The sequence below is a fragment of the Tachysurus fulvidraco genome, chromosome 26 (assembly GCF_022655615.1).
Source record: "Tachysurus fulvidraco isolate hzauxx_2018 chromosome 26, HZAU_PFXX_2.0, whole genome shotgun sequence".
Taxonomy (NCBI): domain Eukaryota; kingdom Metazoa; phylum Chordata; class Actinopteri; order Siluriformes; family Bagridae; genus Tachysurus; species Tachysurus fulvidraco.
Window position 1 is genome coordinate 4,344,440 of NC_062543.1, and position 71,575 is coordinate 4,416,014.

General features: G+C 39.4%; 6 protein-coding genes across 10 annotated transcripts in view; 4 read left to right on the forward strand and 2 right to left on the reverse strand.

The window, feature by feature from the left end:
• The first annotated feature begins 367 nt into the window (after positions 1–367).
• On the forward strand, positions 368–3,601 carry tmem141 (transmembrane protein 141). Its single transcript, XM_027143865.2, has 5 exons — positions 368–528; positions 634–700; positions 2,272–2,355; positions 2,907–3,014; positions 3,331–3,601. Exons 1-5 carry the CDS (start codon positions 475–477, stop codon positions 3,390–3,392), a joined length of 375 nt encoding a protein of 124 aa, XP_026999666.1. The 5' UTR covers positions 368–474; the 3' UTR covers positions 3,393–3,601.
• Positions 3,602–6,603: 3,002 nt separating this feature from the next.
• Positions 6,604–18,593, forward strand: sapcd2 (suppressor APC domain containing 2). Its single transcript, XM_027144627.2, has 6 exons — positions 6,604–7,504; positions 10,879–11,024; positions 14,005–14,151; positions 15,129–15,230; positions 15,967–16,080; positions 16,579–18,593. The coding sequence occupies exons 1-6, from the start codon at positions 6,820–6,822 to the stop codon at positions 16,705–16,707; spliced, it is 1,323 nt and encodes a 440-aa protein (XP_027000428.1). The 5' UTR covers positions 6,604–6,819; the 3' UTR covers positions 16,708–18,593.
• Positions 18,594–28,146: 9,553 nt separating this feature from the next.
• Positions 28,147–29,738, forward strand: LOC113641763 (proteinase-activated receptor 3). Its single transcript, XM_027144733.2, has one exon. It carries the CDS (start codon positions 28,325–28,327, stop codon positions 29,252–29,254), a length of 930 nt encoding a protein of 309 aa, XP_027000534.1. The 5' UTR covers positions 28,147–28,324; the 3' UTR covers positions 29,255–29,738.
• Positions 29,739–30,708: 970 nt separating this feature from the next.
• On the reverse strand, positions 30,709–35,817 carry LOC113641691 (zinc finger protein 436). Its single transcript, XM_027144604.2, has 2 exons — positions 35,234–35,817; positions 30,709–34,684 (listed from the first exon to the last, which is right to left on the reverse strand). Exons 1-2 carry the CDS (start codon positions 35,430–35,432, stop codon positions 33,204–33,206), a joined length of 1,680 nt encoding a protein of 559 aa, XP_027000405.1. The 5' UTR covers positions 35,433–35,817; the 3' UTR covers positions 30,709–33,203.
• Positions 35,818–37,200: 1,383 nt separating this feature from the next.
• Positions 37,201–52,842, forward strand: LOC113641587 (PH and SEC7 domain-containing protein 1). The gene is made up of 17 exons (XM_027144389.2): positions 37,201–37,331; positions 37,500–37,522; positions 38,951–39,016; positions 39,231–39,384; positions 41,263–41,792; positions 42,821–42,893; positions 45,336–46,428; positions 46,848–46,928; positions 47,028–47,199; positions 47,331–47,420; positions 47,666–47,709; positions 47,809–47,981; positions 48,070–48,140; positions 49,186–49,331; positions 49,748–49,892; positions 51,231–51,377; positions 51,916–52,842. The coding sequence occupies exons 5-17, from the start codon at positions 41,313–41,315 to the stop codon at positions 52,207–52,209; spliced, it is 3,009 nt and encodes a 1,002-aa protein (XP_027000190.1). The 5' UTR covers positions 37,201–37,331; positions 37,500–37,522; positions 38,951–39,016; positions 39,231–39,384; positions 41,263–41,312; the 3' UTR covers positions 52,210–52,842.
• An 18,107-nt stretch (positions 52,843–70,949) lies between these two features.
• pax8 (paired box 8) overlaps positions 70,950–71,575 on the reverse strand; it is a 12,673-nt gene continuing 12,047 nt past the window's right edge. For all 5 annotated transcript variants that reach the window (XM_047809689.1, XM_027143853.2, XM_047809691.1 and 2 more), the window contains one exon: positions 70,950–71,214. In XM_047809689.1, coding sequence (XP_047665645.1) covers positions 71,144–71,214 — 71 coding nt within the window. In that variant the 3' untranslated portion in view covers positions 70,950–71,143. The remainder of the gene's footprint in view (positions 71,215–71,575) is intronic.

Below are 71,575 nucleotides of genomic sequence, written 5' to 3' on the forward strand. Positions count from 1 at the left end.
AATATCAATCTTGTATTTTGTATTCTATTAATCTTTGTATTATTCTTTATATTAACCTTTTGTTTTATGCTTATTATCTGTAAAGCTGCTCTGAGACAATGTCAATTTTTAAAAGCTCCATACAAATAAACCTGAATTGAATTGAAGTGGTGTATTAGAGCTTAGGGGAGGAGCTAATGCTTAGTGGGAGGGGCTATTTCATTTCATTTTATTCCATAACAAGGTATTTAAAACTAAAGCTATATACTGTATGTATGTTGGCACATTGTATAGAAATATTAAATTATATACTATCATTTCATTTTGCTCCGATATGAACGCAGTAACGACTCCATGTCACTAGAAGACGCTGATGACATGTTAAAGGCTTCCTTTCAGTTTCCTTCGCTGTTTACACGGAAATAAACTATAACAAAGTCAGATCAGGTTCAGGTAGAAAGTTATAAAGTGTTTTTAGTACAAGAATAAAACGAGATGGTTAACCTTGGGCTCAGGAAGGTGGATGACGCGCTCGTGGAGAAACATCCGGTGCGCTGGTTTCTTTTTATTCTGTAATATATCAATTAAAGCACAATGATGACCTATTAATGCATAATTTATTATAAAATGTATTGAAATATCTCTTTGGCTCAGGGGTTGCAACAATACGCTGCCTGTCAGTCCCGTGCTTTTATGAAAGGAACAGGAAGCTTCATGATTGGTTGGTATCTGAGCAATTCTAGTGAAATTCTTAAAATTCATTTATTCATTCATTCATTCAAATCAAATCAAATTTTATTTGTCACATACACATACATACAGGGTACGATATGCAGTGAAATGCTTTATGCGACTGTCCTTTATATAAGGATAAAAAAAGATATATAAAAAGTATATTTAAAAAAAAGCAAGAAATAAAATAAGAATAAAATAATAACAAGTATAAACTGTAAAAGAAAACTATATAAAAATATGAAAATATAGATGAAGAAATAATGTATATACATATGCATAAATATACATATACATAAATGAGTATGGTATTTAAAGATTGTCCTTAAAGTGTCCAGGTGCAGTTTGGTGTGTAAATAGTATATAAAGTGGCACTGTGCTGTGCAAGTCCAGAGTTAAAGTGTCCTTAGAATGTCCAGGTGCAGTATGGTGTGTAAATAGTATGTGGAGTGACAGTGACAGTCCAGAATTAAAGTGTCACTGCAAAAGAAGGGGGGTGCATAGAACAGTGGGGATGGAGAGAGACGTCTAGTGCTAGATCCTGGGTGTCTCCTGGTTTAAACTTCGAATGGCCTGTGGGAAGAAGCTTCTCCTCATCCTCTCTGTGTTTGCTTTCAGGGAGCGGAAACGTTTCCCTGAACGCAACAAAGAAAAGAGTCCATTGTACATTCATTCATTTATTCATTCATTTTTTTAATTCTTTTTTTCTTTTAACCATATTTCACATGCCTGATTAAAACAAGATTATATGCCACATCATTTTCTCACAGAAAACAACTTGAATTCTCGATTCGGATTGGTCTAGAACTTTATTATAGAGCTTAGCTTTATTAATGAACTTCTGTAGTTCAACGGTATAATGTGGAATGACACAGACATTACTTATGAGTGTGGTGTTATTCATGAAATGTGTAGAAATATGAAAATACATAGACCTAATATGGATTCTCCCATAAGATCAACGTTTGTCGAAAATATTCCAGCATTTTACATGGAAAAAATCGATTTCCACATTTAAATATATTTAATATTAATCTTGAATTTTTGTATTATATTAATCTTTATATTATTCTTTATAATAACCTTTTGTTCTATGTTTATGTTTTGTAAAGCTGCTTTGAGACAATGTCAAATGTAAAAAAAGTGCCATACAAATAAATTTAAATTTAATTGAATTGAATTTCCTACGTACCCTCTTACTGAAGTGTTATATAGCAGGGATCACAAACTTTTAGCACGCTGAGCCTTTAACTACATTACTGATAAATCAGCGTCATTATTTTAATGTCTGATATTTTAAATTTAGAGTATTGTTGAATTACACACATTATACAAACAAACAAACAAATAAATAAATAAGTGAATGAATGATGGAATAAGTACCAATGTCAATTGACCCCAGATTTTTGTATTAATAGTGTGATTTTGTAAAATCCTAATTCTCCCCTAATCACCACTCACTTTACAATTACAGTAATAAGGCTCAACATGTGAAAGACACAGCAGTTTGGAGAGTGTTGCTGTATTCCCTTTCTCATGTTGCTTCTGTCTGATAACTAGGTACAATAAGCTTGTTTTTAGCACAGCAGGCACTACAGAAAAGGTTGAAGTATCCGCTCCAGTGGAACCTTTTAGTATCTATTGGTAAGTTATGGTTCCATGTTAATGCCTTGTTCCAATATTTATGCTAAGTCACGTTTTGTGCAAATTTCATATTTATTTGAACTATAAGCTTTTTGAGTATAACGTGTAGTATAAAGGAAATCAACGTGTATTAATCTGTTCTCATTAATGATATTGCTGAGGGACTGATTGCAGCAGCATGTGTATAAAACTAAGTCCAAAAAAAAGTCTGGCTTTAATTACAAATTATATTATTATCTGTAATTTGAATAAAAAGTAGAATCATATATATATTTATGAATTTCTCGAATCTTAGTATTTGCCATACAGCTTTATATAAAACCAGAGGATCCGTTTTAGATCAAATCCACCAGTGTGTCATCTGAACACAAGGTATAAGAATAACAGAAAGTCCGCAGGCGATAACATGATCCATATCCACAAATTTGCTTCAGTTCAAATAGTGACCTAGAAACAGTGCAACATCTTCAATATTAAATAGTTAATAGTTTCAGTGTGTCTCAGACTCTTGGACCTCACTGTGTCCTTTTTCTGGCACTTCTTTTTGCCAGTGGCTTCCTCAGTGTTCAGCTACACGGTAACACGTTGGGAGACAACAAAGTGCACAGAGCTGTGGGTTTTATTGGAAAAAGGAGAAGTAACTGATTCCAGTCCACCTGGTAAATCTTCATCTTTTCCCTTCATCTGTTCCTTTAAATAAACCAGGCTCTGAAACTCTGAACAAGATGCTATTTTAAAAGTTGTATTTCATAATAACTTCATATGCCATAGCATTTTAATCCATAATTGGTTCGACAGCACGATGAAATCATGTCTCTACACATCCTTTGTTAAACTATCTAGTATCAGGAATACACAAATAACTTGTATGTTTTTAATGAGTTTCTATTCCTGTTTTCTTCAAAGTCTTTGCTGTTTTGCTAGTAATCATTTTTCATTAATCCTAACTAGGTCAATTTCTCTTTCTTTTTCCAGAGGATAAGCCTCTAACACCTGCAGCTCCCAGAGTCACAAAATACGGAGATTCGATGGAATAAATTTTAATGAAAATCTGCAGCAATATCAGTAAACAGAGAGTGTGTGTGTGTGCGTGTGTGCGTATGTGTGTGTGTGTGTGTGTGTGTGTGCGCGCGTGTGTGTGTTATAGGAATTTTGAATTAAGCCTATATAGGATGTGGGTTTGAAATCAGTATGTCGCTGATTTTCCAAATTTTCAAAAAATGTTAATAAATGTATAAATCCTGGACTTGTGCAGTTTTTAATTTGTTCTTTGGGTAATATATCAATTTATTCACCTTTTCTATGATTAAGTATAGAGCAGAATTTTGAATTGTAGAATTATTGTGTTACATTGGGCAGGACCCAAACTTTATCGTTTTTAACGCAGATTATTACAGGAAAAAGTCTGACTTACAGAATTGTACTTGTATGTTTTTAAACACTTTATCAAATACAAAATGCCTTATTACAACAATAGTGTATAATTAACAGAGAGGTTTCAATTGATCCTCTGGAGTTTTTCTTTCGCACAGAGAGTAAACCAACATACACATGAGAAATTTTTCTATATATAAATTATTATTATTATTATTATTATTATTATTATTATTTTTGCAGATGTATACTCACTGCTTGGCAATCGGTCACACTGTATTTTAAAACTGAATATTGATGAATGCAGCATGCAAAGATACAGCATTACATTAGCTTATTACACAGTAGTTAGTACCATTGACTCAATTACTACATACTAGACTACCAGAGTTATTCAGTAATTAGAATTGGATTAAAGGTTTGTGTTAGAAAAGTGAGAAATTTGATTATGAACGTTAGATACTGATTTTAGGTGTTTAAAATAGGATTTTCTTTTAATAGTTGGAAATAAGAGTCATGTGGAGAACCTTCTCATTTCTAATGGAATACGCACTTTAATCTTGCCTCAAGTAATTCAGATGAATCCTGACTGTCGGTACAGAGGAGAAAAAAACGATGAAAAATCGGTTTCTACAGTATCTTTACCGAATTGCAGTGACTGTCTGATATCTGTGAGCTCAGTGTTCAGGTGAAATGAAATGATTTGGTAAAACAAAGGCTGTATTTTTGTCTGGTTATGCAGATGGACCAAAGTTCAGCCCGTAACAGTGATTAGAAACCTTTTACAATGTTTAGCCTCAGATTAAGCACTTAACACTGCTAGGAGCTTTTCCTATTTCGGTGGAGTTAAAGAATCATTCAGCGTAAAACAAGTAACTAAATATTAATGTAGGAGTTTGAGGGGTTGATGCTATGATCAGTGCATTAGGATTTTAAGCATGAGGACAAAATTTGTAAAATAATTTCAGACACGGCATGTAACCTTTGTTGGTCTAATGTTTGAACTAATTCAGAGCAATTCATATTATATAAAAGCTTCAAGATTTTAACTTTAAGAAACATTTTTTGTTAAGGAAAGGGAAAGGCAAATAAGGATAGAATATGAATTCTTACACATGGTTTAGGTTTGTATGAAGTGAAGAACTGCAATAAAAAAACTGTGTTTGCTTGCAGTTGGGAAACATCAGAGAGGACCTGCAGGAGACCTTGCAGAAGACCGAATAAAGGCTATTTAAGAGTCAGCATTGTTCCTGCTTAATGAACTTAAGATTATAGTTTTAAACCCTTAAAATAAAACACTAGATCTACATTTCCCGGTCTCTGTCTCATGCGCCTTTGTTCATTCATTCATGGTTTTTTTTAGAAGCTGCTTTATCCTTGTCAGGGTCATGATGGATCCACAGCTCAGGATCGAACTCCAGACCCTGGAGCGATGTGGTGGAATCATTACCCTTACATGTTTGTTGCTAACATCAAATCTGTAATCATGATAATGAATTGTGATGGTTTGAAAGTCAAATTTCATTTGTTATATGCAGTATTGTATTAGTGAAGTTTACCCTTCTGTTCTTTCCACATTAAAAAATAAATAAATAAATGCAAAACCTCCTCTGTGTGATTTTTTCTATTCCGTCATGTCTTTATATCTTAAATTATAATAAATTATACAGAATAAATAATAAATAAATGTATAATATGAGTTTATAAATGTATTAATATGTTTATGTAAATTATTTGTTCTGTGTTTATTTATACATTTAAAACATTTTTTTTGTTTCTTCATTTTTGTTTTATTTAAAGAAATATTAACAACAAACAAAAAAATATTTAGTGTATTAATTCTGATTTCAGTATTGTGACTTTTTATTAAGTAAACAGCATGATGTGCAGAGGGTATCAGTCATGCCTCACAGCTTCAAGGCCTGTAGTTCGATCCTGAGCTCAGGTTGATGTTTGTGTGGAGGTTCTTTGAATGTTGCATAGTGAAGAGCTGGCACACAGTAACATGGTACACAAATGCAACCTTGTGTACGATTCTATATTGGAAATACAAATTCTGTAATGTATTCTTCTTCCAGTCCTCCTCTGATGATTGTGCGGAGGTCGTCCAGAAGAATGATAGGAAAAAATTGAATGGTGTCACCAAATGTGACAAGACATTTACCAGTACACACTTACCACTCATTTGGAGGCAGTGCCAGGCTGTAATTAAGTCACGTTGTAATTACAATATTTAGAACATGACATGAAGGCAGCATTAAAAAAACCATTGAGTAATTAAATTTAATTCAATTTATTTGTATAGCACTTTTAACAATTTCCCATTGTCTCAAAGAGAGAGAAAATAAATAAATATATAATACACAAAATTAATCAAACAAATAATTAATACATTTGATTCATTCAATCAAACAAAAAACTTAATAAACAATTGTCACTGTAGAATCATTACAGTAGTCGTCCTGTAGTTAAATGAATGAATGAATGAAAGAATGAATGAATGAATGAATGAATTCACTGTAAGTGATTTAATGGTCAGTTGATGTAGACTAAAATATGTTTCTTTGACAGAATGAGAGAACTATTATGTTTCATAGCCATCTGGAGACTAAACTAGTTCATGTGAAAATAAACCTTCCTGGCCAACTGCTATTCAAATCTACAGAGAACAAAACTTAAACCCTGTTGCTTTTGTAGTAGCCAATCAGCATGGAGCAGTTCATCGAGCTACCAATCAGAACGTCGATAAGGTGAGCAACCGTTCAGAGGGCGGATCTATTGAAAAAAATGTGGTGAAGAAAGTTGTGTTGGTTTAGAGAGAGAGAGAGAGAGAGAGAGAGAGAGAGAGAGAGAGAGAGGAAAAGGAGAGAGAGGAAGAAAGAGTGTGTGTGTGAGAGAGAAGAGAGGGAGGGAGAGAAGGAAAGAGAAAGGGGGGGAGAGAGAAAGAGAGAGAGGGAGAGAAGGAGAGAGAGAGAGAGAAAGAGAGAGCAAACTGGGTGGGAAGAAAAGTATCCGAATGATGCGTTTGAATGAGTTACACTTGTGGTGATTAGTAAACATTAGTAGCCTGTAGTCTGTTTTTAGAGCTTCATGGCTTTGATCCCAACAGATCCGAGCTTCACTCATCCCGGACTGATCACTTTAAAAAACCCCAGCATGCAGGACGCAGAGTTTAACACCGACGGCTTACCGAAAGCCTTTCTGCACAGCCTGCGCACTTTGTTCGATATTTTAGACGACGGGAAGCGCGGCTATGTGCACATCTCTGAGATCGAGAGCCGGTGGCACGGGGCAGAGACCCAGGACCTACCGGGCGGTGTGGTGCAGAGTCTCAGGCGGATCACACCACCGCACGGATGTCTCACTTTCGAGCGCTTCGTGGCGGGGCTTCGATACTCGATTTTCAATCCTGACCGCGCTCAAACTAAGCAACACGTCCATCCAAACGGTTTCAAACCGCAGCCACACAATAAAGTGCGACCTCTCGGACCGAGCAACGGGATTAATGTTCATCACAGCCGCGCGAGCGCGCCACAAAACCGCACGCGGCAGCAGTACGACAACAGAAGCAAACTGTGCGCGAGCGATTCCTCTTCGTACGTTAACCCCGGTGTTCAGCCATGTACAAGGAGCGGCAGGAGCCTGGAGCGCGTTCCCGTGGCACCGGAGCGCGCGCCTAACCGGTCCGATTCGGTTCGCGTGGGGAAAAAGGTACAGCAGCCCACGCGTGTGCAGTCAGTCGAATCAATCCCGATTGAATCCTTTCCCAAGACAAGTAAGTCTGTTCGCACGTAAAAAAAAACTACTATTTATTTAACGCATTAACCAGTTAATTAATTAATTGGTCCCGGGACCTTCAAGGGTAGATGAATTTATTTTAAGCTGAAAAATCAACAGATGCCTCGTTATCATTGGGCTACCAATCAGAAGGTCAAGGGTTCGAATCCCAGGTCCACCAATCTGACACTGCTGGGCCCCGGAACAAGGCCCTTTAACTCTCAATTGCTCAGTTGTATAATAATGAGTTAATGTAAGTCGCTCTGGATAAAGGTGTGTCTGCTAAATGCAGTAAATGTTATCAGAGTCCTGAACATGATGTTGCATGTTGTGAACACTGAGCATGAAGGTGAATGGGATGTGGTAGTCTAGCGGTAAAGGAGGTGATAGGAAGGTCATGAGTTTGAATCACAGGTCCACCAAGCTGCCACTGCTGGGCCCCTGAGCAAGGCCCTTAAACCTCAATTGCTCAGCTGTATGAACTGAAATAAAAATGTAAGTCACTCTGGAAAAAGGTGTCTGCTAAATACCGTAAATGTAAATGTAAATAGATGTCAGTTCACCTCAAGGCATCATACATGCACTAAAAAACATGGAAGCAGGGAAAACATCTTTAAAATGAAGTTCTGCTATATCTAATATACATAGTATAATGTTCATTGAGCTCCTTTACAACTGATGTACGATATCCTACGCTGAAGTTAAACGCATTGTTCGAGGATCCAGACATGAAAAGTTTGGTAATGTTGGGACTGGATTACATAACCTTCTGATGTATAACCTAAAGCTTTAACCACTGAGCCACCACAACTAGCTGAGCTTGATTTAAACACCTCCACCATTGAATAATCTCATGCTAAAAGAATCAAAGCAAGATAGCTGTGGTGATTCACTGGAGAAAGACTAACAAAATTCAAAGCCAATTCTAGTGCACACACTTTCACATCTATGGGCAGTTTAGCCTGTTTTGGGGCGGTTGGAGTAAAGGCTTTTGTGCCAGGCGAATAAAACTCCACAATGAGCTATAACGTTTGGGATAAAATAAGCCTGGAGGAAAATCCAGGTCATCGAAGAGGAAAGAATGTGTGGTGTGAAAGATTGTTTCCTGTAGCTAGTTGCTACCAAAAGTTGAGCTGAAGTTCAAAACACGACTGTCATTCTTGTGAACCAACAGGACCAAGAAGATAGGACTGCTGTCTCATCGTATGTGGGAAAAAGTCGACCATATCCAATGAATATCATGTAATATCATGTGAACATTTAGTCTTCGTGCTATTAAAAATATCTGAATGGATTTGATTTGAATGTTCGTTCCAGCTCGCTGCATGAGCGTTGCCCATGTTCACTCAAGTGATTCGTGTTGTGGCCACAGACCGCATTTTTTTTCTCTTCCTGTGAATTTTCTCTCCTCAAATATCTTGAGCTATGAGCATGACATTGCCCAGGGCGTTGTACAGTAATACCAGGCCTGGGCTCTTACATCACAAGCAGCGAGGCTGCAGATCAGGTCTGGGGTGATGTAAACCTTTCTTGCTTGAACTGGTGGTAAACACCCAGCACTTGAAACCTGTCCAGCACATGGCTGACTAGGGGTCATTTATAATACCTTACAAGACAGGAGAAATGACAGCAGAAAGGAATTCTATGAATGTGGAGAAAAAAGAACACGTATAAAAACATGTATTAAAAGAAGTGTTATTTGGCAAATCGGCAAATACGCGTTCAGGTACAACAAACAAACCAGAAGCACCCAAGAATGTTTTTCTCTCAACACTTCCTCAGTACAGTTTATCTCTATTTTGATTTATTTTGAACACACAAGGGGCTGGGCAGTGGAGCTTGTTGGTGCTTGTCTTGTACAAATGATAACTTCTACCGAGAGCCTTAGAGCCTGGTTCCGAGTACCCTGTAAAATCTTAGAAGTCTTTATAATTCAAGTTGAGGATTATCCAAAGTTGTTTTTAGTGAAGAGTCACACCCTGAACTCCCCCTGTTTGAGCCATTTGTCAATCGAGATTAACATTTGCACTGTGTTTGGTATGTGTAATTGTCATAGTAAGAAACTTCCCAGGCCTGAGGTGTTATCTGTTCAGAGGAGTGATGAGGAAAGGTGGTGCTTAAGCTTCAAATCCATGTGGAAGAAATCGATCTTCTAAAGACATTAATTAAAATGTATTAATGACAATAAGATGCAGCTAAATTCCACAAACACGTCTGTCAGAGCTATCAGAGTTTCTGGCCAAATTCCTTCCTGGGTGTAATCTCACATTCTCCTCTTCAACTTACGAGTAAACAGAAGTGTTAGCTCTTTGTTTGTTAAAATAACATTCTTTATTTGTATTGCCCCTGGTGTGGCTTGACTATGTCTTTACATTGCATGTGGATTTAAGTTCCAAGTTACCATAAATGTCTATCATACTGATCGTATACAGGTCAGTTATGAGAATTATTGGCACCCATATCTACACACCAAGAGTTTCAGAAATTGTGTGCTCTGTATTCGCTCATATATATATATATATATATATATATATATATATATATATATATATATATATATATATACATTTATTGAACCCATCCTTTCCAATTCAATTCAATTCAAGTTTATTTGTATAGCGCTTTTTACAATAGACATTGTCTCAAAGCAGCTTTACAGAGCATAAAAATAGAGCAGAAGGTAAACATAGGAATAATAAAAGAAATAATGAATAATAAAAGAAAAAGTATTAACGAATAAAAATTCAAGATTATTATTAGATATATATAGTTCACAATCTGTATGTATTTATCCCCCTATGAGCAAGTCTGAGGTGATTTAACCTGCAGTTGTGTGTCTGAGTCTAACCGTGTGTACATGTTGCTTCTTTTCTCTGACCTTTTGAACATACTTTATTTTAACTCCAAAAAAAATAAAATAAAAAATAGCTCAGACACAAATCTACTTGTTTGCCTGAGTATCCAGGTGACTGATTTCTCTAGTAATTAAATAAAATGTAATAAATCCATTTTACACTACAGCATTTTTTTTTTTATCAGACTATGAAATTTGGTAACTAATAGAACCTGAGGCTAGGATGCGACAAGGCTGCTTGTATGAGTAATCTGCTCTTTTCCTCCTCGGTCTATGAGAGGACAAATGTTGCCGGATGTATTTTCAGTGCATCGTTATACACTTTTATTTAAATATGTGTGTTTTGTAAAACAGGAATCATACCTCAACTCGCATTCTCCCTAAAACAGGGTGCAAGATTAGATTAATGGCATTGAATGAAAGAGTTGTTATAATATGTATAAAAATCCCACATAGAAGTTATTTCATAAATTAATGATCGAAAATAAACCTCCTTAATCCTCAAACTTTTTTCTCAGTCTCAGGTCAGCAGCAAGGCGAACGTTTCGGGCTGCCTCGGTCACAGAGCGAGACGACTGCAGGGTTCGCGGCGACCAGGCGACACAGCAGGAGCCGGGAAGAGCCGAGACGACACACCATCACTAGCGGAGTCGACTATGGAATGGTATGAACCTGACGAATCCAAACTGATTCACACTTCTTCATTCTCTAGTGTAGCCTTCAGACTATTTCCTCACTAATATTGCTCTGTGTTACACAGAAACATTTTACATCTATATTTAATGGCTCAAACACCCGCAAGTCATCCATGGGTTAAGACTTATATTTCTGTAAAATAATTCAGAGTAGCTGTTAAATAATATGTATAATCGTATTAAGCTTTCTTTAAAAGCTTAATCTGTCGATAGTTAACATAGTAGATATTTGTAGTGGTTTTGTAGTATGGCAATATTTTTAATATTTAGTCTCTATAGAACTCACTGCCCTGGGTATGATCCTAGGGGTCCAGGAACAAATCGTACAGACCATAACTGGAAATCAATAGGCAAGCGTGATCGGTCTGTTTGAGGCATCGTTTTGTAACTCCTTAACTCATAACGCTTGAATTATGGATTATGAGCTAATTTGCATAATCTACAAGACTGTTACAAGAAGTTATATCATATTTATCAAATCACAGAGAATTCAAAGGGATAAAGGATCATTACCGCATGTGACAGATCTGTGAATATGACTGTGGAGATACCGCTGACGTGTAGCTTAATAACTCATGACAACATTCAAATAGCTGATAGAAAATCAATAGATTTCTCAATAGAAAATGTGGAAATGATTGAATCTATATTCAGAATTTGTCTAATTTGTCAGTTTTCAGCATAAACCTTTGCAACTAGATGATTACATCATGAAAGTTAAATGGTGTGCCCGTATCACTATACTCAAATTTTCCATGTAAACCTAGAAAGATTAGCTACTGGGTGCTTCTTGCAAATAAGTGCTAGGCCAAGTTTTTTTCTTTTTCTTTTTCTTGTGCTTGATTTAAAGTAACTTGACCACGAGTGACATTTTAAAATAAGAACCTTGAAAGTGATTGATTTGAGTTGAGCTTTTTTTTGTGAATTTCTTTGAATCTGTTTCTTTCGTTTACTTTGCGGTCACTTTGTGTGATTATCATTACTCCTAACATTGCACTGTAACGATAGCAGTATGCTAAAGGAGACCATGTGCACAGTGTGAAATTCTCTGCATAAAAAGTACAAAACAGCTCAAAACCACTCAGACTAGAGCCGTGTGCTACATTATACATGACCACAAATTGCCACTCCTCCTCTTCACACCAACCCCTCTCCTCCTGTTCCCCCATTTTGCCCCTCCCCTGGTGCATTCTGCTCCCCCTCTTCTAACTTTCATTTCTGTCTTTCTGCCCCTCTCTGTCTCTGCCTCTCTCTTTCTCTCCATTTCTCTCTCTGTGTTTGCTTTTCTTTACCTCTCTGTACGTCTTCCACTCTGTCACTCGACTCTTGCTTTTTCTCCTCTTTCCATTCCTTCTTCTCCCTCCCTCCTTCAATCCCATTACTTCCTCCATCTCCATGGTGCTGAGCCGGCTTGGGCCCCCGGGCCTGGGAGCTGGCGCAGTTTTAGCCGCCTACACCACAGTCTTCATCCCCCTCAGCAGCAGCTTGTACTCCAGCAAAGCCTTGCACTTTTTCTACTGGGTGAGTGAACAAGTGTGGGAACGAGTGGCTGAAATAGAGGCAGAGTGGAGTGGTATTTGGAGTCACATCAGGTTTGGGGTGTGAGCGCTCTGGAATGGTTACACACAGCCATGAGGTGTGTCGGCATGTCGACGATTAACTGGTGGGAAGAATTAAGGAGGTGCTTTTTCTGTAAAGGTGAACATTTCTGGATCAATAATCCTAACTTCTTCTGTGTGAAAAACATGGATGTCCGATGCAAACTTTGCATAGTATGTTTGTATGGTAAACCAATGTATGAGGACGTATTACAGCACCTTGAGTGATAGTTGGTATTTCCAAATGCTTGCACTGTGATATCGCATGTGTTTGTCTCATGAGCCTGGGAAAAAAATGCATTTTCTGATATGGTATTAGTGACTTTTTGCATATTTCCTAGTTCAGGGTTTGTACAATGGAACAAACCAAACCTGTTTCTCCTTTCTGGAGTCTTCTATTCAGCCACATACACACTGACGATCCCTTTAATCATGGCGGGCTTTATAGCTGAAGGAATTTCTCAATGTAAACAAACTTTTTACCCCTCGTGCAGAAGCAGAGAGGCTCCATGTCTGTCTTTCTCACTGTCAGGTGATGTCATGGTCTGTCATGCCGTGTCACTTTGACGCTGTGATTGGCTAATGCTGTCTGTGTCTGTATTGTTTGTAATGTTGCCTGCGCAGCTCCCTCCTGCTCTGTTTCTCTTTACAAAGAGGATTTAGCCCACACACAAGCACACGGCCTGACCCACACCTCTTCTGTTTACCCCCCGCCCCACTCCCTCCCTCCCCCCTTCTCTCTCTCTCTCTCTCTCTCTCTCTCTCTCTCTCTCTCCCTTCATGGTGTCCCTTTGCTCCCATTCAAGTGAGGAGTTGGCTGTTGAAAGGGAACTGCACTTTGTATGCATTTTCTAACACAATGATCTGTGTTTGAATTTCCTAAATGGGGGACTTTTTTTTTTTTTAATATTCTACAATAACTTTTGAGAATTTCATTAAGTGATTTTGAAGAAATATCATTTATGTATCAAAACACCTACTAAGGTTTATGAAAGATTGAATTTTGAGCAAAGTAACTTATGGTCTAGAGTTTTGTGGAAGTGAATATGCAATTTGGGGTGTTTATATCTATAAAATGTGAAATACTGAGCAATATCTGTGAATTATTATAGAATTTCCTTCAGTTCTATCTTATCTTATCTTATCAGCAATTTAAAAGTGTCTTTGAGAAAGTAAATATTGTGCACTAAAATATAAGTGAAGAGCAGATACTGCAGAATGATATCGCATACTAACTTTCAATATAAGTTTATTTATAATCATTTTTACTTTATTTTATTATGAAGGATTCTTCGATGAAACCCTTATCTAATTGGTGAAACTTTTTACCTGGTGGTCATGTGATCTACAGCTAAAGCAGATGAAGGAGCTGGAACAGGAGAAGGACTCACTGCTGTCTGGACTGGATCTGGTGGAGAGAGCGAGGGAGTGGTACACAAGTCAAATCCATAATGTGAAGGAGAGACAGAGGCTTGTTGGGCAGACTGGTCACTTCTCTGTGTGTAACACACACACACACACACCAGACACAAACACGCGTACACACACATGCACACACCATCACATACACAGACAAACACAGACAAACACACACACACAAACACACGCAAACACACACGGACACACAAACACACACACAAAAAAACACACACAAAAAGACACAGACACAAACACACACGCACACACACAATAACACACACACAGACACAAACACACACGCACAAATACACACACGCACACACAAACACACACGTTCACACACACACAGACACAAACACACACACACGCACACAAACACACACAAACACGCACACAAAGACAAAAACACACACACAAACACACACACGCACACACAAATACACACGTTCACACACACAGACACAAACGTACACACACATGCATACACACACACACACACACACGAACACATACACATACACAAACACATACACAGACAAACACACACACGTACACACACATATACACACTCTGTAGTAAATCACTGGGCCAATGAATATATTCTTTCAGTAGTATTTTTTTTTTTCAAAATTTGAGCATTCATAAACTATTTCAGATGATTTTGATTAGAGATTCTGGTTAAATTAGGGTTAAAATGTCTTTCCATAAAAATGGTCAAATATTCTCAGGGACCGAGATTCACATTCAAATTTGGTCATTTTATTTGTCACATACACAATCATACACAGTATGACATGAAGTGAAATGTTCTATATAAAATAGCCAATAGTAGGCAGTGTTGGATACAGTATAAAAAAGAAATAAATATATCAACATATCAGATAAATATTGTGGTTGTATATAATTGTATATGTGATTTATATAATTATTGGTATCATGGTATAGAATTACAAGAGGGTCTTGGTTCTGGGGTGAATAGAACAAGGGTTAAAGATAGTGTACACAAATATTACAATATATCTGCGGTTTAATTTATATCCGTCTTTCTGTTATAAGGATTTTCTGACTGAATCCAATCAATGTCGCCTGAATGTCCTCCTGCCCAAACTACAGGAAGTGAACCGCTGCCTTAATGAGCTCATGTCCTGCTCTGGAATGGTTAGTTTGTTGTCTTTATCTCATTTTATTCATATCCATTTGTGGTAATTGTGTTTTTCGGCATCTTTGATGGGTGTGTGGCACGTCGCCGTCTATTCGCACTTTGTACATTCCTGCGAGGTATTAAATCCAGTGCCGCTGTCTGATCAGTATCTATAACTGTTGAAGACCATCTGTTAAAGACCAGGGTGATGGATTTGAACTGCTGATTTTAAGGTCGGGTTTCATCAGGAAGGAATTTATTGCAAATCTATAATATTATATAATGTATATAATATATAGTAAGTATAATAATGTATTATAGTAAGAAGTTATAATGTATTATAGTAAGAAGTTACATCTGATGCTGCTGGTCTTTGAAAGTAAATTATTTAATAACACTCTCCGGGGTCACCAAGACAAAGAAATTTACATTTCCAGCAGACACCCTTATCCAGAGCAACTTACATTTTATACAACTGAGCAATCCAGGGTTAAGGGCCTTGCTCAGGGGCCCAGCATTGGAATCGAACTCACAACCTTCCGAGTTAGAAGTCCAGTACCTTAACCACTAAGCTACCACTTCCTAAGATGAAGTAGAAGTTTCCTTCCCAAGAGTTTGTCCTCACCACCGTTCCACGGATAAAATGAAATCGTAAACCTTGTCATTTTTATCTCAATTTTTTATATAATCCTTTAAAGCCACTTTACAACAATGGCTATCATTGACCCCCCAATTTTTTTTCTTCTTTTGAAGTCATTCCCTTCTCCGAGTGCACAGACTTCTGTCCCTTCCCCCAGCGTCCCACCTATTCCTGCTCCTCCTCAGGCCATCCAGCGACTAAAGGACCAGAATCACCTTCTCACACAGGTTCAACAATTTTACACAATTCACAACAAAATTGTGTTGTAGCACATTATCACCGCAGACATATCGGGTTTAGAAGTTTAGAACTAGGAATTCAGACGGGATTTACAGTCACACTCATGCAATTATTTAGCAGATGTGTTTTATCCAGAGCAAAGAGTTTAAACGTCAAGTTTTATTTTTCCTTCAAATCACAAGTTTATAATAATAATAAGCCTCTTCTTCTAGTGTGTTATAGCTATTATAGCAACAAATCAGGAGGGATGCTGTGGTATAAAAAGAATAAATATTAAAAAAAAATACTAAGTAGTAACTTCTTTATTGTTGATTATTGTCCTTTAACAAATGTTCTTTGTTTACTTTATTCCTTACATTTTGTGTAACGAATTACTTACGTTTTTCAAGTGTTCAAATGTCCTTCGCTAGTTGCTCCAAGTGCTTGTGTACAAAATAATATGATAAAAATATTCAGCTCACATTTCCTGATTGTTCTCATCTCAGGAGGTGACGGAGAAGAGCGAACGCATCACCCAGTTGGAGCAGGAGAAGTCGGCTCTCATCAAACAACTGTTCGAAGCCCGAGCTCGTAGCGCTCATGACAACAGTGTCCTTGACTCAACCTTCATATGAATAAACAGATCAGACCACAACCACAACCAAATCCCACTTTTGCTCAGCCAAAGGACTGCAAACACTCCTTCACTACACCTGACGTGGATTTGACTGACTGCTGCTTCCATGGTGTACCGATGAGGTTTCATTTGACTGCATGCAAACACGCAAAGGTTAAAAGTCACATATTTCTTCACAAGCAAAATTGACTCTATGTTTACGTACCACTGTTGTGTGAATGTTGCTACGTTTCCTGCACTGACAGGCATTGACAAATCAGTGGCTTTTAGTATGAGCTTGCTTTGCATTTTAACCTTCAAGTTTTTTTTTTCCCTTCTCTTTCTCTTTTTTTAATGAATCCACCTGAATGCTTTGGCTTCGATTTTGACCTTTACACTCCAGAACTATCCATATAATCATTCAGACAAAGAAACACATTATGAACTTGTCATACTGGGCCTCATTTATCAAACTGGCTACGAACCAAACGGTTCGCAAAACGTTCACACGAGCCTTTACACACAGGGTTACACGCCACGGGTCTTTAAAAAGTTTTAAAATGTATTAACATTTTTTTCTTATAATAAAAGGCCTTAAAAGTATTAAATAGGCTTATATTCAGATCCGTAAATATTTAATGAACTCATCACTGCAAAAGCTATCCAGTCTGATGGCTTATACAAGTTTTTTTTTTCCGCGATACTTACCTGGTCATAAGAGAGAATTGAGGTATCAGAATACAGGTCGTAATACAGCTTGCTTGACATGGGTAAATGCAAGTATAATGAAAAATGGCTTGAGAACGATGGATTGTCATGGTGATTAAAGCTGGTGCCTGATAACTGTGCCGTTTGTTGGAGATGTTTTAAACTGGGAACAATGGGCATCAAGCGGAGTTTGGGAAGCACAGGGAGTACACGAGAGACCACAAACAGACTCTTCCCACTACTACTAACAAAGATGTCAGCACGGATGTTGGGAATCCGACAACACCACCATCTGACCGCTGAACATCTTTTGGCTCTATGCCAACACTCAGAGCTGAGGTGATTTGTGTGCTGAGGGTGATAATAAACCACCACTCATTCTTGGTCAAATGACGGGATTGAGGAGGCCTTTAAAGCTTCCAGACTCTGAGCCTGTGCACATATTTACGTGTGGAAAAGACAAGACCTGATACGTAGCTATGTTCGGAATGGCACCATTTGTCAAAAAAGAACTTATCGTCGAGGTCAACGGATGCTGGGGTTTTATGATCAATTTATGTTTCGAAGAGACCCTGAACCAGACAACTAAAAGCGAGCGACTGGACCCGCATGTGCAGTATGGGTTAGATTTTTGTGTTCAGTCAAGGCGGTTTATAGGCCATGCAACACTGCATAAAACCCACTTCAGCATTTAAAGTAAGTTTTCTTACTTTGAATTACTTACAAGTGTGTTTATATATAAAACGTGTATTTCTTTTGCAGGTTTGGTCGTAAAGTTTGTATATGTGGTGATTGAAATGAGGTATTAAAAAGTCTTACCTGTAATTTGTTTATGTCTGTAGATATGTACTAAATAACTAACTCCTGTAGTTTGGAAAAAATGTTTGTGCAAATATTTGGCCAAAAATACAGTATGACACTACTGTGAAACGTAATCAATCAGCTTCAAATGACCTGTCATTGAGTTTTTATAAGCTGGATTATGCCGTCAAATTTAAATCCATTATATATTCAATCTGTATCTTACTAAAGGCATGGAATTGTGCTTAAGTGATTTGAGACACGGGGGCACGGTGGCTTAGTGGTTAGCACGTTCGCCTCACACCTCCAGGGTTGGGGGTTCGATTCCCGCCTCTGCCTTGTGTGTGCGGAGTTTGCATGTTCTCCCCGTGCCTCGGGGGTTTCCTCCGGGTACTCCGGTTTCCTCCCCCGGTCCAAAGACCTGCATGGTAGGTTGATTGGCATCTCTGGAAAATTTCCCGTAGTGTGTGATTGCATGTGTGAGTGAATGAGAGTGTGTGTGTGCCCTGCGATGGGTTGGCACTCCGTCCAGGGTGTATCCTGCCTCGATGCCCGATGACGCCTGAGATAGACACAGTCTCCCCGTGACCCGAGAAGTTTGGATAAGCGGTAGAAAATGAGTGAGTGAGTGACTGAGTGATTTGAGACACAACATTAGATTCAGTGCCACATGGTGCTATACTTCCCCCACTGTTTACACTGGTATTGCACCACGCAGCCGCGTCGTGTTTTTAATTTCTGAGACCGTGCACGATAGACACTCCAAAAGACCGCAGGATACACACGGCAGCCATCTTGCATGATCATTAAAGGAAGCATTAGTGCACACAGCCTTTAGGAGGAGCTCTTTCACTGTCATTTTGTCAGCTTTGAGTCAATTTATTTCAATCTGTTGTGCTGCGATTGCACTTGTAATGATCTACCACAACATTCACACTAATCTATACAAGAGGATTGATAAATGGGGCCCATTATTGGCTTGATGAACATTTCAATGTTACATGTTAGGACTCAAGATGTCAATGACCCACAATTTCAACAGATGCCAGCATTTCTTTGGTAATTTCCAAAGTATTTATTTATCACAGTATATTCCACTCAATCCTTGCAAAGTATAGGTTCTGTTGTTTTTTGTACCAGTGGATAACCGTGACTTTTTAGTTTTGATCTAGTTTCTGGTTTTCTACAGAACTTTGTGCACCTGCACTTGCATTCGTATATGCAATGTGACACTTATAATATTATTATTATTATTATTATTATTATTATTATTATTATTTGCACAGGAAATACCATGTGTTCTGCATACTGTTAAAAGCATCTCCAAAGTGAACACACCTGGCACCTGGTGCACTTGTAGGTTTTTGACCTGGAGTACAATGAGTCCTGAATAAGCTTGTTAGTCTAGTGTACTGTACATACTGTGTTTGCTATGAGTTTTTAATATTAGAAACGTTAGAATTAAGAGTAATCAGTGGGACTCTATCGTTGAACCTTAACCCCCAGTCTTGAGACCCTGAACATTTCGGACGTGTCTGTCCCAAATTCATGATGGAGATGGAGTTTGGTCGTGACGCAAGAAGGTTGTTTGCATGTGGAGAAGATGTTGAGCAAGTGCAGCGTTTTTAAAAACGGAAGATCCTCAGAAGAGGAAAGCGGATATATTTTCTCTCTATTCTCTGAATGTACATGAACACCTTCGTGTGGTGTCAGGCAAGTTTAAATTGTGTACAGGTGAAAAGAAGAAGTATCGCCTGTGAGAATAATGAATTGTGTTGGGTGACGTCTCGATGGGTTAGAACTGGCAAATGGGTCATGAAAAGCTCTTTGGATGGTTCATGTCTCCAGATTTCTCTGTTGTAAGGCTAAACTCTTTATTGTAAGGGTCTACTTAAATAGTTAAAAATGCAATCTTGGAGGAAAAATGGGAAGGGTAAGGAAGGCTAGGGCAAGTCAAATTACAAGCTTAACAACCATGGTGGGCAGAAAAGCATCTATCTATCTATCTATCTATCTATCTATCTATCTATCTATCTATCTGTCTGTCTGTCTGTCTGTCTGTCTGTCTGTCTGTCTGTCTGTCTGTCTGTCTGTCTGTCTGTCTGTCTGTCTGTGTCTGTCTATCTATCTGTCTGTCTGTCTGTCTGTCTGTCTGTCTGTGTGTGTCTAAGCTGTCTATCTGTCTGTCTGTCTGTCTGTGTCTATCTATCTATCTGTCTTTCAGTCTGTCTGTCTGTCTGTCTGTCTGTCTGTGTGTGTGTCTAAGCTATCTATCTATCTATCTATCTATCTATCTATCTATCTATCTATCTATCTATCTATCTATCTATCTATACCTGGCCTATCTGTCTGTCTGTCTGTCTGTCTGTGTGTGTATCTATCTATCTCTTTCTTTCTGTCTGTCTGTCTGTCTGTCTGTGTGTGTGTCTAAGCTATCTGTCTGTCTGTCTGTCTGTCTGTCTGTCTGTGTCTAAGCTATCTATCTATCTATCTATCTATCTGTCTGTCTGTCTGTCTGTCTGTCTGTCTGTCTGTCTGTCTGTCTGTGTGTGTGTGTGTCTAAGCTATCTATCTATCTATCTATCTATCTATCTATCTATCTATCTATCTATCTATCTATCTATCTATCTATCTATCTATCTATCATGCTTCTCTTCTCACCATGGTGATAAATATAATTTTTTTGGAATTGGCAAAACTGCTGCTCATTGGAGGTTTTTTACTTTTCACACCATTCTCTGTGAACTCTAGAGAAATTCCCAGGAGATCAGCAATATCTGAAACACTCCGCCGGACCATACAACACCAACACCCTTGCTTGAGATCACATTATTTTCCTGTTCCAATGTTTGAAGTGTGCATTTGGACTTGTCACTGCATGATTTTTTTTATTCATTGTCCTGATCAGATAATTACATGGATGATTGAGTGTACAGGTGTTCTTAATAAAATGGCTTGTGAAAGTATATTCCATGTATCTTGTGTAATCTGTAATAAAACAATATGATATTGCATCATTAGCTTACACTTTTAAACTCGATACCTGGCAGCTGGAAACAAATACTTGATAGCTGATACCTAACACCAGGTTGCTTTACGTAAGATACAAATATAATGTTTGCAAATTAACTATACAAATACTGTATAGACTGATATTTGACTCTTGACACTTGAAACCTGATGACTGATAAGTGAAATAAATAAATCAGGATGTCCCTTTGTGCCTGACTTGAGACAACCAAGGTTTAAAAATGTTGTAAATAACGTATTTACTTTGGTTGGCAAAAGACTTATACGAGTTATGTACACTATAACTAGCAGTGTGAAAAGTCCTGCTTTACATTCTTTACAGCAGCTGCTTTTGTGTAAGAAGTTTTAAACTCACAGCTTTTCAATCCATTTATTATGAGCTATGGCTTCTGCTTTGATGGAATAAAAAACGTTCATCCACACTGGCCCTTTCTGGATAAAAAGTCAAGTCAAGAAGCTTTTATTATCATTTCAACCATATATAGCTGTTGCAGTACACAGTGAAATGAGACAACATTTCTCCAGGATCAAGGTGCTACATAAAACAAAGACAGGGCTAGGACTTAGTAAGTAGTCCTAGATACATAAAGTGCATCTGTGTGACCTGGTGTAAACAGTGCCAGACAAGACAGTGCAGGACAATACAAACAAGACAGTGCAGGACAATACAAACAAGACAGACAAGACAGTGCAGGACAATACAAACAAGACAGAAAAGACAGTGCAGGACAATACAAACAAGACAGACAAGATAGTGCAGGACAATACAAACAAGACAGAAAAGACAGTGCAGGACAATACAAACAAGACAGACAAGATAGTGCAGGACAATACAAACAAGACAGTGCAGGACAATACAAACAAGACAGACAAGACAGTGCAGGACAATACAAACAAGACAGTGCAGGACAATACAAACAAGACAATACACAAAATACAAAAAAGAACAGGAACTAGTGAGAAATATAAGGTCCAGCTACCATGTAGCTTCACGTAATAACAATTTTTGTGATAATTCAGTCCACAACCAAACATTCAGGATCAAGATCAGTCCTATAGTCAGAAACTGAAAGAAAAAAAGAAAACAAGGACAATTTATACATATTTGAAAGAAAGAAACTAAGTGTCTCACAAGTATTGCTTGAGGTTGGTTGAGGAAAAAGCACGACCTGATTAAGTAGAAGACGTTTTCCTATAAAAGCACAAATTGAAGATCTACAGCAATTAGCAATTAATATAAAAACAAATTGTGATTCATTAATTTATCACTCATTGTGTTGCGACTATAAACATAGAAATGTCCTTTTCTTTCTGTTAAACTTCTTTTCCCTGAAATCTTCCATCCTCAAACAGTACTCTATGTAGCAACAGTTCAAAGTCGAATGTTCCTGTTATCTCTTATGTTAAAGGAGCTGTAAGCAGTATTTCTCTTACGAGCCTCATCTTTTAATCTTCCTAGTAATTATTAAAACAAACAAATAAAAAAACGACATATTGTCATGTTATCATGAAGCTGTAAAGTACAAAGCACTATGTCCTGTAGGGAAAGAAAAGCGAGTATAAAATGAAGCAACACTTCCTGTGCAATCAAAATCGAGAACACAAAATGTTGCATTCTATGTAATAACGTATTTACTTCCTTCTTTTTGATAAAATAAATAAATAAATGTATTTAAGGCTTGAAACTAACTAAACTGTTAAAGCATTCTTTCATTTTTCAAATCGTTTCAATTCAGTTTATTTATATAGAGTTTTTAACAAAGAAGCTTCACGGAACATTAGAAATATAAGCAAATAGTTTAAGATTCATATTAGACTTATATTTAATTTATTTGTATTTATCGTTATTGAGCAAGCCTGTGGTTTTTGTGGCAAGGAAAAACTCTCCTTAAGTGGTAGAAGAGAAAGAAACCTTAAGAGGAACCAGACTCAAAATGGACCTTTATCCTCATTTGGGTGACACCAGAATACATTATCATAAAAAAACAAAGAGTTGTATTATTAATTATCGTAAACATCTGAGAGTCCTTTCTACATTCATATACTATACAGTCATTGGATCTGTGTAAAAAGGAGCTCCTGAACAACTCATAAATTAGCTCATCATTAAGAGTTCATTACAGATTTAACACCATCTCCTCCAGGCTGAAGCCTTCAAATGCTCAATGATGGAAATACAGTGTTTGTAGAATGTCATGTTTGTGTATTAATTAAAAGTTTGTTCACCTCAAAGTCCTCATGGGTTTGGGATTCATCATCATGGATTATAAAGACAGTTGTTTGAAAAAGTGTTGGCCTCCATAGGATTTTTTAATCTTTTGCATGTTTGTCAACTTTAATGTTTCAGATCATCATTCATTTTCTTCATTCATTTTCAACCGCTTATCCGAACTTCTCGGGTCACGGGGAACCTGTAACTATCTCAGGCATCATCAGGCATCAAGACAGGATACACCCTGGACGGAGTGCCAACCCATCACAGGGCACACACACTCATTCACACACACACTCACACACTATGGACAATTTTCCAGAGATGTCAATCAACCTACCATGCATGTCTTTGGACTGGGGGAGGAAACCGGAGTACCCGGAGGAAACCCCCGAGGCACGGGGAGAACATGCAAACTCCACACACACAAGGCGGAGGCGGGAATCAAACCCAAACCTGGGAGGTGTGAGGCGAACATGCTAACCACTAAGCCACCATGCCCCCCCTTCAGATCATCAAACAAATTTAAATATTATTCAAAGATAACACAAGTAAACACAACATGAATGAATGTTAAAAGTGATCCTTCAGATTTAACTATAAATGACATTTAATGAAAAAATCAGCTTAAAAACCCTGTCAGCTTATTCCATGGCTAATGTTTTGATATGTTGTGAGCTTTATTTCTGCTCTGATCTGCTCTGTTGTATATGCTTCCTTGTAAATATCGTACGGTGGCTTGTAGGAAGTCGGCTCCAGTTTCCTTTATTCTGTTTGTTGTTGTTTTTGGCTAGATAGGGAGCGAGGGAAGAACAGGCATTTTTCTTTTCTCTGTGTCAGGTTAACTGAGTTGTATTATGATCAGTTAGAGGGATTATTTATTTATTTATTTATTATTTTGGCCTTGCAGACTACTAAAGCAGTCATTCCCTTTAAAAACAGAATAAAACCAAGCAAGCGATTCAATTTTTTTTTTAAATGATTATTATTATTTTTTTTACCTGTATGTTAGGGTCTGATCTCGACCAGGTCATAACATTATAAATACTGTTCACCAACACCTTTTTTTTTCTTACATAAAAAATAAAAAAGCTTACCTGATGTGCAGGAGTGAAGGCAACCGACCATCAGCTTTTTTAAGCCTCTTTTGCAACATGTAAATGTAGAAACCAGTTTTTTTTCTTATCAAAGAACAAATGCAAATTTCAGGAGAATACTCAGTTCACAATTTCAGTATTCAAACATTCTCGGTCAGGGCTTTTTAAGAGCGTGTGGTGAAAAATTGAGGAAAAAAAGGTTTGCTTTTATGATGGAGTATTTTGCAGTGAGTCTGTATCAGGTGTTGTGTCAGTGACTCGGTAATCACCATGAGTTTGTAATATGACTCAGGAGACCTGCCTTTAAGGTTCTCTGAATTTGACCTACAACATAATGTGGAAATGTGAGCATAATATCAACAAATCTCTACTGATAAGCTGTGGAATAGTAAAATCCACTAAAGATGCAATGGTGACAATCCCCTTGTCAAGAATAAAGATTATGATCTGATGACGTTAAAATGTGACTGAACTGGAAGTCAATATATACAGTACAGACCAACAGTTTGGACACACCTTCTCATTCAAAGAGTTTTCTTTATTTCCATGACTATGAAAATTGTAGATTCACACTGAAGGCATCAAAACTATGAGTTAACACATGTGGAATTATATACGTACATAACAAAAAAGTGTGAAACAACTGAAAATGTCATATTCTAAGTTCTTCAAAGTAGCCACCTTTTGCTTTGATTACTGCTTTGCACACTCTTGGCATTCTCTTGATGAGCTTCAAGAGGTCGTTACCTGAAATGGTCTTCCAACGGTCTTAAAGGAGTTCCCAGAGATGCTTAGCACTTGTTGGCCCTTTTGCCTTCACTCTGTGGTCCAGCTCACCCCAAACCATCTCGATTGGGTTCAGGTCCGGTGACTGTGGAGGCCAGGTCATCTGGTGCAGCACCCCATCACTCTCCTTCAAGGTCAAATAGCCCTTACATAGCCTGGAGGTGTGTTTGGGGTCATTGTCCTGTTGAAAAGGTGGTGCGCCCAAACTTTTGGAAGGTGTGTCCAAACTTTTGGTCTGTACTGTATATATATATATAAATCGTCTGTTTATTTGCCTTTTAATGAAACTACATGCTGTCTGCTGTCACCCATAATAAAATCTTGGAAGGATGTACTTTTTATGTTAAGTTAGTTCATTTTATCATTTATGTTCTAGTAACTACAAAAATAGAAGCCAGTTCTTTGCACAATGCACAATCTAGGAATTTGAAGAATTTCCCAATAATAGCTTTACTACTGAGTTACAAAGCTCTTACACTAGCAAAAGACTCAAAGACTCATTCCATAAATGTTAAATCAATGTCTCCTTAAAGTTTTTTTAATCCATTTACTATTATACTTGGATTGTGAAACTCCTATGATACAAGTCAATTTGCCGTTACTATGACAATAATAACTTATTACAATTAGCACATCGATATAAACGTGTAATTTGCAGCTAAATGTCAGCTGATTTTTAGTACCTTATCTAAAATGGAGTTACGTGGGTTGATCTCGTTATTAGTATTTAAGTATTTAAGATTGACCTTATGATTTATTTCTGTTAAAACTATAAAGTACCATCTACTCTGTGTACCATATAGACAGCATTCAATCAGATGATCATGAAGATTTGCACAAAAGTGAATCCTCGAACATTTTTTATTCTTTTCCTGGAAGTCTTTCTTTTTATGGACTATCCTTTTTGTGAAATATAATTTGGGGAAAAATGAATTTTGTAGAATTTTGTAGATATTATTGTTGTAATATCTACAAAATTCTACAAAATTCATTTTCCCCCAAATTATATTGCACAAAAAGAATAGTTAATAAAGTACAACAAAGAGCCCATAATTACTCAAAGATGTTATTTTGTCAAACATATTCAAAGAGGACAAAAAGGGTTCTTCAAGGGTTCTCCGATGGTTTATTGGACAATTAAGGGCTCTAAGGCTCAACGTGAAATCCATTCTGAGAGAGAAACACTCTAAACTTTAAGAAATAACCAATCAGGATAAACTAATGAAAACTAACTAAAGTAAAGTTCATAAATTCACAAACATCATACAATAGTGTATCTTTATTAGCTTACAATATAAGCTTCAGTGTATGTTATGGAAAATCACTGATTTTAAGCTGAAAGTGAAATTTATTGAAACATTCACAGTCACGATGGTTTTACGATGCGCTGCAAACGTTTTAAGCAGCGACTTGTTAGAAAGATGTCCAAAGATGTGTGTGAAAAAAGCATCTGCTCCATCATCAGCACATGTGCTTTTGAAACTTGGAGTCAGGCAGCCACCAGGCTTTGTTACATCCACGTAACAAATTACGCTTTGTTACACTGAATTTCAGGAGTGTACCACTGGACTGTTGCATCAGTTGTTTACTTCAAAATTTCCGTCAGGCTCCGATGGCAAATTGCATCATTGTCAATCGGTGTGAATGATGAGGACTTGCCAGAACGTGCTCTCAGTGCTTGGATGCAAAATATCCCTGTGGTGTTGAATCATGGGTACTGGGCTGTGCTCTGTAGCTGGGCCCGGGTCATGTGAAACGTCCTCAGATGATCATGTACCTTCTAGACTGTCAGTATTCTGATGTACGGCGGATTCATCTGGACGTGAGTGGAATTCGGTGAGGAAAGGAATCGTTTCGCTAATGCAGGTAAGGTCCACAATATTGCTGTTGAGATCATTGTCAGTGCATGTTTGCATCTTATTTGATTATATAAAGGACCTCACCAGGTATATACACAAAATGATGTAGCTCTTAATGAAATGAATGACATCTGAAACAGCTACAGTGGGGATCAAAATACTGTATGTGAGTCTACTCAAATTTTTCTTATCTAAAGTTTTAAATAGTTACTTAAAAACCTTTAACACAAACTTGGTGAAATATTACTGTATATAGCTGTTTATTCTGTTTCTGCTTAAAACCTTTCCCCAGATTTTATCCTAAAATTTGACCCTAAAATTTGTGACGCTCTGTATTTTATTTAACAGTAAACCCTGTACAATCCTGATATCATTGCATTGATCTCATCTGTAGATTAGAGTCGATTTCTAATATTTCTTCTAAACAAACCGTTGGCATCTTTTTCCAACCCAGTTTCTATATGCACTTTTCAACTGCTTTTAATTACAGTATATGTATTTTCTTATTCTCCAAGTTTTTAAGATGCTTATAATTTTTATTCTTATTCATGTGTCAGCAAAAACAAGTAATAGTTTAACGTCACACGGAAATGCGAAGCAAAAGATCACAAACAATTCTCACAAACTGGCCAATTTTAAGAACTGTTGGACCAAATGAATTCTTTTAGTGCATATTCTGTACACTATATAAAGTTTGATTATACAATTTGTTGCTGATGTCAAAAAAAGAGTTATTTAATGAAGGGTATATGAATTAATAGAAAAAGATTTTTATTGCAAAGTATTTTTTGTAATAGAAATTATTTATTTTTTAGCAAAGGCTTAAAGGGAGATACAGTAAAAGATACAGACTAAAAGATGTACATTTGAGAAAGAAAGAAAGAAAGAAAGAAAGAAAGAAAGAAAGAAAGAAAGAAAGAAAGAAAGAAAGAAAGGAAGAAAGAAATAAAGAAAGAAAGAAAGAAAGAAAGCACTTTAAATTTAATGTATACTCAACATTTTCTGATAGGGGATTCTTAATGCTGCACAAACCAAATGCAATAATATTGTCTACTCTTTTATAATACACATGTATATCTTTATTTCAGTTTTCTTGTTTCAGTTTTTAAGTTTCTTGCTCAGATCAGCACCAGTTTGTGAGTGATGGAAATGCATAACAACACTAATAACTCCATGTTCCTTACTGGAAATGTGTCCGTGCCTGCAAAGACAGTGTACGAGACGTGCAGCCACATGCCCGAGATCATCCTCTTCTACCTGGGCATGCAGATTATTAATATGTTTATGGGCATCCCGACCAACATCATGGTCCTGTGGATGATCCGCCGCAACCGGAGCGACTCGTCCACGTCGGACATCTTCATCTGGCATCTGGCTATGCTGGACACGTTCTTCTGCCTCATTCCACCGCTGGAACTGGCCAACCTGCTGTACCTGACCACCAGCAGCACCTGGTACGTGCTGCGCTTCTTCTACGGCATCAAGGATTCGTCACCGCTTTTCCTGGCGTGCATCTGCATGGATCGCTACATGGCCGTGCGCCATCCCATCATCTTCTCGAACCTGAAAGACCGAAGCCATCGTCCCGTGTGTGCCGGCGTCGTGTGGTTCATCACACTGGTGTATGCAGTGCTCAAGTGCCTGGGAAGCATCCCCAATTTCGATAAAGTGTTCACGATCATGATCCTGGCCACCTTTGTGTTCATGCTTTTCTGCAACATCTCCATCCTGTTGGCACTGGGCCAATCCGGTCCGGGAAGAGACGACATGCATCCGGTCAAAAAAAGAGCCTTTAAGATGGTGCTCATAATTTTAGCCATCATAGTTTTTAATTACTTCCCTCCTGTAGCTCTCTTCCCATTTAAGTCCTATTTCTCTGCTGATGTGTTTAATTGTTATATCCATTACATAGCTTTCGGGTTCATGGACATCAGCAGCAGCATTCAGCCCGTCCTCTACCTGTCCAATAAGAAACCGCAATGTCCATCCTGGTGCTGTGAGTGCTGCAGCACTAAAGATACCGAGACTGGAAAAACAACCGAGTCGTCCACGGTATGCACTACGGTCGGATAGACGGTCATTGAGTGGGAAAAAACAACACATTTCAAAACTTTTTTTTTGTTATATTTGAAAACTCACATTTTGCCAAATTACATATACTTTGAAATTGAAGTAAATATTATTTGGCTAAATGTGAAAAATAATTAACATAATGTAAAGAGATAAATCCTAAAATTCACAAATACAGAGGAAAATTTATTTATGTAATAAAACACAGGAAAAAATGAATCATGTCGGGAAAATTCACATTGGAAAAATTAATCGCGGAAGAATTCAGACAAAAAAAAATTATGTAAATGAACAATCATGTAACAAAAAAAAAGTGAGACGTGAAAGTAAATAATCGTGTATAAATCACAAGAAAATAGAAAAACGGGTGCTGAAAGTAAATACAAATACGTTTTAAAATTCAGGTGAAATTAAATAAACTGACTATCAATCGCATGTGAAAAACATCTCTTCTGTAAAAGGGACTTTTAGATAAAATGCTGGATATTAATGATTGCTAAACTCTGCTTTAACTATGCAATGGGACTTTTCTTTCTTTGGTGGGGAGTTTTGATATTTCTCAGCATTTCAATTTAACCCGAATTTCTAGATGTACAAATATTTTCTTAGCTACTTATCCACTGTAAAGTATCCTTATTTATGTTAATTAAAAAGAATTCTTATTTAATAAATGTACATGTATACTATTTTATGTTGTTTTTCATTGATTTGATTAGTAAGTAAACCCATAATAATAAAGATTTAGTGGGGGAAAAAAAACTTTGGTTTCCAAATGATCCTTTTTTGGTCCATGTTTCCTAAAGTTATTTTTTTCTACAGATTCATTTATGGTGGAATTCTTTAACTCACCAACAAATAATTTTTTTTTGTCTGTCAAACAACTCTAAGTCTACAACACCGTCTAAAAGCGATATGACCTATTAAAAACTATGATACCAGCAATTCTATGATGCACAATATATATTCTGATACACAGGTTTGCTCAAAACATTAACAACGTATGAGGATTAAAAAGGTTTCTAAGAAACTGCTGTCTATAAAAATACATTAAAGGAAACATATAAAACCTTAAAATAGAGAAATTTTTTTTAAAAATCAGTAAACATTCTAACGTTTCCCAATTTTAAAGACTCCCCATTTTAATAGGAATCTCAGCTGTGATTTTAATTTTAGAATTTGATTTCTTTAAAATATAAACTGAATGATATTCACAGATATCATGCTAGCACTAGTCGCTATGATTTGAAATCACTGGAAATAACATTTTCTAGAGAAGATTATTTTGGTTTCTTAAAACTTTAAACGTTTGTGAAAACCTTTATAACAGAGTTTTGATTGCTTCACAGTCTACACAAACATACATTACGGAAACTTCTGGTAATCTTCATTTTCTGGTTACTAATTCAGCACGCTACAAAAAACACAGTCAAGCAAAAAAAACACACAAAAAACACACATTTGATTTTTCATTTCATTTATTACGATGGAATGACAGTTGCAAGAATGGCTTAATTTCCACTACATTTCCACTAAGTAAACAATATTAATCATTATAATGTGTACAAACTTTTAGTGAACTTTATCATCTAACCTTTTCTTGTCGACAGGGAACTTGCAGTTAAAAGCTTCGTATACTGTACGCACTTTTAAGCCGATAACGTACTGCGTTTGGTCAGACGGTTACGTTTGTCACCGATGACCGAGTCTACAGTCATTTTCACAAGTATAAATTTTGAAAGACTGTAGTTTGGTGAACATGGTGTCAACAGGAACGGTGAGAAAAATACTCAATACTGCATGCCCTAATATGCATAACGGATATGACGGCAAACCGTATCTATAGAAATAAGCACAATGTTTTAAACATTTGCACTCATAAGTTTGGAGAAATCGGTCTTTAGTTCTGAGGCACACAAACATCAAAGGAAAAAACAAAACAAAAGTGTTGCTAATATCAAAATGACAATCGTATTAATACACAAAAACAAACAATTTCAGCAATTTTTGATCGGTACATTACAATTAGTCACCATTTGAAAAAAATCACGATTCTATTAGGATTAATGACGGATATAAAAATGACAGAATAACACTGCTTATGTGGTTTCAATCACAGAGGTGCCAGGATCGAGGCCTCGGCGGGAAATCGGGGGAGAGTTTAAGTTCTAATTGAAGCTAACGACAACCTTGAAAATATCACAAACGTTAGGAATAAAAAAAATATCTTATATTGAAGAACATCTTTATTGTATTTGCAGTACTTAATGTCCTTATTGGCCAATGTGTGTAAGGGTTTGTGTAACCTCCTTGGATGTCAATGGTTATTATATCAGAATTATTATATATTGTCGGGGGTGTGTGTGGGGTGTGTGAAACATCAAGTTTGGTGAATTTCTTGAATAGTTACATGGTACAGCAATATTAATAAACTATGTCTGTAATCAGATGCCAGCTGTGGAAAAATGACCAGGATGTTCTTGCAAACACACCGTTGTCCCTTTACATTATTTTGAGGTGCTTAGACCTGATGTGATGGAGATGGGTGCACAAAAAAAAAAAAAGAAAAAAGAAAAAGCGCCTATAATTATAGGACTATACATGAGAGAAAATGTCAAAATATTGCTACATGAAGGGTTTTCCAGGCCAGCTTGTGTACATGTAGATGTATTTGAATATCAAGCTCTTTTTAAAGGCATTGCAAGAAATAGATTAAAGCAACACTACATCTAAAGGTATATGAGCAGAATCTAATGGTGGACTTTCAGGAAGTGTTTAAAGTGATGTTAAAAATGTGCTGAATGGTAATTTAACCCATCTTTGGTTATCAAAAAGTTGGTCAGGTTTGTGGTGGATCTGGAGCCTACACCGGGACCAGGACGTTTACATAAATCCCACCTTTGGGCAATTTAGCATCGTCAATTCACCTGCCGGAAAGTTTCTCTGGAGTTTGGAGGAAGCCAAAGAACCCAAAAGAACCTTAATGACTAGAAGAACAGAAATAAGGTGAAGGATCAGGAAGTGGTCATTTTCTTTAACTAGAAAACACAACAAACCACTAATTTAATTCAAACTTTTTTAACTTGCAAGTAAATTAAGCCTTTTTACTCCATGCTTGGCATTCAAATATTTGAAAATATTTTTCGTTTTCTTGACTGTGCATTAAAGGGTTGTAAAGGAAAAAAAATGTAATGTATGAATATCACACACATGGTTCCACTTCATGGGAAACAGCTACGTGCAGTCCCAGGACACTGTAACAATCATACATCTATACTTTAGGTCACTTTGTCGGTGTACATTACAGACTGTAGTCAGTCTTGATTGTGGTCAAGCCCTTGACACCTGCCCATAACACCTGCCCATAACTGAAAGGGACCAACACAGGACTATCTGGATGGTGGATCATTTCCAGCACACTGGCTTCAGTGGTATGACTTGAACAAATCAGATACAACAATGTTTCTCCTGCTGCCAGTTTCTCCCTCATTCTTTACCAAGATCGTGAACCAAAAATAGTAAAGATGATCTCTCTTTGATATGCGACTGTACACCTTCAAGATGGATCAACCAGGTAGGCAGGGTCTGCAAAAAACTGTAAGTGTACAGAGTCTTTAAAACATCCTTACTAAAATCATCCATCATATTGTCAGTTCGAATCCCGATAGCCCCGCAGCAATGCATGGCCGAGAGCAAAGGGAGTAAAAACTGGGTAATGCTTGGGTACGTGAAAGATCACAGATTGCAAATTCCTGATATGCCAAACACTATAAATGCCAGATCCTCTGCAGTACTGAGAACAGACCACCATCTAAATGTCTTCTGAGCTGTAGTCACCTTCGGTTAGTCGACGGGACAGTGAAGGCGTTGACAAACTTGACGATACAAAGTGGCCAACAAGGGAGAGTTAGTTGATAGCCTGGCCACAGTGTGTGGGGATCACTGGGGTCATCGATCACTCCATCCCTTCCAAATTTTGTTCTTCTTCATCTCCACCATGAAGCGGTTGATCTTCCAGCGACAAAGACTGATCAGCATCCATCGTTACGGTTTCCTCTTTGGCATGGAGCTGCTCGTGTCTTTTCAAATGGCTGGCCCTGCTGAAGCTTTTCTCGCAGCGTACGCAGGTGTGAAGCTTCTCTCCGGTGTGGGTGAGCTGATGAAGCTTGAGGCTGCTGGCCACGGTAAAGGTGCGTCCGCATACATTACATTCGTAAGGCCTTTCACCAGTGTGCATACGCATGTGGATGCTGAGATGGCCGGCCTGACTGAACGTCTTTTCACAGAGATCGCAATGGTACGGACGTTCACCCGTGTGCACACGCAGATGCGTTTTGAGGTCGCCTTGGCTGTTGAACCTCTTCCCGCACTGGCTACAACAATGTGGTTTTTCTCCACTGTGAATCCGGAGATGGATCCTCAGGTTGCCGGCACTGGCGAAGGTCTTAGCGCAGACGGAGCACGAGTATGGCCGCTCGCCAGTGTGTGTGCGGAGGTGAACTTTGAGTTGGTTGTGTTCTGTAAAGCGCTTGGCGCAATGTGGGCAGGCGTATGGTTTCTCACCAGTGTGGGTTCGTTTGTGGATCCGGAGCTGTCCCTGATGACCGTAACTCTTTCCGCACAGGTTACAGGAATAAGGTCTCTCACCTGTGTGGGTGCGTTGATGGTTCTTCAGAAGGTCAGCGCGGCTAAAACCCTTGCCACAGTAGCTGCAGATGTGAGCTCTCTCCGAGGTATGAGTCCTCATGTGTATGTTAAGCGAGGCCATGCGACCGAAGCTCTTATCGCAAAGTGCACAGTGGAAGGTTTTGCTGTCGTTTAGGTCTTTTGAGTTTGCAGAGTCTGTCGATTCAAAAATTTCTATAAATCCCTTGTCTGGTTCCAAAGCCAGTCCTACATCGGCATCAAAACAGACACCAAGACCGGCATCGTCATTTGGGTCGTCGAGATCTTCCTCAGATATGCTCTGCGCTGACTTCTCTGATTCATGGTGCCCAATATCGCTAGCTTCATCTTCACTCATAGTACTGCTCAGGTATTTATTAGACACCATGGTTACTTGTATCTCGCCATCGCTGTCTCTGGATTGGTCTGCTGGAGATCCAATGTAACATTCGGAAAAATTCTCATCAGACCCTTCTACTTTAATAATCTTAGTGGTAAGGTTAACAGGGGATTGATGATTTAACAAGCTACTGTCACCGTCAAAGTCTGGGTCAATCTTTACATACGGTACTGTTGTACTCTGCACTCCTTTGTCTAACTGACGCGTTCCGCTTTTGGTTGTAAGGGGGCTTTGTTTCAGTAATACAGGCCTAGAGCTTCCTGTCGTTTTTCTCCGATCATCCCTCTGTTTCTGAGAGGCTTTACCTGGACCCTTATGTCCAGGTAAAGTGGGTCTTAAGTCCCCATCAGCATCAACATCATCTTCATGCACTGCAAATAAAAATAAATAAACAATAATTACATTTTACACAGTGACATGTCATTAGCTTTGCAAGAATCAGAGATCTCTATATCTCAAGATATTTCATGTTTCAAGATATCTCATGGTCAATAAATGCTGAGGAAAAAAAAAACATCTTTCACAGGAATACGTTATATGACAAAGTGAAAAAGACCAAACACAAACTTGTGCCATAGTTTATTAACAAGCTGTGAGCTGATCCTTTTTAATCTACCAACACGTTGTTCAGAGATCTAGTTTTTTTGTCAGAAACCATTGAATTGAATTGAATTTCGAACCTTCAAATGTGCTTCTAATGGTAAGAGACTAAAATAAGCTTGATTTTTTTTTACAAACCTTAAATTTCTCACCAAACCTAAATAACACACACTATATGTGTGTGTGTGTGTTATTTATGTCTGTACTTTTGAGAGTCACATACAGCTGGAACCAAATCCCTTGTGTGTGTCGACACACTTTGAGAATAAACCTGATTCTTTTTAATGAGACTATTTATTCTGGTACTGCATTTCACATACCTGTTTTCACCTGGCATGCAACAGCCTCTTGAACACGCAGTTTTTCCCTCAGAGACTCATTTTCTGAGGTAATCCGTCGAATTTGTCCCTGATACTCGGCCAGGGTTTGATCTACAGAGTCCAGGATATTATCCACAGTCGCCTTAAAGATCTCGTTTAAAGACGACTCAAGAAAAGCCTTCAGATTCTTTGAGTTCATTTTTACAACTTAAACTAAAGTCATAAACAAAAGGAACAGACAAAGCGTTATGTTGTGGTTCTGTGCGACTCCTAAATCAAACACTTCCAGAGCTCCTCTGCTGCTAAGCTAAGGCTAAGCTAAGGCTAAGCTAATGCTACGCTAAGCTAAGGCTAAGCTAAAGGTTTGCGTTTTGGTGACGCAGAAAGATGGCTGTGCAAAAAAACTGCAATAACAATCGAGTGATACACTTCGAAACGTTTCTGACACAAACACTGTTGATGTTTTGGATTATTTGCCTTTTAGCTTAGCTTCTGGAATAAAGAGAACAAATCTGATCAACTGCAGGCGGCTGTAAAAGCCTGACTAGTTCTGTGGTTCTCGGACAAATAAACGTGCTCCATTCAAACCGACACCCCATGCGGTGAGGAGAAATTACTGCGATATATTTCTATACAAAAAAAAATCATATCAAGTCAAGTCAAGTTACTTTTATTGTCACATCACCACAGCACATGTGCCTTGGTGAGTGAAATTAACATACAGAAGCGGTGGAAAATGAATGAATGAATGAATGAATGAATGAATGAAAATAACAGGTGAAAATGTGCAATATGCTCATCATACATATAGACATATGTGTGTGTATATATATGTCATGGATGTGCATCGTATGGTATCCAGTTGTAACAGATAGAATATTGTATTAAATGCAGTGTGTATGTATAGCCCAGTATGTATAAATGCAGTGTGTGTGTGTATAGCCCAGTATGTATAAATGCAGTGTGTGTGTATAGCCCAGTATGTATAAATGCAGTGTGTGTATAGCCCAGTATGCATAAATGCAGTGTGTGTGTATAGCCCAGTATGTATAAATGCAGTGTGTGTATAGCCCAGTATGCATAAATGCAGTGTGTGTGTATAGCCCAGTATGTATAAATGCAGTGTGTGTGTGTATAGCCCAGTATGTATAAATGCAGTGTGTGTATAGCCCAGTATGCATAAATGCAGTGTGTGTGTATAGCCCAGTATGTATAAATGCAGTGTGTGTATAGCCCAGTATGCATAAATGCAGTGTGTGTGTATAGCCCAGTATGTATAAATGCAGTGTGTGTATAGCCCAGTATGTATAAATGCAGTGTGTGTATAGCCCAGTATGCATAAATGCAGTGTGTGTGTATAGCCCAGTATGTATAAATGCAGTGTGTGTGTATAGCCCAGTATGTATAAATGCAGTGTGTGTGTATAGCCCAGTATGTATAAATGCAGTGTGTGTATAGCCCAGTATGCATAAATGCAGTGTGTGTGTGTATAGCCCAGTATGTATAAATGCAGTGTGTGTATAGCCCAGTATGTATAAATGCAGTGTGTGTGTGTGTGTGTGTGTGTGTGTGTGTGTGTGTATAGCCCAGTATGTATAAATGCAGTGTGTGTGTATAGCCCAGTATGTATAAATGCATTGTGTATGTACAGTATAGCCCAGTGTTGAACTGTTGAATTTAAACTAAATTGAAAGTTTAACAAATTTGGAATTGTATTGAAAAAAAAAAAAGTTTATCAGATCCATAAACAGTGAATGAGCCACGTGCTTCCCTCTAGTGGCAGCAATTAGTGAAACCTGGAGTGGGCGTGGTTTCAGGATGCTTCTCGACTTTAGGTGTGCCAATGAGGGCGTGTCCTAACCTGCATGTTACCGTAATACATAGTAAAGCCATATATCACGTTGTCGTTAATCTGATTTCACCTGTAGTAAGTGGTTTAATACGGTAATGTGCAGCCAGGTGTTTTCTTTGATTCGTCTAATGTTTTCGGTTCATCTTAAGCGCTCACTTTGTCTCTTATCAAGCTATCGAGTGGCTTTCAAAGCTCCTTTGTGATGAAGATCGAGATAAGATTAAGGACATAATCGTGGACTGTATAGTGAGTGTGTTTGACTTCTAAACGCATGTCTCAGGATACACCTTAGTACACCTTACTGAGTATATTTAAACCAATAAAGCATAAGTGCAAACAGATCACCTTCATTTCAATTCTTTGACTAAAGTTCTGTTTGTTTGTTTGTTTGTTTTGTTTTGTTTGTTTTTGTAGTTAAAGCTCACATACTTAACAAGGTAAGTGGAAGCTACTCTAATTTCTATCTATAAAACTTAAAGAATAATTAATCTAGAAAAATAATATATAAATATATAAAAGAAAATAATGGACTGGATTCTGAAATGTTTACTGCACTTTAGGTTCATTTGACAAGCAAAGATGGACCATACCTGCAATTGTCAATACAAGAGCGATATGTTAGGGTTTGAAGCTGAAATACACTCTGGGTGGGATGTTAGTCCATTTCAGGTCATTGTGCACTCAAACTAGAGTGATATAATAAAATACACCTAAGCCTGTTATTAACATGTAAGAGGAAATTACAACAGATAGCAATCTCAGCTCAGGAATGAATCAGCAGCACTTTCCACACTGATATTCACATTCTTCCATTAAATTAACCGTCTCTTTGCAAACCTTTCTCGTGTACTGATGGGAATCGTAAGAGACCCGAGCAGAGCAGACTTTAACACGATCTGAGTAAGTGTGCTATAATTTTATGTAGAAGATCTATTATCATCATCATCATCGTCATCAACCATCACACATACCGAGAGTGTAAAATGTCAGTAGTAGGTATAAATGTGGTCCATTGTTTACAAAAATATTTAAAAAACTATAAGATTTCATAAGGTTTGGTATCCATATCAGATTATTTATTGTTAACTAATTAGTAGAATTGTTGGTCATAAGAAAAAATACACACAATAAATAAAAAAGCAAAGCTGGGGATGATTTTTTTTTTTCTGGACCTGACTGTAGAAGACATTGAGCTTATTAGTGATCTCTCTCAGCCCACGTTTGGAATTCTGAGGAAACTTGGAATAAATACCAACCAAACCTCAATGACTTCATACTTCTGAGTTATTCTGTTTTGAGACCTTGGGTGTTATTGCTCAACCCTGTTGGTTTAATTCTTGGGTTACTGAGCTTCTGTTCTAAGATAGGCAATCTAATATGGAACTCTAAGTTGGATCGGTGACTGTTTTAAATTTGTTTGATTGAAATAAAGTTTAAGGATCAGATCAGAGACATCTGTGCGTCATTCTGTTTTCCTGTTCACGTTGCCACTACTGCAGAGTCATCTAAAAATATATCATGTGGCAAGTTAGCTGCATTAGCTTTGCGCAACATGATTATTAAAAGCTTTTAGCCTTTCTTTCACTCTCAGATCCTTTTATACAGTATATTGATTCATTACATCAGTAAAAGCAGATGTCCAAAACAAAAAAGAAACCCTTTTTATTTTAAGGCTCCTAGACAAGAGGTTAGGTCATCAGAGATGTCTGTAGGATTATGTCTGTCTATGCTGTTCTGCATGGCCACTGACAGAATGGGTGTTGAAATCACACAAAGAGCATTGTAATATGCAAAAACAAGACCAACGACTGGTCTGAAAACTGACACGTTGTCTGGTTGAACTCATAAGTATGTGCATTCTACAGGAAGAGTTGAGGTGAGCACCAGCAGGAAATAAAGTGGGGATGGACCCGGATGTGGGTTAGATTGCGGTGAGTTGAGCATGAAGACTTGTTGCAAAATATGTTTATGGGAGTGTTCTATATAATTGTATTACTAATTAGCCAATAAATCTGCTTAAATATAATTTTGAGAATTTTCACTAGAGAGAGATTAAGGAACTACTCGTACACACTTCCTCAATTCAACACCATCTTAACCTTCTTCTGCCACCCCTTTTTTTTTCTCTCATTTTTTTTGCTGTAGTGGTTTATTTGCAGCCAGGAAGTGGAACTATGCCTCTGTGACGCCTGCAGAGAAAGTCATTGCAACGCACATCCGCTGTGCACATCTCAGAGGAGGAGGAGGGAAAAAAATGGTTATGGCCATTAACAGAAGTTGTTAATACTTTATTAAAAAGGTGAGTTTGAGGCAACTTTTTGTTATGGTTTATTTCAATGATTGACTAGAATCCTGTAACATGACATAGTATGTATTCAGTGGTAAATGTGGTAATCATCCTTTAAGCATGAAGCGTGTTGGATACAAGATGTATGTCATATTGACGAGACAAGTAGTCAAAAATGTCATTAAAATATTCTTGTAATTAATATCTTGAAATACATGACTAAAATAAACTGATGGAGCAATTCATCATATACTTTATATACATTGAAAACCTGTCTCATGCTATATATATTATGTTCTTTATTCAATTTTTCCATGTAACATTGTCTTGACTTTGACTTTTGAGAGTCAAGAACAGCCGATATCAAATTCCTTATGTGTAAAAACGTACTTGGCCAATAAATCTGATTCTGGAATTATGGATTTATGATTCTATTTGTTGTACCATCAAGTGATCTGAACATCAGTATTCAGTGATGTAATGTTCATAGTTACATTCCAAGTAAGGGACATTGTTCTGTCGGCTTTCCACGTTACTCTACATTCCTGCAGTTCCACTTCACAGTTGCTGATATTTTGGTATTCAAATCACATGGGTTAGGTTTTTGTCCTTCACAGAGCCAGGTCTATGTGTTAAGAATAAGGTAAATACTGTACAGTGAGCTTAGATCCGAACAGGTTTACCTGTACGTTGTTCACAAGAGCAAGTCATGTGACCCTTTTTAAATATCTCAATTTGTTCGAAAGCTGGTGAATTTGTTTTTGTATTTTATATATAAAAGAAGACTCGATTAATTATCTTGAAATTGTATACATTTAGTGAGATTATACGTACAAAAGGAAGGAAGAAATCGACAATTTATAACACACAATAAACTATTCAGTAAGAACAAAGTAATTGCACAATGAGGAGGTGTTAATGTGTATCTCTGGTAGCGAACTCACTGAGTCGGTGGTGCAGCAGCAGTACTGCAGGATTTAGCGCACATCTGCACTTTCACCGTTTAGTTATCGTATTGTTGTTTTCAGGTCTCTGGGCATTACTTTTTATTGAGTTTTGGTTGTAGTTGTGGTTAAATTGTAAGTCAGCTGTACAAAACTCATTTAAAGAAATATTTGTATGGCTGGAATTGGGACTGTGTAGTTCAGTTTGTCAAAGAAGAAGATTCCTTTGTCACATATACACATAAACAGTAAAATAAACAGCATGTCGTGGCCTAGTGGTTAGAGAGTCTGACTCATAATCCTAAGGTTGTGGGTTTGAGTCTCGGGCCGGCCACGACTGAGGTGCCCTCGAGCAAGGCACCGAATCCCCCCCAACTGCTCCCCGGGTGCCGCAGCTTAAATGGCTGCCCACTGCTCCGGGTGTGTGTTCACGGTGTGTGTGTGTGTGTGTGTGTGTGTTCACTGCTGCGTGTGTGCACTTTGGATGGGTCAAATGCAGCGAACGAATTCTGAGTATGGTTCATCGTACTTAGCCGTATTTCATGTCACTTTCACTTTCAAAATTCTTTCTTCACATATCCCAACTTTGGAGATTTGGGTCAGGGCACAGGGTCAGCCATGATACAACACCCCTGGAGCAGTGAGGGTTAAGAGCCCAACAGGGTCATCTTGGTAGTACCGGGGCCTGAACCCCAATTTTCCAATCAACAATACGTTCAAATACAACAAAACATTTAAATACTCAAGCGCTACTTTGCTAAGATATTAATAAATGAGGTACATTTTATCTATCTATCTATCTGTCTGTCTGTCTATCTATCTATCTATCTATCTATCTATCTGTCTGTCTGTCTGTCTGTCTGTCTGTCTGTCTGTCTGTCTGTCTGTCTGTCTGTTTGTTTGTTTGTGACTACTAATCACTATTAAATGCTTGTGTATCCTACAGATGGAGACACAACCTGCAGTCATCACATAGAATCAGTTACCTGAGAAACCATGGAGAGCGATCTCATGCTCTCTGCAGAGCCTGCCTTTCCAGAACCGGCAGAAGAACCATATTTGGAAGCCAAGCTTTACATCGAGAGGGTGGAGCGGGAGAATAACCGATGCCAGGAAGAAACCCGTATGGATAAATCCCAGAACCCATTGGCTAAAGATAGCTCTGAACCCTTAGAACATGGGGTTTCAATTACAATGTACCCTGTTAGGGTTCCCAGCATGCATTTCAGCTGTGCTACAGTACAGTGGGATATGCCACAAACTCCTGCAGATGTTCCATCCCAAGAGCCAGGCTCAAGTGAGATTAACTCGAGTTATGGATTGAATATGGACTGGGTAGTTAATCCTCCATCCTTAGACATGCCTTTGTTGAACCAGGAGGAAATTATTGATCTGGTATCAGTTGAAGATCCTGGAAAGATGGATGATGTCTTGCAGCACGAGACAGTTATAAGTATTGAAGTCGAGTCTTGCCAGGTATGTATTTACAAAGTCCTTGTAGTCACTTGGAAATCCTGGAAAGTCATTTCTAGGACTAAAAGGTCAGGCTAAAACCTAGAAATCTGCAGTGGAGCAACAAAAAACATTTGAAACTGTTGATTCTGACAAAATTGTAACTGTAATTGTAAAACATGTTAAGTCATCTATCGCTGCTTTAACAATAGAAACTAGATGATGCTATGGAACGTACCGCTGATCTGTTTTTTACAGCTAATCCGTAAAGGCATTATATTGAAAGTTGACATGTTCGTTAAGAAGTTTGTCTGCTGTTTTAAGCATTGAAATGAAAGCTAACAGTTGTCAGAAAAACAGTCAGGACTGGAACACACAAAGACCTGTTGTTGTTTTTTTTCCAACTAAAAAGGAAATTGGCTTTTTTTTTAATGCTAATTAAATGACTGCCATTTTGAAAGCTAGCACATTCATATTTCAAGCATTGGCCTGTTTTGACTCCATACTGTCTGTAGTACTTGTCTGACAGGAAAGGTTGTGTGGTTTGGCATGTTGAAAAGCACCTCTCAATATGAGTGACTGCGAGGCGGTGTGATGAGAGGCGAAATTGTTTCCATATCATATTTACGGTTGAGTGCAAAAGTATGCATTCCCATTGGGTTTAACAGCTAAAAACATTTGATGTATTTTTATTTATTTAGTTTTAATACAAAAGTCATAGCTATACCCTGGAATATACTGTATATACCCCAAGAACACAATCCAAAATATAAGAAAAACTCAGTAGAATTATTATGGTGAAGACATTTTTTTTTTTTTTTTTTTTTTTTTTAAATTAAATTTTTTTTTAATCCTCCCATAATGACGTCTGCTTTCATTAAATCAGGTCTCAAAAAACAAAAGGTGTTCAAGCTTTTGCACATGCCGGACGTTTTTAAACCATTTTTTAAAACCCAGAATCATATAAGCAACGGTTTATTATAAAACTCTCTAGATCGTTATCAGTGTTATTGATATGTGCTTTTATGTCCTGTTTGTTTTCTCTCTCGCAGGTATATGATGTGCACAGTGATGTGAATGTTTGTGTGAAGCCATCAAATGAAGGTGACCAGATGGCATTCACAGGTAACGTGCATCTTTTATTTATTACATGCCTCATATATCACTGTCGATTTGTTAAATATGTCGGTATACGTTTTCAGTATCAGTCGTGGGGTGGGGGGTGGGGTGTTTACGAGAGAAAGTGCACACCTCTTTCTATGTGACTTGCGATGTTGCTTCCTGTTTTATTTATGTCTACCTTGAGGCATAAACACACCTACTATAAATTTCCATTTAACATTCTATCGAGGAGAGGGGGAGTTCACCACAGTATTACACACAGCATTTACGCCGGTTTGCATAGATATTTAAAAAAAGAAAAAGAAAAAAAAGCTCAACATTTTAGGTTCTATTTTTAAGGATCGATAGATGATTATTTCGAATAAACACACAGCAAATGCTTTTTTTAATTATTGGTCATTCGTAAACAGTTTGTGGAAAAAAAATATTTTCTTATGTGGCAAAAATAGGGGGGCACGGTGGCTTAGTGGTTAGGACGTTCGCCTCACACCTCCAGGGTTGGGGGTTCGATTCCCGCCTCCGCCTTGTGTGTGTGGAGTTTGCATGTTCTCCCCATGTCTCGGGGGTTTCCTCCGGGTACTCCGGTTTCCTCCCCTGGTCCAAAGACATGCATGGTAGGTTGATTGGCATCTCTGGAAAATTGTCCATAGTGTGTGTGTGTGTGTGTGTGTGAGTGAATGAGAGTGTGTGTGTGCCCTGTGATGGGTTGGCACTCCGTCCAGGGTGTATCCTGCCTCGATTCCCGATGACGCCTGAGATAGGCACAGGCTCCCCGTGACCCGAGAAGTTCGGATAAGCGGTAGAAAATGAATGAATGAATGAATGTGGCAAAAATAATATCTTTCAAGCACTCAAAGTCAATTATGAACTAGCAGCTAGGAAGCTAGCTAGCAGAATTGTTTTAATATTTTTTTAATTCCTTCTAGTCAGGAATTTAGTTTCCAGTTTTTATTTAAACCTCCCCATTTAGGCATTTGGAAAGCATTTAATACATTTTTAACCATGTAACCAGAAAAGCTAGTTAGCCCATGAAATGTCTACATTATTTACTAAAGCTTACTAAAACTGCCAGACACAGGAACAGTTTCCTTCCCCAGGCAATCATCCTGATCAACAACTCACCATAATTATATTCCCTGCTTCATATCTCTAAGTACTGCATTATCAGAACTGTCAGTCATCACATCATCTCTATATGCTACACACACTACAGCTGATGTATATTGTACAAAAGCATAATATTGCACATTATTGTTATTTGCACTCCCACACTTTAGGTACATAACTGATCAGTCATATTCTATATTCATATTTAATACTCATTCTGTCTATGTTGTATCTCATCGTCTGCATCGTCTTGTATAGTTTGTATAGCATAGTGTTATTTATGTCGGTACTTTTGAAAGTCACAAACAGCTGGAACCAAATTCCTTGTGTGTGTCAACACACTTAGCCAATAATTCTGATTCTGATATACTACAATTTACTAATTATTTGAGACACATATACAGTAACAGCTCAGTGAAACTCTTTCTTCACATATCTCAACGATCCTCCAATCGACAACCCAGAGCCTTAACCATGTGACTACTAGATAAAAATTGAACTGCTGCCTTTTCCTTAAACTTCTTCATTCCAATATTGGAGTTATTTATTTAACCAGATATATTTAAGAAGATAGTAGCTGTATAGTTGTTTTGCCATTTGTAATTGCATATCCCATTACTCTTAAAATGTCGATCTAGATAAAAAGCTTATAGCATTATAGCATTGTTTGGGGTCGGGGTTCGATTCCCGCCTCCACCTTGTGTGTGTGGAGTTTGTATGTTCTCCCCGTGCCTCGGGGGTTTCCTCCGGGTATTCCGGTTTCCTCCCCCGGTCCAAAGACATGCATGGTAGGTTGATTGGCATCTCTGGAAAATTGTCCGTAGTGTGTTTGTGTGAGTGAATGAGAGTGTGTGTGTGCCCTGTGATGGGTTGGCACTCCGTCCAGGGTGTATCCTGCCTCGATTCCCGATGACGCCTGAGATAGGCACAGGCTCCCCGTGACCCGAGTAGTTCGGATAAGCGGTAGAAAATGAATGAATGAATGAATGTGGCAAAAATAATATCTTTCAAGCACTCAAAGTCAATTATGAACTAGCAGCTAGGAAGCTAGCTAGCAGAATTGTTTTAATATTTTTTGAATTCCTTCTAGTCAGGAATTTAGTTTCCAGTTTTTATTTAAACCTCCCCATTTAGGGGCTCCCCGTGACACGAGTAGTTCGGATAAGCGGTAGAAAATGAATGAATTTTCTGAGCCCAAGTAATGACTATAAAAAGGAATCATTACTATGATACATACATGAGATGCATTTTCATCTCCTAGAACTGAGAATTATTAAAATAATCCCATGTCCGTACATGTCAGTTTTCTTAGGTTCCTGTGCTCTAATCTATTTTCAGATACCTCACAGACATCAGAAGTGAGTGATGATGGTGGATTAGTGGATGACGAGACAGAACGCACTTTCTGTACTGAGATCCCAGAGATCCAGCCGGATCCTGAAGGTTTAGAAACTCTTGAGGAGGAAATCGTAAAAACAGGGGACACTGTGTTTATAACTGAACCAGAACAAAGACTTGAAGATGTGGGAGAAATAAAAGACATTGAGGAACTCGATTCTGAGGACGGTATCAGTGTAATAATAATGACACCTTGTGAAGACGGCTGCAGTACTATACTACAGCTAGAAGCAAATGACCCAGTCCTAGATGTGGACTCCAAACCAATCGTGGAAGCTGGTCTTACCCAAGAGTCAGATCTGCCACAACCAGGAGTACCACCTGATTTGGTCTGCGATGCTTTAGAGGCTGATTCTAAAAATGCGATTGCAAGCGAAGAGACACTGGAGATAGAAAATACAGAAACGTTGGTGGAGCTGCACAACTCCGTGTGTCTCGAGCAAGAGGAAGCGACCTGTGAAGACCAGATCGAAAGTGCAGGGGAAGTAGAACCTCGTGGACACAAAGAACAATTAATACAACAGTCGGATTGTTCGGAACACTCGAAAGACTCAGAAGAGTCAAATCACGAACTGTTACTTGTTGAAGAAACGTCAGAAGGATCAAAGCAATCGATTTGCAATGAAACAAAAACCTCAGACCACACAATCGAGGCAAACATTACAGTTGCTTTCGAAACAAATCCAACAGAAAATCCCAATGAGACAGAAGTCCTGGATCAGCCTGAAAGTTCTACTGAAACAGAAACATCACAACCCTCAGAATCGAAGGACAGTAAAGAAACCAGTCAGGAAAACCACATCAACAATGAACCACAGCCGAGCCATGACAAAGACAGTGTAGGACAAGCTGGAAAGGGAACATCTGAGCATGTGCCCGAGGAACAACGGCAGATATCTGCAGAACCATCGGTTACCTACAAGAACGGAAATGGAGAAGTTGTGGACAGAGAGGAAGCTTGTAAACTTGCAGAGAGACTTTACAGGCTTGACAATGTCCAGCGTACAGATGTGGTCAAACATCTAGACAAAGAGTGAGTTATTGTTAGCACCGAATCATAGTAACAGTTCAGTTCAAAAGTTTTTACCTACATAGTTTATGAATGGGGAAATACCAGTATTTTAAAAATGATCTACTGAAGGGTTGATTTTCCAAAAAGTTAAAAAAGAAATTCAAAAGTTATTGCTAGAACAAATTTAAATCAAAGACCAATTTTTTTTTTTTTTTTTTTACAAATATAGTCAATAAGGTAAATATATTTTGCCATTTATCATCTCAGTCTCTAGACCTAAACTGAAGATTGTCTGAAAGATGTATGACATATTGTCAGGAGATCACACCCATGGGCATCCAGGGGCAGATTTAGTTTTGTCATAAGGGTGTACAAACTTTTACACTCGACTGTAAATATCACTCAAGAAACATGCGTGTTTTTTTTTTTTCTTTAATTAGCAATGCGTTCAGTCATGCTGTCGGGGAGGAGTATCTGAAGTTCTTCGACTTCACTGACCAAAGCTTGGATGAAGCTCTTCGGTGAGATGATCGAGGAACTACAGAAAGGAATAACTTCTAAAAGAAAATTTCAATGCTAACTTTTAGTAAGCTTTTTTTATTTTTGAATTTATTTTATAGTGCTTTTCTGAAGGAAGTGGTTCTGATCGGTGAGACTCAGGAGAGGGAGCGAGTTCTGGATCATTTCTCCAGACGTTACCAGCAGTGCAATCCTGAGACATTCTCCTCAGCCGGAGTCGTGCTCATGCTCACGTGTGCCATCATGTTGCTCAACACAGACCTGCATGGACAGGTAGCTTCTATTTCCACCTAATAGCTAGGATACTGAAGCAGATTATGGGCTTGAAGATATTGCTGCCTCTGTTGTGTTCTCACCACTTTCTAGTTCGGTGTAAGACAATAAAATGTCCTCCTTTTGATCAGAATGTTGGGAAGGCCATGTCCCTGCCTGTCTTTGTGTCTAATCTGGATGGGATGAACGAAGGAGAGAATTTCAGCAAAGACTTACTGAAGGTGAGCGGAGTATTTCAAATCGTTTTAAACCTCTAATGTATATTGAGTGCAAACCGTCCCATACCCTTAGGACAGACATTTTGTTTAACATAATGATATTTCTCTAAGGGGCACAAACTTCTGCACTCGTCCGAAAAAGATATTTGTGAAGTTATAGCCTCGGATCTCTTCTATGTGTATATCTCTTCTATGTATATATATATATTTTTTTCTCCATTGACTAATTCTTCAAAATTGTCTTCCAGACTCTTTATAACTCAATCAAGAATCACCAGATTGAGTGGGCAGTGTGAGTCCATTTTCTTTTTAAATTACATTGATGGTTTCTTGCTTTGAGATCAAATTTCCTCAGTCTTCTAATCTAATGTCACTTGTGTATTTCCTCTAGAGAAGAGAAGGAACTGCTGACCTCTATGACCCTCGAGCAGGACTCGGATCAGGACTCGTGTCAACGTTCGAAGAGTAACCCCTTCCAGGATCTTGCTCATGACAAGAAGGCCACCGTGTTCCAGAAAGGATTCCTGAAGAGGAAAGCGCATGCGGACATAGACGGCAAACGCAGTACGTGTGACGGAAGTGTGTTTTCTTTTAGCTTTAAGACCACTCGTGCGATGGTTTCGATAACCGATGTACATGTCGTTTATTGCAGCTCCCTGGGGAAAGAGAAGTTGGAAGACGTTTTATGCGGTGCTTAAAGGAATGGTGCTCTATTTACAAAAGGTAAGGAGGGCTTTTTCGTGTCTAATGTCCTGTTAATAAATAAAGGCATGCACTTAAAGTCATATCCTTTAAACCTGTGGTTTTAACAACGTGAGCCATTGTGAAACCTCTGTGGAAATATATTTATATGTATGTATATATTTGTATATATATGTGTGTGTGTGTGTGTATATATTTGTATCCTCTGGTTACTCTGGTTTCCGACCTCGTCACTGCTCAGACATCTTCTCTTTCTCTTTCCTTGGCCTGTGTGACTTTATTTGATAGTTTATGGGTTCAGGTTGTTCTGAACTTCTCTGGATTCTCAATTTCCACACAATAACCAGAAATCCTGAAACAATAGAAGTTCTTTGAAAGTGTTTGTACACACACACACACACACACACACACACACACTGATATGTATATATATATTTCAGTTGGGTAATTAAATCGATCTTGCAGCTTTAAGGTACAAACGTGATCCTCGGGTCTAATTATGTACCTTTTAAGCGTTTTAAAGGTACTGTAAACATCTCTCTCTCCCAGGTTAAGGACACATACCAAAAGTAAAATATGTACCCTTAAGGATACATGACAAACAAGGTTTGGTTGGTGATTATAAATTGAGGAGGTTGCTGTGATGGATAAAGCTCGGAAAACTTTAGAAACATTCTATGCCACCAGGGCTGTGATCGGCCATAAGAAATGTAAGTGTAAGCCAGTTAAGAGTTAGCAGATACGTATACCTCTTCTGTGTGTTCAGTCATTCATTCTGTCATCCAGTCTCCCAAACATACCCATAGTGTACAGTGTGTATATATATATAGTCAGCACTTATGCTGCTTTCCACTAAAGGTTATAGCTCATCGTTTTGACCTCCGACTAATAAAAAAAATAAAGGAAATACTCCCTCGAGCTCAGAATTGGTCATTGGGAAGTCCAGCGTAAATCAAATCAACATGGCTGCTCACAGCACCTCACAGTCGGCTATTCAAAAGGTAAAAAAAAAAGGTATCGTGATGTATATGGATAGTTTTAATGATTATATCTGTTTATCGGTTAGGATGAATACAGGAAGGACTGGCAAAGCTCTGAAGAGGTGCTCAGTGTCCATCACGCTCTGGCTGAGCGAGCACAGAACTATACCAAGCGTCCTCACGTGTTCCGCCTTCAGACCGCAGATTGGAGGGTTTTCCTCTTTGAAGCACAGTAAGCATGTCAGATTAAATACCAGAGGTGGGGGACTCGAGTCATATGACTTGGCTCGAATCAGACTTAAGTCGCAAATTTGAGACTTGCTTGACAAATATTAAAATAAAGACTCGACTTGACTTTGACTTGACTTTCATGACTTGAGACTTGACTCGGACTTGAGTTAAAAGACTCAGGGATGGGGGACTCGACTTGACTCGAGTCAGACTTAAGTCGCAAATTCGAGACTTGAGACTTGCTTGACAAATATTAAAAAAAAAGACTCGACTTGACTTTGACTCGACATTCATGACTTGAGACTTACTTGTGACTTGCACATGTGTGACTTACTCCCACCTTCTGTTAAATACTATCGAGAATCCACTATCTTTCATCCGCCGTTTTGATCGGCATCACGTTCTCTCGTCTTCTAGATCCACAGAGCAAATGAACTCCTGGATCGGACGAATCAACCTGGTGTCCGCTCTGTATTCGTCTCCTCCGTTTCCCGCAGCCGTCGGCTCTCAGAGGAAGTTCAGCAGACCCATTCTCCCTGCAACACAGTCTACGCTCACTCTGGTAGACAAAGTTTTTTTAAAGCTCAAATTCAAATCACCGGTTTATATAATCATGCTCTTTCTAATTCCTTATTATTTGTAGAATAAAAGCTAATTCACAGGCACTAATATCGGAATCTAAAAGATTATATTCGTAAAGAATATGTTTATCGGAATGATAAACATATTCTTTAAAAAGGAGGAGCAAGTAATCGCTAATGTGATCAGTTTTCGAAAGTCACCAGGACAGAGGACTTCTGGGTAACAAGATGTTTTGCTAGTGATAAGTAAGAGAAAAAAGAGGCTGATGAGGGAATAGGGTTTATAGCTGATCTAAAATGGTGTGCACCATGTTTGTAAATGGTTGTGGTTTGTGTGAATATGGCCCTTATCCAGAGCGACATACATTTCATCTCATTTTTTTCTACACAACTGAGCAGTTGAGGGTGGGGGCAGCTTGGTGAACCCGGGGATTTAAACTCACAGCCTTCAGATCTGTAGTCCAACACCGTAGCCACTGAGCTATCACGTCTCACACACATGTGCATTTACATATAACTCATTTAGCTCATGCTTTTAACCACTTGCAGTTGAGTCAGGATAGAGTTGAAGGTTAAGGGTCTTGCATAAGGATTTAACTGAGTGGTGTTGGGATTTAAACTCTTAACCTTCTAGTCAATAGCTTAAACACTATGGTGCCACCGTGCAAGAGGGTATTGGGTGGTTGCACCATGTGGCCTCAGTGTGATTGCGGCAGTATTATGCTGGGACAGAAACGTTTCTTTTAAACCAGAGGTACTAACAAACAGGTATTTTCCTAGAGTACTAAATTAATGGATGTTTAAAGCAGTGCAACTGCAGTGGAGTTTGTACAAACCGCAGTCCGACCTCATTTTTAGCACGTGTCATGAGCACCATGGTGCAATGCTTCTGATTCGCTGCTTGTGTAAAACCAGAATCATGCTATAAACGTCCTGCCTCGTCTGTCCTGTCCTGGTTTCTGGTATTATTAATGGGGTCTTTTGAGTTTGAAGTTGTAGCAGTGTGACTCATCATGCGATCACAGTTCTGATCAAGTGAAGTCAAGAAGCTTTAATTGTCATTTTAACCATATAGCTGGTGCGGTACACACATACAGTAACTGCAGAACTGTGCTCTGATCAATGTTCTGTTAATACGTATTGTATTGTGCTGTCTGTCTTGCACTGTTTTGTGTAGTAGTGCATTAGTTAAGTGCAAGTAAAAATGCTATGAGTGTAAATATAAGGACCAGCTGATTTGTAGCAGCATAAAAAGTAAGGTGCAAGAATTGCAACAGAAATGCAGAGCTGTGTGTGTGTGTGTGTGTGTGTAAATGCAGGAGAAGCAGCTACAGTCACATGCCGCCATGCTGCAGTCGTTTCAGGAGGACCTGAGTGCGTTACAGCAGGGGGCACAAGAGAGCCGTAGGGTAAAAGCCAGAGAAGTGGAGGAGCACAGACAGAAGGAGGAGTACCTGCAGCATGAGGTTCGTGTACATATACAAGCCTGTGATCTCCACCATGCTCATGAGCAGACGCTTTCAGCAGGAACAAGATTAGATCATAAATTTGGGTTAAAATGGCCATGAGATTATGAATCAAGGTCACTTATTATTATTATTATTATTATTATTATTATTATTATTATTATTATTATTTATTTATTTATTTATTTATTTATTTATTTATTTATTTATTTATTTATTTATTTTTGTATCATTCTAATGAATAACCTTCAATTGATGAACTAAACCAAAACTAAACTAACTAAGGGGTAATATTTTTTTTCCAGACTTGAACTGGAAAAATCTGTAGCCTCAGATTATTAGCAGATAGGAGTGGAACCCAATGTGGTCTTCTGCTCTTGTAGCTTATCTCCTGAAGGTTGCTGCGATGCTGGGATGCATTTCCGTTCACCGTGGTTGCAAAGAGTGACATTCTCATCTAATCTCTCTCTCTCTCCTCTTTTTGCATTTAACACTAGAGTTCTCTGACTGCCTCTCTGTCACCTTTCTCTCTTCTCAGCGATCCCGCTACGAGGCTTATGTTCACATTCTGGATGTCTGGCAGACACTCGGAAAGTTCTCCGAGACGGTGAGCGGGACAGACCTCACCCTTTTTGACCAGGAGCTTTGGAAAGGAATAGACACTGAAGAAAATCAGGACAGTGATATAGATGGAGGGATGAAGAGATCCCATTCCAGTCCATCTATTGAACTGGAAGTGGCTACTCCACCCGTGGTGAAAGTGAGGCGTAACATCTCAGAGAGACGGACCTACCGCAAGATAGTCATTCCTCGTCGCAACAGGGAGGTGTAAGACTAAAAATAAGACTGTCACTGACTCATCCTTTTAAAACAGACTGTATTTTTCAATTCTTCATCAATTCTTCAGAACCCGAGTTCCAGTATTAAGAGGTTTGCATTGCATAATGTCCTAGATTCAACTATAAGTACATGACCAACTGTTTCGAGCTGAGACGACAGCATTTCCGACCTAACACATGAACACGCCTTCCACATCTTCATGAAAAATCTACTCATTTTCATATAAGCAATTTTCACAGTGTCATAATTGTGTCCTAGTAATTTCCTCAGTAGTTATTCTCAATCTACTACATCACAAAAAAAGGTTTTAATGTTTAAGCTTTTCTTTCTAAACATTGTGCCAAGAACCGTTTTTCTTTTAACGGTTTAAAAAAATAAAATAAAATAAATAAATTTGCTGTATTTTTATAACAGAGCCAAAACAATGTTCATAATATGAAGCAGAAATATTTCAATATGACTTCTGAAAATGACAGAATTTTCCTTCTAACATGCATCATCGTCATTAATGCTTTCAGTAGTTTACTATTTATTAATGTTTTTATAATAAATATTTCAGAATAAATTGGTAGAATTCTGCTCACTTTTTAAAGCATACAAAATAAAGATAGTTCTTCACTCTGAATCAAGTCTTGTTGAAAACTTCTGAGCCGAATGAAAACCTTCTTTTTTAAAAATTAGTTTTTTTTGGTGCTGTAAATAGGTGTAAATTGTCATATTCCCCCAAAATGATCTCCAGTTCGTTCAAAGTATCAAGATTAATTTAGAAAAAAAAATGCATCAATATTTTAGTGATTCAGTGAATCGTTTTATTTGACTCACCCTTGTATTTTCGTATACACTGTTAAGTGATAGATAAAATAGTTCTTCAGGGTTTGGGGGATAGCTAAAGGAACCTTCCTAGAACCCTCTCTGATGAGGAAACACCGTGTAACCCTCTACATCAAAACCTTTAAGATTTTCCTCAGAGGGACGCCATTCCACCCCCAAAATTTCTATAGTGTAGTTACGGATTGTGTCCACAAGAGGGAGCATGTCGCTTATTTCTCTACAGTAAGTGCACTATAAACTGTAATTTTTAATGATGCCAATGATTTCTTTACAAAAAATATAAGATTAAATTTATAGTCTATATATTCTATATTAAAAAAAATACCGAATGTTTTTTTATTTTATAACTTTTTCAACCTGTTTCTTTTTTTAATGTCATGTTTTGCACATTAGTAGAAATATCATTCCAACTTTTATATAAATACATTAAATTGATATTTTACAGCTTTGTCTCATGTAACATTTTGTTATATTAACAAAATATTAAATGTTTCTAGATTCTGTTTGTCTTATACGAAACAGGTTGTATTTGCAACTATTCACTTGGTTGAAAAAGTTTCTCTCTCTGAAAGGGAAACTCTGTTTACTCTTTTTAAGCACATGGCTGGTATCTATTGAACAGAACACATGCTGAGTTAATCACAGCAAAATGAGCTGTTCCTTTTACACAGCAGTTGGAGTTGATCATTCAATCCAAATAATCATTAAATTCTTGCTTTATTATTGCACTAATTATAAGCTAAACACCTAAATCAATACCTTCAATGTAGCACTATATTCAGGTATCTTGAGATACTTGGTGATGATATATTTATTTATTTATTTATTTATACATACATACATACATACATACATTAACCATTTTCTTCTTTGGAAATAAACCGAGGGATCCCTTAGGGATCTACACAGATTCAACCGGATCTTGTGATGTTGACTTTCCATCACAGCAGCGCTGACTCAATTTATTTTTTGAAAGTTTATATAATTACACTTCTAATACATATAATTCGGATACATTTTTTTTGCCATATTAACTTCGAGTGATTAAAAAAAGAGAGAAGCTGCTGAGAGAATGGTTATAGCTGCTTTAACGTAAGTGATAACAGGACTGAACGTGTCTCTAGAATGTTCCAGAACATTATATGCAACTGATTAAAGATATGAACTACAGGGAATTTATTTTTTAAACAATATGTTAATTGAGTTTAACAACACACAGCAACAACAACTTAGGAATTCTACATTAATACAGAAAATAAAGTACAGCTAAAAAAAGTTAACATTAGAGAGAAAACAGCTCTCAAGCTAAGTTGAACTTTTAACACTGCTCCTTCCATTTCAATGTGAACTGATATGACCTCACAAGATAACTGACGCTTTGTGATCATACTGATCTCACACACACACACACACACACACACACACACACACACACACACACATCCTTTGTCCATTTTCCCGCTGTGTGAATATGACCTGTTAATTTGATACACCTAGCTTGATCTACCTAGCCATTTTACCAAACTAACCTGCAATTTAGGTTCCACTTTGCAGGAGAACAATTCGTAGTGCCTGTATCTTAGCTGCTGCTCGGGAAAGTTTATCAGCCCTCCTCCAGTCCATCCATCAATGGATCACCACTGACCAGATGTTATAGGTGTCTCGTTCTCAGCGGTGTCTGAGGTGTCTATATGAATGTCTTGGATGCAGCAGCACTTTATTAGACTCCCCTGTATTATTAGTCTTAATTGCAGGTATGTCTATAAACATCATTGTTCATGTCCGGTGTGTGTTAATCTTTATCATCTTATAACCTTCAGCCTCCGATCGATCGATCGATCGATAGATAGATAGATAGATAGATAGATAGATAGATAGATAGATAGATAGATAGATAGATAGATAGATAGATAGAAGAGGCATGCAGTTTAAAATAAAGTCACTACAATCAGTAATTATATACTCAAGTAGAACCTTTCTGGATATAAAGGTCTACACACCCTTGTTAAAACGGCTGGTTCCACTTCAGTTCAAGTGAAAATTCAGTTCAAAATTAAAAAAAAAAAAAAAGAAAAAGAAAAACCTTAAATGAAAGCCTGGTTGTATTACGTGTACATACGGAACGTGTACAAACACCTTTTGTTGTTCAGGAGGTAGTGTAAGAGTCTTTCAGTTTAGCACATCTTAATTTTGTGATTATATTCCACTGTTCCTTGCAATTATGCTCCAGATCTGGGCTGTGAGCGGACCATTCCAATACAATGATCTTCTCTAGAAACTATTACTCGATTTTGTTGACTTGGCTTTCTAGCAGATTTGGTCTACAGTTGAAGAGAAGCAGTCCTATAGCATGATGCTGCCACCACCATGCTTCAGAAAGTTCTCTCGTCAGGCTATAGGTGAGCCTTGATGCTGTTTTTCTGTATTCGCTTTGTAAGCTCTTTAGGAAGCAGATAAAACTGAGATGTCAAGAAAATCTTACAGAAAAAGTAGATTTTTATTCAGGGTTAATAAGAATCACTTCACAGATGGTAGGTGTATTAAAATGACTTTGAACAAGCCCCAGTATATAAAAAACTGTGAAAGTGTAGTTTATTTATTTATTTATTTTCCATATAAAGCATTCCTATTTGTTGCTCCCTTGGATTTTGATGGTTGGGAAAAGATCTGACATGATTTCTTTTTTAATATAACAAGACTGAAATAAGGGGCAGTGGTGGCTCAAGTGGTAAAGGCTCTGAGCTGTTGATTGGTGTTCAAGCCCCAGCACTGCCAAGCTGCCACTGTTGGGCCCTTGAGCAAGGCCCCTAACTCTCCCTGCTCCAGTGGTGCTGTATCATGTCTAACCCTGTGCTCCGACCCTGACTTCCAAAGTTGGGATATGCGAAGAAAGAATTTCACTGTGCTATAATGTATATGCGCTAAAATAAAGGCTTCTCTTCTATTCTCTCCTTCTATTGAGGTCGTGTAGATGTTTATTTGCATAGATGGGATGTAAAAAGTCTACATGACCTTGTTAAAATAAGCGTAAGAGCCATTTTTTGTTAGCCATTGTGAGTATAAATGTCACCCTCATAATGCTGGAATTGCCCATAAACATATTTACAAGTTACTTAAGATTATTTATTTAGTTTTTATTGCTGACTTGAGCTACTTTAAGCTTTTATTTTAATTAATGAAACATTTTTAAAGCGCAGTGTAGAATTTACATTTCCATCCACTTTTTTTAAATCTGTATTTTTTTATTTACTGTAGCAGTACAGTGAAGCTCAAACAATCTCCTGTCTTCTCAGTGCAAAATCAATCTGCTATCTGAATGGATCCAGTGTAGGAGGAAAAGCCTTACTTCCTTTCATTTGACCAACCTGCCATCAGGATAAAGCCTGATGCTGAAACGTTCCTGACTGACTGCAGGAGTGACTGATTGTACCTGTAGGCTGTAGTATTGTCCAGAGTGTCGAGCCGATAAAGATCTCGCGACTCAGTATCAGATAAGCTAAATACAGGTTGTTGATGTATAAACAAATCTTAAAGAAAGGCCCCATCACTTCCTCGATGAGTCAAAAAACGACCGAACACCCACTCAAGATTAAATAAATGCACTTTTGTTTTTACTCATCACTCTGAGAAAACAAGAATTCATTTAGGCATAAATACAAAGTTAATCATCAACGTAGCCAGGTTAGACATTAGATCGTGAACACAGCGAGGTTTCTGCATACTGTACACTGCTTTAAGAAGCACAGCAGCGAGCATGTTTTTGTTTGTTTTTCTTAACCTCTTTTAACTGTTTTCTTCTTTTTCTTTTTAACCCTCATACTGTTTAAACAAAGAATCTGAATATCTTACAAATATGTGAGTGTATCCTTAAACAACCATCCAAAACGAGTACAAAACATACTAAAAAAAAACTATTTAAGAGTAACATAAAATAAAGTAAAGTTGCTAAGCCATCGGTCGTATTGAAAATATTCTGTTCACTCAGAAAATGAAGGAATGAGTGTGAAACATTGAAAATACGAACGATAGCTTTACAAAATATACGCAAGAGAATTTACTAGCAAAGTAACAAGAATTGGACAGAAAAAAAGTACAAGAATGAAATAGTCAGGTATTTTCAATCACTGCAGATATATTAAGAGAATGTTTGTTTTGGAGGATTGAATATGTACAGCTAAGATCATACAAAAGCTTTACACTTTTAGATTTCTTCTTCTTCTCCTTCATTATCAATATTTATTTCACATTCAAAGGGGGCGTGCAAACTTTTTACTGTTCCCTCTTTTATCTTATCTTATTTTTAGTGATAACTAGAAACACCTTCCTCTATGAATTTCACATATCTTAGTCGTACAAACGTTTGAGCTCGGCTAAATCTTTACCTTTTATTCGTACGTCAATCTTTCGGTGATGAGATGTTGATCTGATGCCATCCACATTTTTTTTTAAAATTTTCTCTGTCCTTTAAAGATAAGATGGACTGTAAATATACCACTAAATCCTCTTTTAATAACCTTTTCCCAGTGGGTTTCTTTTTTTTTTTTTTGGACTTTGCTCACCTTGTTGCTGCTGTTGTTAAGTATTAATTTGATTTGTGAAAAGAACGAAAGCAGAAACCAGTAAACCGTTTGGATCTAAATAAAGTTGATTCAGTTGTATTCTATACAAGACCCTCCTGAAGCAGAAACAGTGTAAGGTCATGACCAAGGCAGCTGTGGTGTGTCTGTGAAGCGTGACCGCTCTGCTGGCTCCGAGTGGCGTCCGGTGGCTCTTCTCTGGCTGTGACTGTGATGATTACAAGAAGCCTGGGTTGCTGCTGAGCCTACAAGCACTCTGTTTTTGTTCGCTCCGTCTGCTTGGCTGAAGAGCTTTGTGGCAGCCTGTCAGGCCTGGTTGAGTAATTAAAAAGGCGCGCAGAGGTTTGCCTTCATTAAGGGCCTCAGCTAGTACTTAGCCGCTACAAACAGGGTTCTCTGACATTCCATGCTCTATCACTATAGCTAACTCCTTCCTAATCTGCCTGTCCTGAAAACTCCTGACTGTAGCTTCACTCTTGTCTTTCTGTTTCTTCTCTATTGTCATATAGACTCATACAGACTCTGACCCATTGTATTCTTTTCTCTTACTCATATATATATATATATATATATATATATATATATATATATATATATATATATATAAATCACCCCTTATACCAAGTAGAAATCCAGCTAATATTGAATTAAGTGTCATCACAGCGGTACACAAATATATATATATATATATATATATATATATATATATATATATATATATATATATATATTTATTTAGAGAACAACAGTGGACTGCGGTTTAACTCCTTTTCTTTTCTGTCATTGAAAGTCCTCCAAGGACGTTTGGCATCCACTTGACTTTCAAGATCCTTCATGGTTCACGGTCTAAGGCAGGGGTTCTCAAACTTCTCTCATACTTTAGCTGTAAAGGCATTTTCATGAAGCCTCTCAGTATAGATTTATTTTATTAAATCAGCCAATTAGACAATGTGTACAAACATGATTTGGGCTGTTTACTGGAACCACAGAGCTGTTTTTACTATTACACTTTCCACCAGCAGAATACATTACTGTATGTCCATGAGTATTAAGTTAAACCTTTTCCTGTTAAGTTGCGGGTCTAACTGGCTAATAACAATTAGAACACTTTAACAAATGTAATAACAACACAAACAAAAACAATTGTTCGGCTTCATCGAAACGGCTTCATTTTGAAAACCGCTGGTCAAGATTGTAAAACATGAACAAGCTAGGATTGAGAAGATATCATCTTCTCATCAAAGATAACTAACATCTGATCTTAAACTTTTTTTTGGCTGATTAGAATATGCCATGGGGGCATGGTGGCTTAGTGGTTAGCACGTTCGCCTCACACCTCCAGGGTTGGGGTTCGATTCCCGCCTCCGCCTTGTGTGTGTGGAGTTTGCATGTTCTCCCCGTGCCTCAGGGGTTTCCTTCGGGTACTCCGGTTTCCTCCCCCGGTCCAAAGACATGCATGGTAGGTTGATTGACATCTCTGGAAAAATTTCCGTAGTGTGTTTGTGTGAGTGAATGAGAGTGTGTGTGTGTGCCCTGTGTGAGCGGTTGGCACTCCGTCCAGAGTGTATCCTGCCTCAATGCCCGACGACGCCTGAGATAGGCACAGGCTCCCCGTGACCCGAGGTAGTTCGGATAAGCGGTAGAAAATGAGTGAGAGAGAATATGCCATTTTTTTTCCTGTCTCGGTATTCACTATATACAAAATCAGACTTCTGCATGTCATTTCTTTAGTGGATCCACATATAACCACTTAGCAACCAAGCACCATTTTCACAAACCAGGCTTTAGCACTTGTCTTTCAATCAAAGTTGGTAAAATACCTGCCTAGCTTAGGGGTATGTGAACTCCTGGCCAACTGGCCAAACTGCTTCCACTGACAACATTGCCTGGAGTAAGAAGTGCTTCGGCTCGCATACACCTGATGTTCAGACAACACACTGCCCCATGCACTCTTCTTGACTCGACAAAATGGACTGAAAGCATCCTACAGATGGAACATCGCTTAGCACGTTTGTGAACGAGTCTCGTGTGTATAGAGACAGATGGCACATTTGTTGCGAATGGAAATTTGGTTTATTCCTCTACGAATGTAGATAAATGAGACATCGTAATCAAGATTGTAAAATTCCAATTATGTCATTTTGGTTATTTCGATCATACAGGGTGTGGGTGAAAATGGTATTTCTAAATATAAATCTTAATCACGATCGCAAAGACAAGTCATTTTGGGTTGAACGCTAATTAGCAGTATGTGTCAACTGGATAATAACCACATATTTAATTGTATTTAATTCACATAAATGTATTTAATTCAGATAATGTGGGACATTTGAAGCTTTTTTTTAATTCAATTCATATTAGAAAGTAGATACATATGATCAGAATCACGTGATAGGTAGATCAGTAGAGCTAGGAATCCCTTAATAGTATTGTACTTATTATTCACTTGCATTGTTTTCAGCTGAAATGAGAGTGGAGTAGAGATGAAAGTGGTGTGGATATGAGAGCGGAGTGGATATGAGAGTGGAGTAGATATGAGAGCGGAGTAGATATGAGAGTGGAGTAGAGATGAGAGTGGAGTAGAGATGAGAATGGAATAGAGATGTGAGTGGAATAGATATAAGAGTGGAGTAGATACGAGTGGAGTAGAAATGAGAGTGGAGTAGAGATGAGAGTGGAGTAGAGATGAGAGTGGAGTAGAGATGAGAGTGGAGTAGATATTCGGGTATGAAGTGGAGTAGCATGAGTGAGTCTGGATGGATAGGTGAGCTGGATAGTACGTGCTCTTTGGCTAGCTGCGTGGGTCGAGTAGCGTGCGTCGCTCGTGGACGTCGATCTCGCTGCTGCGCTCCGTGCGTAGCTGGCTGTAGGGTTGCGCTGAGCTGTGTATGCGGTCGAGCTGACTCAGTGGCGTGCGCTGCCGCCGTGGCGTCGCTGCTGCGCGTGGCGTCGCGCTGCGCGTGGCGTCGCGCTGCGCGTGGCGTCGCGTCTCCGTGGCGTGCTCTGCGCGTGCGTCTCGCGTGCGTCGCTCGCGCGTGGCGTCGCCTCGCGTGCGTGCGCTGCCGTGCGCGCGTGCGTCGCCTGCGCGTGGCGTCGCGCTGCGCGTCGCGCTGCGCTCGTCCGCTGCGCGTCGCGCTTCGCTGCGTCGCGCTGCGCGCGTCGCGCTGCTCGTGCGTGCGCTGCGCGTCGCTCTGCGCGTGGCGTCGCCTGCGCGTCGCGCTGCGCGTGGCGTCGCGCTGCGCGTCGCGCTGCGCGTGGCGTCGCGCTGCGCGTGGCGTCGCTCTGCGCGTGGCGTCGCGCTGCGCGTCGCGCTGCGCGTGGCGTCGCGCTGCGCGTCGCGTGCGCTGGCGTCGCGCTGCGCGTGGCGTCGCTCTGCGCGTCGCTCTGCGTCGCGCTGCGCGTGGCGTCGCGCTGCGCGTCGCGTCGCTCTGCGCGTGGCGTCGCGCTGCGCGTCGCGCTGCGCGTGGCGTCGCGCTGCGCGTCGCGCTGCGCGTGGCGTCGCGCTGCGCGTGCCGCGCTCTGCGCGTGCGTCGCGCTGCGCGTCGCGCTGCGCGTGGCGTCGCGCTGCGCGTCGCGCTGCGCGTGGCGTCGCCGCTGCGCGTGGCGTCGCTCTGCGCGTCGCTCTGCGCGTCGCGCTGCGCGTGGCGTCGCTCTGCGCGTCGCGCTGCGCTTGGCGTCGCGCTGCTCGTCTCGCTGCGCGTGGCGTCGCTCTGACGCGTCGCGCTGCTCGTGGCGTCGCGCTGCTCGTCGCGCTGCGCTGTGGCGTCGCTCTGCGCGTCGCGCTGCGCGTGGCGTCGCTCTGCGCGTCGCGCTGCGCGTGGCGTCGCTCTGCGCGTCGCGCTGCGCGTGGCGTCCTCTGCGCGTCGCGCTGCGCGTGGCGTCGCTCTGCGCGTCGCGCTGCGCGTGTCGTAGCTCTGCCGTCTGCGCTGCGCGTGGCGTCGCGCTGCGCGTGGCTCTGCGCTGGCGTCGCCTGAGCGGGTCGCTCTGCCGTGCGTCGCGCTGCGCGTGGCGTCGCGCTGTGCGTGGCCTCGCTCTCCGCGTGCGTCGCTCCGCGTGGCGTCGCCCTGCCGCGTGGCGTCGCGCTGCGCGTGGCGTCGCCCTGCGCTGGCGTCGCGCTGCGCGTGGCGTCGCGCTGCGCGTGGCGCTCCGCGTGGCGTCGCCGCGCGTGGCGTCGCGCTCCGCGGCGTCGCGCTGCGCGTGGCGTCGCTCTGCGCGTGCGTCGCGCTGCGCGTCGCCTGCGCGTGGCGTCGCGCTGCGCGTGCCGTCGCTCTGCGCGTCGCGCTGCGCGTGGCGTCGCTCTGCGCGTCGCGCTGCGCGTGGCGTCGCGCTGCGCGTGGCGTCGCTCTGCGCGTCGCGCTGCTCGTGGCGTCTCGCTGCGCGTGCCGTCGCGCTGCGCGTCGCGCTGCGCGTGGCGTCGCGCTCGCGTGGCGTCGCGGTGCGCGTGGCGTCGCTCTGCGCGTGGCGTCGCGCTGCGCGTGCCGTCGCGCTGCGCGTCGCGCTGCGCGTGGCGTCGCTCTGCGCGTGGCTTCGCGCTGCGCGTGCCGTCGCGCTGCGCGTCGCGCTGCGCGTGGCGGTCTCTCTGCGTGGCGTCGCGCTGCGCGTGCCGTCGCGCTGCGCGTCCGCTGCGCGTGCGTCGCTCTGCGCGTGGCGGCCGCTGCGCGTGCCGTCGCGCTGCGCGGTCGCGCTGCGCGTGGCGTCGCTCTGCGCGTGGCGTCGCTCTCGCGTCGCGCTGCGCGTGGCGTCGCGCTGCGCGTCGCGCTGCGCGTGGCGTCGCGCTGCGCGTCGCGCTGCGCGTGGCGTCGCGCTGCGCGTCGCGCTGCGCGTGGCGTCGCGCTGCGCGTGGCGTCGCTCTGCGCGTCGCGCTGCGCGTGGCGTCGCGCTGCGCGTGGCGTCGCTCTGCGCGTCGCGCTGCGCGTGGCGTCGCGCTGCCGTCGCGTCGCTCTGCGCGTGGCGTCGCGCTGCGCGTCGAGCTGCGCGTGGCGTCGCGCTGCGCGTCGCGCTGCGCGTGGCGTCCGCGTGGCGTCGCTCTGCGTGCGTCGCGCTGCGCGTCGCGCTGCGCGTGCTTCGCGCTGCGCGTCGCGCTGCGCGTGCGTCGCGCTTCGCGTGCGTCGCTCTCGCTCGCGCTGCGCGTGGCGTCGCTGCGCGTGCGTCGCTCTGCGCTCGCGCTGCGCGTGGCGTCGCGCTGCGCGTCCGCTGCGCGTGGCGTCGCGCTGCGCGTCGCGCTGCCCTGCGTCGCGCTGCGCGTCGCGTCGCTCTGCGCGTGCGTCGCGCTGCGCGTCGCGCTGCGCGTGGCGTCGCGCTGCGCGTCGCGCTGCGCGTGGCGTCGCGCTGCGCGTCGCTCGCTTGCGCGTGGCGTCGCTCTGCGCGTCGCGCTGCGCGTGGCGTCGCTCTGCGCGTCGCGCTGCGCGTGGCGTCGCGCTGCGCGTCGCGCTGCGCGTGGCGTCGCTCTGCGCGTCGCGCTGCGCGTGGCGTCGCGCTCGCGTCGCGCTGCGCGTGGCGTCGCTCTGCGCGTCGCTCTGCGCGTGGCGTCGCTCTGCGCGTCGCGCTGCGCGTGGCGTCGCTCTGCGCGTCGCGCTGCGCGTGGTCGTCGCTCTGCGCGTCGCGCTGCGCGTGGTGGAGCGACTGCGCGTGGAGTCGCAGATGCGCAGTAGAGTAGTTATATGAGGATGATGCACCACTATATAGATTGATGTAACAGAAGTGTCAAGTTAAATCTCACACTTGAAATCTCCAGAAACTTCACATAGTCCCTAAATGTGGAGCATGGGCGCATGGGAAATTGGCTTCGACTTTTATTTTTATCAAAGTATGATTTTTAATCAACATACCATCTTGAATGGATGTATCATGACGTATCCTCTGTACGAGGGTTGTTCTGCTTGCTAATGAAGAACTCACATAGAACTCACCTCAGTAACGTGTGCTAAACTCATCACAGGCAAATAAACCTGTCTCTACAGAATGTTTAGTTGCAGCCATCCAGAAAACACTACTGACACATGTGAATTACAGCAGCTCCTGTCCGAGCTCCAGACCATCAAACAGTCAATAAACACACTGGAATAGTAATCACATGTCATTCCCTCAACACTGCTCTGCATACTGCTGCTAATTTCTGTGTATCACTTTACTGGGCTTCTAATTATTTTCTGTAATTGCCTCTGGTATTTATATTCTACATCTAATCCTTATGTATGTATGTATATATACCTCTGTGATTGTATTCACACACGCACACAGACACACACACACACATACACACACACACACACACACACACACAATGAGCTGTACACATGACAAATAATGACTCTTGATCTTACAAGCAGATACTAAAGTTTGCTTTGGAAAATATTTTGAGCCATGGAAAAAGTAATCCCTTCAGCTGAGGCATTTTTTCCAAACTCAACACGTGTTTACCCAAAAATAGCTTCCAAGGCAATGTCAGTTAGTTCTGTGGAGTTAGGACCAAATGCACCGCATAGTTCACTACAGACTTCTTCATAGTGTAAGCTCTATAGAGATGATCTGAAAATCCAGATCGATGCAGTAATGAATAACAGGATATATCTTATTATGATATCATTAATATATCGTATTCTTATATATAAAAACTCATTTTTCTTTGGATATACTATGTTATTTCACAAAGCTTTCTCAATTTCTGATCGGTTCTAATAATTTATTATCTCTGAAGTAACTGTGGAGGCTTCACATATGCAGATTAAAAAACGTTTTATTGTTGATTATGATGCTGTTTTTTTGTGGGCGGAGTCTCAGTGACCTTGCTTCATGTCAAGCTGTTTCACCCCACCCTTAAAAAAAAAGGTGCCACCAAGAACCCAAAAAACCCCCAAAAAACCCCCAACAACAATAACAACAACAACAACAACTAATTGATGCCATAAAACAACCCAAAGAACATTTCATCAAGTTTTTTTCATTTTTTCTTTTTTCCAATTTAAATTTTTTCACATGGATCTTCTTTCCAAGGTTCTTCATAGAAACTTCATATTTTTGAGAATGTATCATTGATTATTTTCCTATAACAACATACCATGTTGTTGTGTTTGTGTTGTGCAGATTTCTGAAAGTTAAAAGAGCTTTGTTTCCCAATTTAACAACTATATATTGAATTTATTAATATCCAGAGAGCAGAATTTTTTATTGCTCATAAACATGATTTGCCAGGCATGTTAATTAATTAATTTAATTATTATTATTATTATTTTTTTTTTGTAAATCCAAGCCATAACGTTAACTGCATCTTTTTTATCTAAACAAAAATAGCTCCAAGCTATTTTTCTTAACCGGTACCTTTGAGACCTTCCAGTTACCAGTTTACCTTTAAAAAAATCATCAAAAGTCAAAAGTTCAAACAAAACAACATTTCCTAAGGGCTACATTTGATACCTGACATTTTCTAGCCAGGTAAGAGTGTATGAAAGAGTAAGTTTGTGTGTAGGGGAGGAAGAGAGAGAGAGAAAGAGAGAAAGAGAGAGAGAGAGAGAGAGAGAGAGAGAGAGAGAGAGAGAGAGAGAGAGAGAGAAGTGCTTTGTTTCATTTGCCTGTTGTGGTGTCTCTAGTCAATAGGACTTCCTGCCCCTGGGGTTCTTGGTAAATGAACTGGTCACAGGGAGTCATTTAAATTCTCCACAGGGTTCTTTAGAGTTTCCATTTTTTTTAACATGAGTTTGTTTATTGCACACTGCTTCTTAAATTTCATAACCTTGTGGCTCTCGAATATTTTTCTTTCCAAGTTACACAGAACAGCAAATTTCTACAAGACATACAGACTACAGACCATCCTGAGTGCAATTATCAGAAATTCCAAACCCAAACATTTCTCACTAATTACCGTTGTCTATAAATCTGTCTGTAATTGTCAATACAAAGGAACAGGGTTTCATATTAATGAGCTCTGTGCAACTATGTTCACTCACCCAATCTGGGTTAAGTGTTTCACTTGAGGCCAAAATAGCTGCCGTCACTTTTCATTTCCCTTCAAACACTGGATGACCTCAGTTTTCCCAAGCTGCCATTCACCATTTCCGCTAACAGCATGGTTTAATTCATTTACGCCAGACAAACGTTGTCTAACAGACAATGCTAACGTGGAATTTCAGGTTTGATGTTGTCAAATGCCCCAATTCAAGATTACAAATGAAGAAGTTTCCAGTTGACTAGGCTGAGACAGAAGAGTGTAAACTCTCAGACGCTCCTTCTACTCATTGTCCCACACGGCGCATGAACACACACAGACCAGACTGCCTTTTTGGCAGGAGCTTCTCAAGGGGCCTCTGTGCATCTCTTATTTGGACCCTGTAATGTAGTAGCACATGTGCCCCCTCCACACACACACACACACACACACACACACACACACACACACATACACACACACACTTTCTGCCAAAGGTAGTTACCCTGTGCATCAGCCCCATCCTGCTGGCTTTGTTCTCCCTCAGCTGTTCCGGCCTGGTGCCCATATTGTGCTGCTGTGCTCATTACTAGCAAAGCAATGGCCCACACCACCTTGCTAATAGGACAGAAGAACTAGAGAGAGGGAGGGGGAACAGCAGGAACAAGGAGAGATGCTGTTAGAGATAGAGCTGCACAATATATTGTTTGTTAATCTGCTGTGTGATTTCAGCTGTATTTTAAAATTAGTTCTCGTCACACTGGATGAGATGACTCCAATAAATTCTTGGTTGAATTCTCTAACACACTACGTGATAACATTCATTGTGAAGGTCTGGGATCACGGGGCGATGGCGTCACATAAGCAATGACATTCAATGTAAGTTCGAAGTAGTAAAGATATTCTTTTCTTCCCATTTGTCCATTCTGTCCATCTGTATCTACAATATTTATACCTGCTCCTTAATCTTCCACTGATAAGCATGTCACATTATGGGTTTTAAAACTTAACCTAAAGTTTTCTCAGAGAGCAAAACTGAAGATGGATTTAGATGCTGTAGTATTTAAAAGCCTGTGCTTTAGAAATCATAGAATTGGCCTTTTTGTTTCTTTTATGCCTTCTCAGCTTTTTAGACTTACTAATGAACCGCTTTTAGACTTACTAATGAACTTTTGCAAAGTTAAAAACTATTTATTTTGATCATAGACTCATCATAGAGTATATTACACACTACAGCTGCTGTATATTGTACTAAAGCATAATATTGCACAATATTGTTATTTGCACGCCCACACTTTAGGTACATAACTGATCAGTCATATTCTATATTCATATTTTATATATTTTATTCATTCTACACTCATATTTTATACTCATTCTGTCTATATTGTATCCCAACGTCTGCATTGTCTGTGTAGTTTGTACAGTATTGTGTATGTCTGTACTTTTGAGAGTCACAAACTGCTAGAACCAAATTATTTGTGTGTGTCAACACACTTAGCCAATAAATCTGATTCTGATTCTGATCTATTTGTTTTATCACAATATACAGTATAAACACAATATATTGCAAAATTATCACAGTATACTATTTGTGACAGGATCTTAGTCAGATAGGCGGTAATGATGGACAAATTCCACCCTTGAAATAAACCTTTCCAAGCTTCGGGGTTTCTCTCTCATTGAGAGCTCTTGTTGATTTAAATCATCAGTGTAGCCTTTTGCACTACTTTGCCACCATGTCTACAGACCTAGCCACCCCACTTAATACCATGCAGCCCTAGAAGTCAGATATCTAGAGTTTTAAAACCAAAAAACAAGCATTATACACATTACATAAATGAAAAAAATGAAAAAAAAAATGAAAAAAATGTGACTCTTACATTAAAAGTATTTTTTGTTGCTTTCACACTGAAAGCATTGTTTTGTTTATGCACTAACGGTGTCAGAGCTCAAGAGTGGCTTCAGAAAAGTGAGCGTGAACAAAGAGCGGCTGGAATAAAAAGCCAGTGCTGGGTTTTAACGAGTGACTCAAGCTTAAGAGGATATCATGCAGCAATTAAACACGGTGTCAATTAAACAGTGCTCCATTTAGCAGATGGAACAATTTAACTCAAAGCCAGGATCAAAACCCAGTGGCGGTGGTAAAAACAAGACAAAAATAAGCTGCCTGCTTTACCTAGTGCGTGGTACACTGTCTAGTGCACTTATTTATACATAACACACTCCTGATAAAGCTTGTCAGAACTAAATAAAATGATGAGTTAAATATCTCAGAACTAAAAGCCAGTGCACAATAAATATACTCTTTATTAATGCTAATTCATTTCCTGTGTGAAGCTGTGATTTACTACAAGGTTAGCCATTTAGCTTATACTGCTTATGTAATCCAAATACAGCCAAAATAACAGTTTCAAAATATTATAACTCTTCATAAAATCACAGAATTGTCAGATATAATGTACACACCTACATAAATGTCTACATGAGTATAAACATGTGTAACGGGTTAAAACCTCCATGTTTCTTCCAGTTATCCACAATAGCTAGCTTACTATCTGTGAGAAAACTAGCACTCGTTTTTTCTGTTTGTCTCTCCGTATCGCTTCAGCGACATTTGTGTCTCGATGTACATCATTTTTTAAAGTTTTTTTTAGAAGAAACCTAGCTTTTAAAATATTTCACAACAATCACAACTGTTTAGTTTGTTTCTAAGTTAAGAAACTAGCTTAGCTAGCTTGGCATATAGGTTCTGTGCTGAAAAGTTACCGCTTCCCTCATTGCTGTTCTCTGATTGGTCAAAAGGTGTTTACTTGGAAGATTATAAAAATTTTGTTTTTTTCAGGAGGTTTGTTTAGCATTATCTATCTATCTATCTATCTATCTATCTATCTATCTATCTATCTATCTATCTATCTATCTATCTATCTGTCTGTCTGTCTGTCTGTCTGTCTGTCTGTCTGTCTGTCTATCTATCTATCTATCTATCTATCTATCTATCTATCTATCTATCTATCGAAATCTCCAGTGTCAGTTAATTCTGCCTGTATTTCCAAAGCCACCCTTAATCAATATACTATGTTTATAATCATAGTTCTGGTTGTTTGTATCACATATTGGTAATTTAGTAACTTCTCTGGAGTACGATGTCATAGAGAACATATGACCAGGGCTTTTCCCAGTCTGACTTTGAGTTACTATAATCTTCCTGGCTCAAACCAGTCTGGTTATTGATGATGTCTCAGAAGAAAAGCATAAAACATAATGTCTGTGATATTATGATGTTTTTGCTTTTCCCACAAGTGTGTGGAAACTCTAAAGACTGCTAAGTGAGATCAGCAATTAAAAAAAAACAACAACAGCCCAACTGATACCAAGAATAAGCCATCTTTCCACACTTTTTCCTCATTCTAGTGTAACATTAGTGAAACATCAAAAATTAGTCAAACTTCGGCTCTTGACCTGTACATGGCCTGGTGTTATGCATTGTGCTGCTGTACAAATCAGCAGATGTACACGCATTCCTATTAATGTGGACAGTGAATGTCAATGTGTACCCTGTAAGAAATCCCCTAGTTTTAACAAACATATTTTTATTTGGAAAATGTTTCAGGCTCGATCCTAAACTTGTATAGAGTTTCATATATGTCTTTGTGGGTTTTCTCTGGATTCTGGAGCAGGCAAATTGCCTATGCTAAAATGGCATTAGGTGTGAATACGTTGTGAATGTGTGTGTGGATGATGAACCATCCAGGGTGTATTTCTAGCTGTTGTCTGCACTTTTAATTTTCTAAACAAATTCCAAGATTCTATAGCTTCAGGTTATGATAGATCAAATGAAATGGGCCTAATGAAAATTTGGTCATCTCAACATGATGATATTCAGCACATCAGCATTCCTGTATGGTTTAATTACAAACATCTCATCAACACAGTACGGTAAATTGAAGGAAACTGAATAAGTGAGTAAGAGCTACTAACCAATTGTAGTGCAAAAGATGAGATTTCTCATAAAAACTGTTGGGCCGCTACTGCTGCCGTGTGCAGGTGGGACACTCGCATCGCCGAACCGTAGCCTACCTACAGTCGCATGCATTGTAATGAGGCAGCAAAAGAGGAATAATTGCAAATAAAAGTAGGCCATGCAGAAACTAATTAAACAGATGTGTGGGTTTTTTCAGGATCGTTGATTTGATTCCTTTGTATGTGTTAAGTTGCTGACTTGCAAAAAATAATGAAAACCCGTATATGCTTTTTTAAGGATAATAATTCTTCATCATCATCATCATCATCATCATCATCATCATCATCATCATCATCATCATATTCATTAAATATTAGAAAATATTCTGAAACATCAGAATTATCCAGACTTCAGTACTCCTAAAATGTTGTGAATTTGTATCCTGAAATTTCAGGATACAAATTCACAACATTTTATTAATTTTATAACTTAATAACTAATTATTTGTTATAAAATTAATAAAAGAAGACTAATAACAGGTTATTGACAGAGGTATTGGGTATGATTACACGAGTAAAGGCTATAAAACAAAGTTTTTGCCATCCATTAAAAAGCTCCACAAAGGTCAGTTTTTTTTTTTTTTTTTTTTTTTGTCATGCTTTATTTCATTAAAAATAATTCTGTAGAAATTGATTAATCATATCTTTCACAGTACAATAAAAAGGAATCGTTTAATCACGGATCTTAGCAAAACCATTTGACAACAAATGTAGTACATATGGGAGGGAGAAAATAAAAGGTTTTCTTACAACTTCTCTTACAATGTACTAATTTATCCCCATAAATTTCACTCCTAATTATTTGTAGCATAAAAGGGATTTCTTTTTTAATAAGGGATTTTACTTTTCTACATTATTTACACATTATCCCATCGACATAACCAGCAGGCGTTTTGTAATGGTCTTTAAATTGACAGCTGATTTTCTTGCTGTAGTTGAAAATGGTGATCACGTTGTTTTTGTTGGGAAAGTAAATATATGGAACTTGAAACAGCTAAAATTGCTGCAATCCTACAAGGTTTATAAGCCCAGGGAAATGGAGAGAAAGAGGAACAAATAGAAGAATAGAGCCTGAAGACAAAAAAAAAAAAAAAAGCTGGCTCTCTGGGTTTGTTCTTCATGCACCACAGGTCATGAACGCAGTTAAGGTCTGAAAGCAAACCTGCAGTAAGCTCTTTGGCTGTTGCGCCATGCATTTTGGTACAAAAACCTGGGGCAAGACATGATGGCTGTTTAAACAGACGGATAGACTTGTGCGTTTGGTTGAAGGCGGTCAATGAAGTGAATAAATAATCAACCAAAATCTCAGGCAACAAAAAAGTTGTCCATGCTGGCCTGTTTTTCGTGCCTTTCACATCCGTCGCTGAATATGAAATTTCCCCCCTCTCTCTCTCTCTCTCTCTCTCTCTCTCTCTCTCTCTCTCTCTCTCTCTCTCTCTCTCTCTCTCTCTCTCTCTCCTTCTTAGGTTACTCAAGAGTGTCCCAGCATGAGGGCCCTTTGTAGAATACACCATCACAAAACCATGTGCACTAGGATGAATATTGCTCCTTATTCAGTAATCGAACGTCTGCTGCTAAAGGTGATCGTACGCAGTGGTGGTGGGTGGAGCCGTGCGGGAGGCGGAGCTGTAGTAGTATGGAGAGCCTGCAGGGGAGAAGAGAGATTTTAGGGGTGAAGAATTTCACAGACTAGTAACACTCATGACCGATCCCTATTATTATTTAATATATATGTGTATGTATTTACAGCATTTAGCTGACGCACTCATCCAGAGTGACTTACATCTTTTTTCAATTTATACAACTGAGCAATTGAGAGTTAAGGGCCTTGCTCAGGGGCCCAGCAGTGGCAGCTTGGGATCTTAACCATTAGGCTACCACATCCCGTATGTGTGTGTGCGTGTATATATATATATATGTATTAATATCTAATTATATATTCATATTATATTATATGATTAAGAATAATCACAGGTAGAAAACAATAACACATCAACCATGAGTAA

Bases quoted from the DNA above. Each gene is read 5' to 3' on its own strand.
- tmem141 (XM_027143865.2), top strand. From the start codon at position 475: ATGGTTAACCTTGGGCTCAGGAAGGTGGATGACGCGCTCGTGGAGAAA. The intron at 529-633 runs GTGCGCTGGTTT...TCTTTGGCTCAG, and splicing joins CGCTCGTGGAGAAACATCCG to GGGTTGCAACAATACGCTGC. The intron at 3,015-3,330 runs GTAAATCTTCAT...TTCTTTTTCCAG, and splicing joins AACTGATTCCAGTCCACCTG to AGGATAAGCCTCTAACACCT.
- sapcd2 (XM_027144627.2), top strand. From the start codon at position 6,820: ATGGCTTTGATCCCAACAGATCCGAGCTTCACTCATCCCGGACTGATC. The intron at 7,505-10,878 runs GTAAGTCTGTTC...CTTTTTTCTCAG, and splicing joins TGAATCCTTTCCCAAGACAA to TCTCAGGTCAGCAGCAAGGC. The intron at 15,231-15,966 runs GTTAGTTTGTTG...CTTCTTTTGAAG, and splicing joins TCATGTCCTGCTCTGGAATG to TCATTCCCTTCTCCGAGTGC.
- LOC113641763 (XM_027144733.2), top strand. From the start codon at position 28,325: ATGGAAATGCATAACAACACTAATAACTCCATGTTCCTTACTGGAAAT.
- LOC113641691 (XM_027144604.2), bottom strand. From the start codon at position 35,432: ATGAACTCAAAGAATCTGAAGGCTTTTCTTGAGTCGTCTTTAAACGAG. The intron at 34,685-35,233 runs GTATGTGAAATG...TTTTATTTGCAG, and splicing joins TGCATGCCAGGTGAAAACAG to TGCATGAAGATGATGTTGAT.
- LOC113641587 (XM_027144389.2), top strand. From the start codon at position 41,313: ATGGAGAGCGATCTCATGCTCTCTGCAGAGCCTGCCTTTCCAGAACCG. The intron at 46,429-46,847 runs GTGAGTTATTGT...TTCTTTAATTAG, and splicing joins GTCAAACATCTAGACAAAGA to CAATGCGTTCAGTCATGCTG. The intron at 49,893-51,230 runs GTAGACAAAGTT...GTGTAAATGCAG, and splicing joins CACAGTCTACGCTCACTCTG to GAGAAGCAGCTACAGTCACA.